Consider the following 72,089-nt stretch of genomic DNA (forward strand, 5'->3'; position numbering starts at 1 on the left):
GGTCATGTGAGTATTTTAAATTGTCATGACAAATCATAATAGGTCATGTGACTATTTTAAATTGTCAAAGCCAACAAGTTTGGGCTGTTTGTCAGTGTGAGGGGTATTCTTGAGACAAAAATAAATATTGGAGGTATTTTTAGATCAAAAGGTGAAAGCAAAGTATTTGTGAGCCATTTTTCATACTATAGGGGGTTATGATGTATAAGGAAAATAATCATAGTATATAATTTGATATAACTTAATCCAATGTTGGTTTGTACTTCGAATTATATATAACTTAATACACCAATTGGTGTATTATTTTATACCACCAACAATATGAAATAGCTAATTCATGTATAACTTATACATGAATAAAGTACCAAAATAACAAAACTACCATAATCTTTTTCTAGAAACCAATGAAGGTCAAGTATCCAAGGGTATAATTATAAATTCATTACTTTTTTAGAAAACAATGAAGGTCAAGTATCCAAGGGTATAATTATAAATTCATTACTTTTTAGTTTAAAAAATAGATGAATATTTTAAATGATACTTATCTTGTATATCCAATTTTACTAATATATATAAGAAAGAATCTCATTTTTTGTAGTCCTTGCACAAACTTTTTTTTGTCTCTTTTTACTCCGGATTGAAGTTTTTATGACTTTGTAAATCCTCGTAGATTTTGGTAAATATTTAAAAACTTTAAGGAATTTTGTCACGCCACTACAAATGATGATGTCATAGAAAAGGTTATAGTGCCCCCCACAAAGCACACTCCTGCATATTTGAGTCTTTTTTGTGAAAATATTATTAAATTTGTTTCAAATAATATTTCTTTAAGAATTTATTATAGACACGTAAAGAATTATCCTGCCATTCAAATTCTATCTCAATATAGGCTTAATTATTGAGTTAAAATATTATTCTTATAATATTATTTATTATTTATTGATGTTACCATTTATCATTTGCTATTTTAAATTTTTATTCGTCCGATTAAACGTAATTATTTTTTCTCTTGGAATTTTGTGTCGTACATGCCGGCAAACCTAAGTAATTAACAACGATTTAGCTTAAGGTAGGATTAAGTTTTAAATTAAAAGAATAAAGACAAAAAACTTATATCATTATTAAATACTTTAAAATGTATCAAACATGTTAATTATAGTCCTTCCGTCTGAATCAAAAAATGAATTTCGAAGTGAGGTAGTTAATTAATCAAATTTTACATGCGCATATTTTAACATAAAATTTATCTAATAATTTTTTTTGGTAATTAAATAATTTATTTACCAAAGTAGTATTTACAAAGCAAGGTTCCAAAACTGAGCAGAACTTGGACAGAAGGCCCCAAGTTTGCAAGCATCGTATCTCCTTCTATCCATCTACTAAGCTAGCTAATTCATTAAAACCTTATGGATAGTAATTAAGCTTCCTAAGCTGTGTATTTAATCTCCTCCTTAGAGCTCCCCTGCAGACTACCTCCTGAATGATTGCTCCGATAATGAGGTAATGTGATCCGTCTTTGCTTTGAAAAATCCTTGTGTTCCTCTCTTGCCACAATTGGTATATACACGCAGCTCGTGTCATTCTATAAATCACAACAGTCGCAGCATTCCCATTTGCATGTGTTACAGTCCATTGGAGTTCACCTGGCCAATCAAAAACTGATCTAGCAATGCCTTGCCATTCCAACAATTTGCTCCCTACAGTTGTGGAGAAAGAGCAACTAAAGAACAAATGGTTTATAGTTTCATTAGCTACATTGCAAAAAGGGCACACAAGATCGATAGTTATCCCCGCCTAGCCAATCTGTCTCTTGTAAGCAATCGTCTTTGAGCAGCTAGTATCACAATAAAGCTCCACTTAGGCAATCCACCATTATTACATGTGAGTCTCCTCTATTGCAGCTTTGGAAAGTTTTCTCTCAGTAGCAGATATAGCTTTTTAATAGAGAAGGAATTCCAATCCAATTCAGACCAGTAGTTTGTAAATACTCTTTTGCTTTAAGTATTTTTCGGACTACCCATGATGCCTGTTTGGGTGTATTCTCCAACAGTGGTTGATGCCTCCCATAGTAGAGATGGATCCATTGTACCCATAGCCTATCCTTCTTCTTGCAAAGACACCATAATAACTTATAAATAGCTGCTTTGTTCCAGGTATACAAATCAATAATATTATAGCCGCCTGCTGATCGTGGAAAGCACACAGTGTCCCATGCTAACAAGGCCTTTTTGGACTGCTCAGTACCTCCTGTCCATAAGTAAATTCTGCAAGTTGCTACAATAGCCTTCAAAACTTTCTTTGGTATTACAAATATTTGTGACCAATACACCTGAATTGAAAACAACACTGTCTTATTCAAGAGTAACCTCCCTGCATATGAAAGAAATTTAGAGGTCCAACTATTAATTCTGTGAAGGATTCTGTCAAGAAGTGGTTGATACTGAGAGATGGACATATTCTTTGAACTCAATGGAACTCCCAACATCTTCTTTGAACTCAATGGAACTCCCAAGTATTTGAATGGGAGTTCACCTTTTGAAAAACCAAGTGTCTGCAGTATATCCAGTTGCTCTCCCTCTGGCACACCTCCAAAATAAATGAAGCTTTTGGAAATATTAGCAATTAAGGCCAGATACACTAGAAAATCTTGTGAAGCAGTCCTAAATCATCTGGACTGATAACTTATCTCCTCTATAGAAAAGGAGTAAGTCATTAACAAAACCCAAATGGACTAAATGCATCCTCTCACACTTGGGGTGATAATTGAAGTCAGGTTTAGCCTGAGGTGACTCCAATAATCTAGACAGATATTCCATTGTGATCACAAACAAATAGGGGGACAAAGGATCCCCTTATCTAAGACCTTTCCTAGCTCTGAATGGCTTGATAGGACTACCATTTATCAAGATAGAGTGGGACACTGTACGAACACAACTCATGATCCAGGAAACAAAGATGTCAAGAATGTTCAAACTAGTGAGCACTTGTTCTAAAAATACCCATTCAATAGAGTCATACGCTTTGTGCATGTCCAATTTAATCATGCATCTCGGTGATATTGCTTTCCTCCTGTACCCCTTAACTAACTCATGACTAAGAATAATATTGTCAGTAATGATCCTACCAGGGACAAATGCAGACTGACTATTAGACACCAAATAATCCATCACCCCAGACAACTATTAGTCCAGATTTTAGAGATAATCTTATAGATAATAGTGCAATATGGTATAGGTCGATACTCCTTGATTGAAGAAGGCTGTTTTACCTTTGGTATCAAAGTGACTGTGGTGACATTAATGGGCATATACATGTCTGAACTAGAAAAGAATCTCATGACAGCAGCAGTAATGTCATTACCTATGATTGACCAAGACTTTTAAAAAAACAAGAAGTAAACCCATCACATCATGGGGCCTTCGTATCATCAATCCCATTCAGCCCTTGGTATACCTCCTCAGGTGTAATAGGAGCAATTCTGCCTCACTTCATCACTTCAGGATTAATAGCAGGTAAGGACTTGGCATTGGATCCCATTAACTTTTTGTAGAAACCTGTGATCTCATCCTCAACCCCATGGGTTGTTGTAACAATATGACCCTCTTTATTTATTAAGCTTTTTATCATGTTCTAACTTATTCTACCTTTTATGGATACATAGAAGTATGCTGTATTTGAATCCCCTGCCTTCAGCCAGTGTACTCTAGATTTTTATTTGTAGATACTCTTTTCAATGGTAGTCTAGTTCTCAAGTTCCTTCCTTGATAAAGAATCGATATGGGAGAAACACCAAATCAATACCTAAAATGCGGAATTAAAGGATAATAAGAAATTGGGGTGAGAATTGAAGAAAAGGGGATGAGAAAAGAGGGACAGAAGCTAGACCCTAATGCTAATGAATCTATGGACAAACCTAGATATATCAAACCTATACCCTTCCAATTGGATTCAATCAAGAGAACCTAAACTATTTGAATTCAAGGCAAGAGAAATTCAATTGAATCCACAAATGAACAGCTCTTCATGAAATCAATGGAAATGAGGCTTAAAGCCAGCAATGGAATCCACCATTATCTATCACTAACTAAAGCTAATCCTAGCTAAACAATCTATCACTCAACAAGAGTATTCATCTCCTCATAATGCATAAGCTAACTAATAAAATAAACTAAGTAGAGTATTTATACTCCTAGGCTAAAGAAGACTAAATTAGCTTATTACAATAATACCCTTAATGAAGTAAGGGCCTTGATTGGTCTTCTTAGATGATGGCTTGTTTTCGGAATTGAGTCCTTTTTGCATAAATAGCCACCTTTCGGCCTTTAACCACCCAAGCTTGTAATTGTAGCCACTTTAAGAGGCAAGCTTTGGGCCTTAGGCTCTTGGACTCTTGTAGTCTCCATCCATGTTATCATCCATAGCTTGCAGATCCTCCCTATGTTGCCTCCATGAGCACTTGAGTCATTCCGGATCGTATCATCCTCCCCTTCTTCAAAAGGATTCGTTCTCGAATCCGTACCTTGCAAAATGTAGAAGATAATAAGTACATACCCTCTCACAAAACAAAAAAGGTAATCATCATAAGGCTAATGATAATACCTAAAGTAAGCATAGCATGCAACCAACACACTAAATGGCTCACTCGTATGATATAACCAACCATCAAATGGATCTAGAAAGAACATGTATACAAATAATTCCCAAGACACTTGGCTATTCAAGATAATGGAACAAAGGGGTAAATCAAAGGACCCAATGCATTTAGGAAAGCAATCATGCAAGTTCTCATTGTTCCTAACAATTAAAAGGCTCATATCTCCCTTTAAGTCTAGAAGCAAGTAATATCCTTCATGGCTAAGTGTAATTTCACAAACAAGCCCCACCCAAGTCAAGGGTATAGTCACTACATTAGCCCACATCAAGGAAGAAATTACTCCTAAGTCAACACCGGGGTCAAATACAAAGGTATCCCCCATACAATTTTGCCCACAAGCTCCATGCAAGTTTAACAAGACATCAAGTAATAACACTAGAAAATAATCACATGAATGGATAGAAGTGCTACTACTATACTCAAGACACCAAGAAGTTACCTCCATAGTTTTAGAAGGCCCAAGAATAAGCATGAGCCACGAATACGTACCATCCTTGAAGGAAGAACAAGATGTGACTTCATACCCAAGTGTAGTCCAATGAGGTCTCCTCAAATGATCTTCGACTTCAAGACTCCTCTTTTGACAAAACTTCATAAGCAAGTTGGTCAAATAATCAAGTTCATCAAGAGAGAGAGTTCTACCATTATGCTCATTCAACCTATGCCAAGCTAAGAGTAGCATCTCATCACCCCTTAGGTTAGAAGATCTAGCATAGTCCTTCCAAGAAGTGTGCTCTTTTCCTTTCCAATTACTCCCCTTCTTTAAAGAGCACTCACCACTTTCGGAAGCCTTGTCCAAATTCGACGTTGGTCCATCAAGTAGGTAACAAACCCTCGAGAAGGACTTTTCGTCAACAGGAATGGTGTCAAAAACTCCATCCGCCCCATGCTTGTCATCGAGACCAAACTCATCATCATCCCATAGTGGGTTGCAAAACACTTTGTAGCCTCCAAGGGTGGCTACATTCTCAACATTACCATACACCCCACTAGGTACATCAATTCCACAAGTCATGTCAACATCAAATAAGACATTGTCTTTAAAGAGAGACGAATCAATGAACAATGAAGAGTCAAAGCATGTAATCTCATTCTCAAAAAGACAAATGTCACCTTTCAATGCATTTTCTTTTACATGACTATCCACAAGATCAATTACATCAACATTATCACTAAATTGAGGTCCATTAAGCACACCACACAATCCCTCAATTAGTGGACTATTATCACAAGCAAATTGGTCTAAACAATTACTCATACTAGTTGGACTCAAATTGACCTTGCAAGAAGAGTCAACTCGGTTATATCTAGGATCAACTAGTGCGTGAGCTACCATAACACAAGACAATGCATTACTATTTTCGTCACAACTGTCAACACTTGGTGGACACAAGTTGATCTCACAAAAAGAATCAATTCGGTCATCAATAGGATCAATTAGTGTTGAAACACCCACATCAACTATATTGTCAACAATCATTGAAGAGTCATTAAGCTCAACACAAGGTAAAGTCTCATTAAGCTCACATAACGACAAGCTTTCACTCACACTCAATTCAACAACATGATCATTCACACTCAATTCAACAACATGATCATTCACATCACTTAGAGTGTTACGTTTAGCTATTTTACCTTGAAGTGTACACACATCTTCTTCTTTACCTTGATTTTCGACTTTAGAGTCCATTTGCTCCTTCGGGAAGCTTTCAACTACCTCATGAACTTTTAAAGTTTGAGGTTCATCATTTGGTTTGCTTCCAAGAATACCTGCACCATCATTAAGACAACTAGAGAAGAAAGAAAAGTTACAAGGGTTAAAATGGGGTTCTGACAAATCCCTCATATCACTCCTCACAACCTCTCCTTTTTCCACTCTATAGCTGTCACTTTTCGCTCATTTATGCCTCTCAATATTTTATCTCTCAATTTCATGGGAGTTGAGACAAGTGCCAAGTAATTCTTTGCAAGGGTTAAGGGAACCCTCCACTTTACTCTACTCTTTGGCTTCAGAAGGCTTAGACTTCTTCACCTTCATTTGTTGTTCCTTACGTAAACGTTCCATCATTAGGTGAATCTCTTCTAAATTCCTCTTCGCCCATTGTGGGATTTTGGGACCACTCTCTATAGGACGGGGTTCACTTGCAATTGCTTCATCTTTAGGAAGTACGGGTGGAAAGAGAGGTCTCCATTGTTTGTCCACTACATACTTATACCATTCTTGCTCATATGAAACTATATGTTCTTGGAACCAAGGATTCCCAAAACACAAGTGACAATTGTCTAGTGGAAGTACATCACACCAAACCTCCTCTTGGTATTTTCCATGGATAAGGAACACCCTTGCGCTCTTATCAACTAAGTACCCTCTTTGATCATAGTAAGGGTCTCGTTTTATCACACACTCTATACCCAATGTCTCAACCCCTTGAGGGGCAAGGTAGTTGCCGTAGCTACAATCATCCAACACAAGGACATACCCCACACTACCAAGTAAGTTTACCTTTGTCTCAAGAATTTGCCTCTTCGAGTCATTTCTCACTTGAGACCTTGCATTTCTTCTACTTCCATCACCTTTCAATACTTCGCTCCACCTACAACATGGTATCTTCGTATTAGGATAAGAAGCTTGATTCATTGTATTTCTTGAAGTTGGAAATGTATACCCTCTACTTTTTCTAGGATGACTTCTACTTGGTCCAACCCACATATTTATACCACTTTGCTTAGAATAGGAAGTATCACAATTCAATGTACGTGAATATCCACAAGAAGATTCTTCACAATTATCATGTTCAACATTACTATCTTCATAGACATAGTCACCACAAAGCGCATAACCATAAGGTTCATATTCATCACAACTTCCTAATTTATGCAAGTCTTCACCAATTGGTTCATAACGTATGTGTGAGGAAGGAATATGTTACACCTCAAAATATTTCGCGTTGTTGCATTGTAAGTAAACTAACGTAAGCTTGGAGAGGTCATGGAACCTTTATAAGGTTAAGGAGCACTTCTAACCAGTGCTAAACAAGTGTCTAAAGGTTTCGAGATCAAGTGAATCGAAAAAATTAAGTCTGTCGAAAATTTGGGAAAACTTGACAGAATTTTGGACAGAAATTTTTTATCCAACTTGAGAGAGGTATATCTCCTAGAATATAAGGAGTTATGGAATGCATAACCTATGTAAATTCAAGTTCAGTGAGTCTTCTTTCCAATACAACTGACAGATCACAATTATAAGAAGCACAGGATAAAAGTATGGCCCGTACTTTGAAGTACATCCCGTACTTTTTGGAAGTACTTTACCCAAATTTTTACGAAAGTTGGATTTTGACCATCCCAAGTACGGCCTGAAAGTACGGCCCGCACTTTTTGGCCATACTTTTCCTTAAATTTCTAGAAAACTGAAAGTTGGTAGACTCTTTCTAACCTATAAATAGGTTTTCCCATGACTTAGGCCTCAATTATAAATCAAAATAAATCCATAGTGACCTTCTAATCTCTATCAAACGTTTATAAACATCCATAAACATCCCAAATCAAATCAAGAGAAGATCAAGCTATAAATCCTCAACCAGTTCACAGAAAATGTTGGTTCTTGCTTCTAGATGAAGTTGTGGTGAATAAGCTTTGGAGTAAATTGGTGTGGCTAAATTTCTTCAAGTATAAGGTATGTTCTTCATCTTGTTTCTTATATTGAGTTGATTTGAAGGTTAAACAAGTCTTATAAGTGAAAGGAGTCATGGACAAAAGTCATAAAGTGTTATGTTATAGTTGATGGCTATGGATTGAATTTGAAAAGAAGTTTTGGATGGATTTGAGCCTAGTTTGAATGTAATTTCTTGGGTATGATATTATTGATGTTATTATTGATGTTTGGGAGTTGTTTTGGAGTTTGATGGAAGTAGGTGATACAGGAAAAATGCTGCCCAAATTTTGTTAGCTTACCTAATAGTTTAGTTTGATCTTACAAGCGTTTCAACGACTTAATCTTAGTGTGAATCATATTGAATGTAGATTTGCAAGCTCGGGAGGATAGACATTGAATGGTTAAGTAGCCGACGAGGTATGTAAAGGCTATCTCTTTCTTTCTTAAGGCATGATCCCATTGTTGTGAACTTACACATGATATCCATAATGTCCCCATTCATAGAAATACTAGAAGCTTATAGTTCTTGATGTTCTTATGATATTATTGATCTCTGTCTCATGACTATTGATCTCATCTTATGATTATTGATCTCATCTTATAGTTATTGATCTTATTCATTGATGTTGGTCTCATCTTGTGATTATTGTTCCTTCAAGGTGAGATATGATTATGATGATAGATTCATAATGATAATCGAAGGTTTATCGACCTTATGTCACTCCGATAGAGTAGTAGCTTTTATTTGAGCTCTCATGCATGCTTTATAAATATGTATATATTTTTCTCACACCAAGCCGCGCTATAGTCGGCCGGGTACGGCGCCTATTGTGCACACCACTGTAGTTGGGTACGGATAACACCGAGCCTATCATGGCCGGGTACTGATAACACCGAGCCTATATGGCTGGGTACGGATAATACTTAGCCTATATGGCTGGGTACGGTATTAGATATATGTATGTATGAAAATATTTTTTTAAAAGCTAAGCATGCATGACTTCCGCCTTAAGAGGCATTCAGATGTATATGTTATCTCTCTTATCTATTGTTACTTTCATATCCTTATTATGTGGTTACTAATGCCTTACATACTCGGTACATTATTCGTACTGACCTCCTTTTGTTGTGGACGCTGCGTTCATGCCCACAGGTAGACAGGGAGACGGATCAGACTCTTAGGCTGCTTTCTCAGCGTTGTACAGGAGCACTCCACTTGTTTTGGAGCTACAGTTCAGTTGGTATGATTCTTTTGTGTATATATGGGCATGGCGAAATCCTGTCCCGACCTTGTCATATTATGTACTCCATGTAGAGGCTCGTAGACAGATTTGTACAGTTAGATGTCTTTTGATCTCCTCGGTCTATATTTTGTTGTATCCTTTAACAGCCTTGTCGGCTTGCATACGGGCATACTTGATGATGTACGTTTATATATATATCTCTTAGGGGCATGTGTCCATTCCAGCTTATGATATCTATGAGTTAGTCTTATGGCCCACTCAGATATGACTACGAGATGTACATTTTGAGGTGCTCGATAGGTTAACTTCGGGTGCCCGTCATGGCCCTCCGATTGGGTCGTGACAAAAGTGGTATCAGAGCAGTTCGTCCTAGGGTTTGTCTACGAGCCGTGTCCAGCAGAGTCTTGTTTATGGGTATGAAGCGTGCCACACTTATAAATAGGAGGTTGTAGGACATTTCAGAATAATTGACCTTTCTTTCTTATCTTAGATCATGCGATAGAGCCATGTTATGAGGATTCCTTTTTTTTTTTACCGTATGTTATGATTTTAGTAATGCCTGTGATGAGGAAAGCATCAGCCGCCCAGAAGGGCAAGTCAGTAGCAGGTAAGAGAACTAGACGGGTACCGCCTATAGATGTTAAGGAGGGTGAGTCCTAGAATAAAGTTCCATCTCGATCCTCCCATACTCCACCTGCTTTAAAGGAGCCTAGAGGAGCTCCAGCACCCTCAGCTCCTCCACCTGATACCTCGGGTCAGGAGATGCGATAGGCTATTCAGTTGTTGACACAGTTAGTAGCTGCTCAGGCCCAGCGACAGGGTATGGGCCATGGTGATAGAGCTGTTAGTGCCAGGGTTTGTGATTTTATTAATTTAGACTCTCCATAATTCTTTGGGTCAAAACCAGATGAGGACCCGCAGAATTTTATAAATGGTATGTTGAGGACATTGCGTTTGATACATGCTTCAGATACTGAGTCGGTAGAGTTGGTTTCTCATAAATTACGGGATATGGTTGTTCATTGGTATGATACTTGGATGTCTTCCAGAGGAGTTAATACACCCCCACCCGTGTGGCAGGAGTTCACAGATGCTTTTTTCTAATATTATTTACCGCCAGAGATTAGACGGGCCCGAGCTGATAAGTTCCTGAACTTCAGACAGGGAAGTATGTGTGTTCGTGAGTACAGTCTTCATTTTAATTCATTCGCTAGATATGCTCCAGCTATGGTAGCTGAGATGGAGAATCGTGTTTACCGATTTGTGAAAGGATTGGGACCACATTTGAGTGATGACTACATGACGGCTTCCCTTCAGACAGGTATGGATATTTCCCGCATTCAGGCGCATGCTCAGAATCTTGAGGACCGTAAGTAGGAGCGGAGAGCCGAGCGTGAGCATGATAGGGGCCATAATAAGAGAGTCAGATCCTCAGGTGCTGTTAGTGAGTTTAGAGGAGGTCAGAGGTAGCAGTTTTCTAGACATTCAGGCCATTCAGCAGCCAGCGCACCTCCGCGATTTGCAGGTCAGAGATTTGATCGAACTATTTATTGAGGACCAGGTCGTCAGAGTTTCAGAGCCTCGGGTTCTCAGTATAGAGGTGATTCAGGCCAGATAAGGCCATTTTACCACGATGTACCCAATGTGGTAAGTCACACATTAGACAGTGCCGCTTTGGTTCAGATGTTTGTTATGCTTATGGTCAGCCAGGCCATATTATGCGTGAGTGTCCATCGAGAGGTGGTAGAGGTATGGTTCAGCCTACAGGATCGGCAACTGGTTTATCCTCATCTGTACGCCCTCCAGGGCAAGGTTCTTAGACCTCAGCAGGTCGTGGTAGAGGCAGAGGGGGAGCATCTAGTTCTAGCGGTCCTCAGAATCGCATTTATGCACTGGCTGGTCGACAGGATCTTGAGTCTTCGCCTGACGTTGTCACAGGTATACTATCAGTATCTTCTCATGCTTGTCACTCCTTTTATTGCTAGTCAGTTTGGGGTGAAATCCGAGTTGATTAAACCTTTTGAGGTGTCAACACCCGTTGGTGACCCAGTGATAGCTAGACGGGTATGTAGAGATTATGTAGTTATAGTTTGTGATCGTCATACTATGCCAGATTTGATTGAGTTAGATATGATAGAATTTGATGTCATTATGGGTATAGATTGGTTGGCTTCTTGTTATGCTAATGTTGATTGTAGAACAAAGATGGTTCGATTCCTGTTTCCTGGAGAACCAGTTCTAGAGTGGAAAGGTAATACAGCAACACTGAGAGGTAGGTTTATTTCCTATTTCAAGGCAAAGAAGATGATTGCCAAGTGTTGTATTTATCATTTAGTCCCCACTCGGGATACAGAAGCACAACCACCGACTCTTCAATCTGTTCCAGTAGTTAATAAGTTTCCAGATGTGTTTCCGGACGAACTTCCAGGTCTTCCGCCAGAACGGGAGATTGACTTTGCCATTGACATATTACCAGATACTAAGCCAATATCTATTCTTCCTTATAGAATGACACCTGCTGAGTCGAGGGAGCTGAAGGAGCAGTTGAAGGATTTGCTCGAGAAAGGTTTTATTAGGCCTGGTACGCCACCGTGGGGAGCACCAATGTTATTTGTGAGAAATAAAGACCGCTCTTTGTGGATGTGCATTGATTATAGGCAGCAAAATAAGGTGACAATAAAGAACAAGTATCCACTTCCGAGGATTGATGATTTATTTGATCAGTTGCAGGGTGCTAAATAGTTCTCAAAGATAGATTTGAGATCAGGGTACCACCAGGTGAGGGTTAGAGAGAAAGACGATTCGAAGACAGCTTTCAGAATTAGATATGGCCACTTTGAATTTCGTGTAATGTCGTTTGGGTTGACGAATGCACCGGTAGTATTTATGAATTTGATGAATAGCGTGTTCAGTCCTTTCCTAGATCTGTTCGTAATTATGTTTATCGATGATATTCTAGTATACTCTCGATCAGAGGCAGAGCATGCAGACCATTTACGTGTTGTTCTTAAAGTTCTCCAAGAACGGAAGCTATATGCAAAGTTCTCTAAATGTGAGTTTTGGTTGAACTCTGTGACTTTTCTGGGGCATATTATTTCAGATGAAGGTATTAGGGTGGATACTCAGAATACTGAAGCTGTAAAACTTGGCCGAGACCTACAACACCCACAGAAGTTCATAGTTTTCTGGGCTTGGTAGGTTATTACAGGAGGTTCGTAGATGGTTTCTCTTCTATTTCGGCACCACTGACGAAGCTGACTCAGAAACCAGCTAAGTTCCAGTGGACAGAAGCTTGTGAGCGTAGTTTTAGGAATTGAAGAATAGATTGACTTCGGTTCCAGTTCTGACACTTCCGGAGGGATTGGAAGGCTATGTTATTTATTGTGATGCTTCAGGTGTTGGGTTAGGTTGTGTGTTGATGCAGCATTGTAAACTTATAGCTTATGCTTCAAGGTAGTTGTGGAAGCACGAGAAAAACTATCCAACACATGATCTATAGTTAGCCGCGGTAATTCATGCATTGAAGATGTGGAGGCACTACTTATATGGTGTCCATGTTGATATCTATACGGACCATAAGAGTCTTCAGTATATCTTCAAGCAGAAGGAGTTAAATTTGTGGTAGAGCCAAAGGTTAGAGTTACTAAAGGATTATGATGTCACTGTCTTATATCATCCTGGGAAGGCGAACGTAGTAGCCGATGCCCTTATCTACAAATCCATGGGTAGCTTATCTTATATTCGGTCGGAGAAAAGGAAGTTAGTTCGTGAGCTTCAGCAGTTAGCTAGCCTAAGAGTTCGATTGTTGGGCTCGAGAGATACAGGGGTTACTATTCAGGACTCAGCGGTCTCATCTTTGGTAGCGGAGATTAAGGAGTGCCAGTACGAGGATCCTATGTTAGTTCATTATAGAGACACAGCACCTCAGAAGAAAAAGTCACCATTTGAGATTGATGAAGATGGAGTTCTCAGGTATCGAGGCAGACTATGTATTCCTGATGCTGTAGGCTGCATCGTCAGATTATGGGAGAGGCACATTACTCCCGTTATTCAGTTCGCCCCGGGATGACAAAGATGTATCATGATATTAAAGAAGTTTATTGGTGGGATGGAATGAAGAAAGTCGTAGCAGAGTTCGTGGCCCAGTGTCCTAATTGCCAACAGGTGAAGATTAAACATCAGAAACCTGGTGGGTTATTACAAGTTATTAAAATTCCAATGTGGAAATGGGAGGCAATTAATATAGATTTCATTACATGCTTGCCTTGTTCCCAGCGTAAGTTTGATTCCATATGGGTAATTGTTGATGGACTTACTAAATCAGCCCATTTTCTGTCAGTCCGGACTACTTACTCAGCCGAGGATTATGCGAAGCTTTTGTTACACCTTGAAAATTTTCCCTTAGCATACAGTGAATAGACTAACGAGGGGCATGACATATACGAGGTTTGGACAAGTAATAAATAGTCTTTAATGGTCCTAATTAAGATTTCCAAAGACATTCGAGGTAAGAGGAGAAAGTTGTTAAGGAAAGCGAGCCATATATTGTGTATCGGGTAAGAACTTCGAGTATTGGGTTAACAACGTTCTAATGTTGCCTTAAGGAAGAGTTATAATGTCCCTTAGAGTGGTAATGAAATGTTGAACAAGTGTTAAGAAGGGTCCATAAGGATCGGAGATCAAACGAGTCGACGAGAACAAGTCTCGAAAAACTGGGCAAACAAACGGCCAGACATATTGGCCGTATAAAATCTACGGACCGTATGTCCAGCCGTAGATTCAGCCCAGAATGGTATGTTCCACTGGACCAAATATACGGTCCAAACATACGGTCAGTGAAAATTATACGGACCGTATGTTGGTCCGTATATTCCAGTCGGGCCTGAACTCAATTAATATAAAGGACCTCTCTTCATTTTATTCTCATTTCATTTTCCATCTCCACCATTCAAGAAGCCTCTAGAACACTCCAAACACTTCAACCACAAGAAAACAAAGGAAATCAAAGATCAACAACAAGAATTGAAGAGAATCAAGTGTATGAAACCCATTAAAAGCCATTCAAACCAAGAAATCCCAAGGGAGATGAAATAGGGTTTTGGTGCAAAGGGTGTATCACCATTCAAGGCTTATTCCTCCATCATCTAAGGTGAGTTTCATGATCTTCCCATGTTGTTTGAAGTATTAATAGGTTGAAAACACTCGGATTGTAGAAGAGTATAGAAAATGGGTCATAAATGTGTGAATAGTATCATTATTGAGTAGTAGTTGGATTGAATCATGAAAATGGATATGTTGAGATTATAAATATGTTATAAATGACATTTAGAACATGGAATAAGTATTGGATGAGAAAGAATGCGATAATGGACTTTGGTCATGATTATGGAGAATTGGAGTGAAATTGTGAAATGCGAATAATGTAAATGAATGACGATTGTTGTTATGATGTTGTGATTGATATTATGAATGTTGGGAGTTGATATGGAATATGGAGGAAAGTAGTATAAACAAAGGAAATCTTTGCCCAATTTTCTCTAGCATTAGTAAGCACGTCTTTATAAATCTTTAGCTAATGTCGATACGAATCCTTTTGAAGGTAGAACGTGTGCATTAAAGGAGAACGAGCAAGCAATCGAATAGTTAAATGACAAAGGTATGTAAGGCTAGTCCTTTCCTTTTAAGGCATGAATCTTATGGCATGAATTTCCTCCTTCCTTATGAATTTCCCCATCTTAAAGAAAACTATGAGTCCTTATCCATGAATAGCCATACAAGAGTAGAGATACACGATGAGTACGATAATGATGATGATAGGCTTAAGTCTAAAGAAGCTATAGCCCACGATATAATGTTTCTACGAAGCTAATGACCTTCATACGATTCCTTGCTATTATTCATTGTTGCTAGACCCATCTTATGATGTTAGTCTCTTTCCCTTCAAGGCATGATCTTCCTCCTCCTCCATGAATCTCCTAAATTCTGAAGAACTAATAGCCCACGTTCATAAATAGCCATACGAGAGAAAGATAAGAGATATTATGAGCACGATAGTGATGACGATGAGTCTATGACTATAAGGAGCTACACATGTATAAGATAAAGAAGAGATATAAGGCAAGTACGATAATTGACGATGATGAGTTAAAACTAAAGAGTCCTAACATGAGAAATGACGCCCACGAAGTCAATGATTCTAAGTATGGTTCCACTGGTGCCTCTTCTTAAGTACACTCACCTTAAAATGTTAGTCCCTTCAAGGTGAGATACGATGATTTGATTACTCCATAATGTAGTCGGGGTTCCACGACCTTATGTCGCCCAGACACATAGCTATAGTCGCCTCCAAGTCCTAATGTATGTTTTGCTGATGTATGTATATGTAATAATGCTCAGTTATGATAAAGCCATGATGCCTATAAGGTAATTAATAATCATAAGTCTGTAATATGTATGATCATGTTTGGCTTACAATATACCTATGAAATGTTTGATGATGAGTATATGATATGTATGACGATGTGATTTCACCGTGCCTAGGCCGGACATGTCACCGCTAAGGCGGGCTGCTTGTGATTCCACCGTGCCTACATGGCCGGACATGTCACCGCTACGGTGGGCTGCTATGATTTCACCGCGCCTAGAAGGCCGGACATGATCACCACTAGTGGGCTGCATATGATGGGTACCCGGACGCGGATTAACGATGATGAGGTGTGAATGGTATGATGACATATGTATGATATGACGATGTATGTATGATATGACGATGTATACGCTATGGTAATTCATATGATATGCTACGTATGATATATGTATAAAATGTATCCATTCGAAGGTTATGTCCTCATCTTATGTCTTATGATTTCTCTACTAGGATCATTTCATTCATGTCTTACATACTCAGTACCATGTTCGTACTGATGTCCGTTTTCTTTGGACGTGTTCGTACCCGGGGTAGACGGGGAGGTGACCCGGACTCGTAGAAGGCATTGGGCGGCGAGAGCACTCCTTTGTCCGGAGGTGCTATCTTGAGACAGTATTTTGTGTATATATATTTTGGGCACGACGGGGTCCTGTCCCGTCCATATGTCTAGTACTCTAGTAGAGGCTCGTAGATACGAATGTGTGGGTAGCATGGTCTCTCAGGTCTTTCATGTATATGCACGTATGTATATATACTATTTTGATAGCCAAAGGGGCTTATGTTTATAAAAGTAAATATGTTTCAAATGTTAATAGTTTTCGATGATCACGAGTATACATTATGAATAAGAGTAGATGAGTAACAGAATGAGTGGTGTTCGGTGGTCAGCCCCGGATACCCGTCATGGCCCGTAGCTCGGGTCGTGACAGCTTTATATTAAGGAGACAGTCCGACTTTATGGTGTTCCGGTATCCATCATCTCCAACAGAGGTGCACAGTTTACAGCTAATTTCTGGAGGTCTTTCCAAAAGGGTTTGGGGACTCAGGTAAGTCTTAGCACAACATTTCACCCCCAGACAGACGGGCAGGCTGAGCGTACTATTCTGACCCTTGAGGATATGTTACGGGCATATGTGATAGACTATGGAGGTAGTTGGGATGATCACTTGCCGCTTATTGAGTTCGCGTACAAGAACGGTTATCATTCCAGTATCCAGATGGTCCCGTATGAAGCTTTATATGGGCGGAAGTGCAGGTCACCTATTGGATGGTTCGAAGGGGGGGAGACTAAGTTAGTAGGGCCAAATCTGATTCAGCAAGCAGTGGAAAAAGTCAAGCTTATTTAGGATCGATTGTTGGCAGCTCAAAGTCGTCAGAAGTCTTATGCAGATAATCGCCGACGAGATTTAGAATTCGAGGTTGATAACTGGCTATTCTTGAAGGTGTCGCCTATGAAAGGCATTATGAGGTTCGGTAAGAAGGGTAAACTTAGTCCTTGATACATTGGACCTTACAGGATTATACGTAGAGTGGGCCAAGTGGCCTATGAATTAGACCTACCATCGGACTTAGAGTCAGTCTATCCGATCTTTCATGTTCGGTGAGATCCTTCCAGAATTGTACCCGTTGATGATGTTCAGGTTACCGAGCAACTATCATATGAGGAGATCCCCATTGCTATACTAGATAGACAGGTTCGGAGGTTGAGGACTAAAAATGTAGCTTCAATTAAAGTCCTTTGGAGGAACAAGAATATGAAGGAGATGACTTGGGAAGTTGAAGAAGATATGAGATTCAGGTATCTGCACTTATTTCCACTTCCAGAGGAAGTCCAAACAGAGACACCATTGCCTTCAGGTGCGTATTGTTTCATTTTTTTTATGATTACTGATAGTGTGAGGCCATTATGGTTATTGCTTGTTGTGGCCTGTGTGGTGTTGTGTATTTTGGGTTTTTGTGACAGATTGGTAGGGGTACAGTTATAGGGGAAACTCTGCCGTAATTTTTTAAAAGATCCTTAAGAGTCTAACATTCGAGGACGAATGTTTCTAAGGGGGGAAGGATGTTACACCTCGAAAATTTTCGCGTTGTTGCGCTGTAAGTAAATCAACATAAGCCCGGAGAGGTCATGGAACCCTTATAAGGTTAAGGACTTCTAACAAGTGCTAAACAAGTGTCTAAAGGTTTCGATATCAACTGAATCGAAGAAATTAAGTCTGTCAAAAATTTGGGAAAACTTGGCAGAATTTTGGACGAAAATTTTTTGTCCAACTTAAGAGAGATATATCTCCTGGAATATAAGGAGTTATGGAATGCATAACTTATGTAAATTTAATTTCAGCGAGTCTTCTTTCCAATGCAACTGACAGATCGTAATTCTGAGAAGTACGGGATAAAAGTATCGCCCGTACTTTGAAGTACATCTCGTACTTTACCCAAATTTTTCAGAAAGTTGGATTTTGACCATCCCAAGTACGAGCTGAAAGTACGGCCCATACTTTGAAGTACGGCCCACACTTTTTGGCCGTACTTAGCACAAAATTTCTAGAAAACTGAAAGTTTGTGGACTTTTTTTTCTAACCTATAAATAGGTTTTCCCATGACTTGGGCCTCAATTATTCATCAAAATAAATCCCTAGTGGCCTTCTAATCTCTCTCAAACAACGATAAACATCCAAAATCATATCAAGAGAAGATCAAGCCATAAATCCTCAACTAGTTCATAGAAACTGTTGGTTCTTGCTTCTAGATGAAGTTGTGGTGAATAAGCTTTGGAGTAAGTTGTTGTGGCTAAAGTTCTTCAAGTATAAGGTATGTTCTTCATCTTGTTTCTTATGTTGAGTTGATTTGAAGGTTAAACAAGTCTTACAAGTGAAAGGAGTCATGCAGAAAAGTCATAAAGTGTTGTGTTGTAGTTGATGGCTATGGATTGAATTTGAAAAGAAGTTTTGGATGGATTTAAGCCTAGTGTGATTGTAATTTCTTGGGTATGATATTGTTGATGTTATTATTGATGTTTGGGAGTTGTTTTGGAGTTTGATGGAAGTAGGTGACACGGGGGAAATGTTGCCCAAATTTCGTTAGCTTACCTAACAGTTTAGTTTGATCTTATAAGCGTTTCAACGACTTAATCTTAGTGTGAATCATCTTGAATGTAGATTTTCAAGGTCGGGAGGATAAACGTTGAGTGGTTAAGTAGCCGACGAGGTATGTAAAGGTTGTCTCTTTCTTTTTTAAGGCATGATCCTATTGTTGTGAACTTACACATAATATCCATAATGTCCCTATTCTTAGAAATACTAGAAGCTTATGGTTCTTGATGTTCTTATGATATTATTAATATCTGTCTGATGATTGGTCTCATCTTATGATTATTGATCTCACCTTATGGTTAGTGATCTTATTCATTGATGTTGGTCTCATCTTGTGATTATTGTTCCTTCAAGGTGAGATATGATGATGATGATAGATTCATAATGATAATCGGAGGTTTATCGACCTTACGTCACTCCGATAGAGTAGTAGCTTTTATTTGGGCTCTCATGCATGCTTTATATATATGTATGTATTTTTCTCACATCGAGCCGCGCTATAGTCGGCCGGGTATGACACCTATTGTGCACACCACTGCAGCTGCGTACGGATAACACCGAGCCTATCATGGCCGGGTACGGATAACACTGAGCCTATATGGCTGGGTACGGATAACACCGAGCCTATATGGTTGGGTACGGTTGTCACGACCCAACCGCTGAGTCATGACGAGTGCCTGACCGCTAATGACCAAGCACCCCTATACTCGTACCTGAATATCACTGAATAACTGGGTGGCCCATAAGACTTATAACTGAACCATGCTGACACATATCAGAACAACATCAAGAACTATCAACCATCAGTGCATAGATGCATACGTATATATATACTAAAAAGAACAGTGCAAGTCGACAAAGCCGCTACATATGCTGTACAACAAAAGAATAGGAGCCGTTAAGGCTACATCACGTACAAACTATATACCACTGTCTATAGACCTCTATTAGAGCAGAAAACTGTAGAAAGGGCAGGATAGGGCCCCGCCATACCTATACATAATGTACATGCATATACGTCTCAAATTAGCATGCCAAAATGGATCGCAGCTCTGGATCAAGTGGAGCGCACAGACAACGGCTGAGGGAAAGTCCTATTGGGCAGGATCGTCTATCTGTCTATTTGTACCTGCGGGCATGAACACAGCCCCCCGAGCAATAGGGGAGTCAGTACAGATAATGTACCAAGTATATAAGGCAGAACTGAAGCAGTATATCTCAACTCGAATGATAAAGGAGTGACAGACTCAATCTCTACCTATAACTAACACTGCGAATTATGTATATGCATATGAACTTTTAATACATCATGAGTATGTATATATATATAATGCATACCTTCGCCCTGTTCGCAGCCCCTTCGGGCATAATAGCATAATGGCCCCATCGGGGAGCCCCTTCGGGCATTATAATCATCGTATACCAGCTGATTAGTTGGTTTGCGTATATAACGCCTTAGCCCTTCTCCCCTTACCCATAAAATCATGTCGTACATATATATATATATATATATATATATATATATATATAAGTGTGCAAATGCATAAGAACATCAAAGGACTCCCTTCAGAGCAACTTTTATGTCAAAATGGGAACTTCTTCCCCTTCGGGATTTAGACACCATTATGAAAACATACAACTTATGGCTTGTTTTCGGAATTGATTCCTTTTTGCACAAATAGCCACCTTCCGGCCTTTAACCACCCAAGCTTGCAATTGTAGCCACTTTAAGAGGCAAGCTTTGGGCCTTAGGCTCTTGGGCTCTTGTAGTCTCCATCCATGCTATCATCCATAGCTTGAAGATCCTCCCTATGTTGCATCCATAAGCACTTGAGCCATTCCGGATCATATCATTCCTTACCTCTCTTTCTTCCAGAAACAGTTCAGGTGACACATTAGGATCCCTCATACATTCGTGAATATCTTTAAGCTATTGTCTAATGGTTTTCACCCTCTCCTCCACTCCAATATGATTTGATGTATGAAGACTTTTCAAGACTGTGTCAACATCCTTAAGCTTCTTCCACACTGCCTCCATACTCCCATCCTACTGACCTCTCCAAGAAGTTCTAACTCTGTGCATGAAGTCATCATGTTGTGTTAGATGATTGAAAAAACTGAAGGGCTTAGCTCTCCTTTAAGTATCTCCAAACTGTATGCATAAGGGAGAAGGATCAGAAAAATTGGGATCCATGACCAAAACTTCAAGATGTGGATATGTATGCATCTACTCTTAATTCACAATAGCCCTGTCAATCCTACTATAGACATGTCCATTCGTCCAGGTATAACTCCTCCCTACAACTTTCATTTCATTCATACCAGCATCTGTGATGAACTTTTTGAAATCTCTAGTCTCTGAATCCATTACAAGGTGACCATTAGATTTGTCTTCCATAGCTAGGACAGCATTGTAATCACCCATGCATAGCCAAGGACCCTTCTGTATGAGATGTAAGCTAGTTAACTCTTGCCACAAGCTTCTTCTAGTTTCCATAGTGTGCAGGCCATAAATAGTTGTGAAGCTAAATTGGATCCTATTATCCAACAAATTTACAACTCCATGGATGAGTTTCTCTGTGGAATAAGTCATATCAAAGTGGACAGTATCTGGGTCCCAAAGAATCCAAATCATGCCTTTACCACCAGCTGCATAGTTAGAATACCATTGCCCAGAGGGGCAAATTTTTTTAACTATCCTTTTAGCATATTGCTCCTTTACTCTATGTTCAGACACAACCAAGAGATTTATTCTATTTTCTCCTATAAACTTCTGTAACTCCCAGTGCTTATACACCTTATTAAGTCCTCTAACATTCTATGTGACTAACTTCATTGATAGTTAGTTAAATTAGGACCAGTACCTCCTCCCTTGCTACCTTGTGCTTCCTGCAATGCTACTGCCAGTGAATCAGCTTTTGTCTTGGCTTTATCTAGTATGTTGAAACCATTATCCCCTTCTACAGGTTGTTCAGAGGCAACTTTAGTGCCTTTTGCAGCTGATTTCCTCCTCACCACTTGCCAGCCTTCATCATTCTTGGTCATGGCCTGAGTTATGGTAAACGTCATTCCTTCAGTTTCTTTGGCATTCAAGATAGGTCCCTGTTCTACTAGACTAGGAGGTTGGATTGGAATTCCAACTTCACTAGTAGAAGCTATATTCTCTTCCTTGGATTGCTATTCCTTTCTATATGTCACCTTTTTGCCTAGTTGTGTTGGTGCTGCTTTTGGTTATTTAACTGGCTGCTGGACTGCCTATTCTGTAGGTTGGCACCTATGCCCCAGCTGTAAACAAACACCACGGTAGATAGGCTTCCATTCATACACAATAGGCTGCTCAAATGCCTTCCATTAGGCTTCTTCAACTTCATTTTGGTTGGCAAAGGTCGGGTGATGTCCATTTCAACCAATATTCTAGCGTACGATATTCTATCTATCTTGGAAGTACAATCATTTGCATAAATTGGCACTCCCAATCCTTTTTAGTGATTCATTCTCCCAGCAACTCAATGGTAGATTGAGTAGCTTAATACAGAGTGGAATTATTTCAATACTTCCTCATGGAAATTGAAATCAGCAGCCCAAGCCTTAACGATAACAGGTTTGCTATTAAGCGTATAAGGTCCAGAATGCAATACTCATTGCTAAATATCATATCACAAAGAAATCGTCATTATAGTAAAAAACCTTAGGCTTGGACACAAAGTTTCATTGCCCTGCTATGAAACGTTCAACAACACCAATGTTTGGGGCATCACCTACCACATACAAAATCACTGCCAACTTCCATTTCTCAGCCCCTTTGTCAATTTCAGATTTCTGGAGTTCCACTATCTTTTCCCCATTTTCAATAATCGGAGCTATAAATGTGAGTGTCATACCTTTTGCTGTAAACTTATTTCCAGCCACTAGGGTCGCCCACGTTTTCGGACCAGCTCCTTGCGCAGGCAACTCAGTGACCTCGGGGATAGGCGCACATATCTGTCTTGTTGCTGGTGTGCTTTTCTCCTCCACCACATTGTTTGGCTGTTCAATCGGACTTGGGGTCTTACTTCCAGTAGTGGGAATACCACCAACACTGTTCGGCGGTGTTAATGGTGTCCTAGTCTTCGTCCCATCTTCCGCAATATGTTTCTCACCAAATACCACTGGGCTGTTGGTCTTAGATGAGCTCGCACCCCTGCTCGAACCTGTTACAAAACCTTTTCCTGTTTCTCCACTTTTGCCCTCCACTGCTAGGAATTCCGAGAGTGGTTGCTTCGTTGCGTCCTTGCGTGGTCGTCCCCTCCCTATTTCCGGCAAGGCGTAAGTTAGCAATTCACGTTACGGTATGCCGAGAGAGAGCTAGAGTCCCCCCCCCCCCCCCCCCCCACACACACACAAAAAAAAAATATCTAATAAATTATTATATTAAAAGAGGAATTATAAGAATTTTTATATATATATATATATATTGTCAAAATGTATGAAAAAAAAATGCAAAAAAAATACAATTTGATCTCCAAATAGTAACAACCAATACTCGACAATTGCAAGAAGTATATTGTTTTTTTTTTACTTTTTTAATATTAAAATAATTCGCGAAATACCTGATATCAACATTTTACATAATATAGGAGAAAATAGTTAAATTCAACATGAAAAAATTAGTACAATGTAGATTTCATAAAATGATTCATTAAATTAAAAAAAGGAACAAAATGGTTTTTTGACATGCATCTTTTGAAAGGAACAGAATGCTTAAAGTAAGAGTGATTTCATTTCATTGATTTTTCTGTATTCTTTTTGTGTGGTTTAATTTGAAAGAACATCTACAAAAGTATCTTGCAATACCAAGGCTTTTATTTATATATTTATTTATAAGTTAACTTTATTGATTTATCATACAACAAAAAGTTCGAAAGTGTCAAACTGATCTTACAAAAATGAAGAAGCAAGAGCGGAAATTTTTCAAAAAAATATCTACAAATTTAACTTTTAATGACACTAGTTAGTGCAACTAGACACCTAACAAGAAATATCTCTACATTACTAGCCCCTGAATTATAATCCATGTATAGTACGCTCTCTGTCCAAATTTATGTGGAATAATTTCAACAGAAATGAAGTTTAAGAAAGAAAGACTTTTAAAACTTATAATCTAAAATAAATCATATATATTTATATGATTATGAATTATTTAATTAAAAATAAAATGAGAAGTTTTAAATTAAATCATTAGGCTACAAAGAAAAGTGTATTGCGTAAAACGAAACTGAGGACGCGTCATACCAAAGGACCCGTAAGGGTATTTTGGACACTTTTCGGAATTGAAATTGAAAACTGAACTGTCTTTCCTTTAAATTTTCCAAACCTTGATAAACCCTAAACCTAAGCAGTCAAGAATCCCCCCTATAGGCCAATGGAAGAGAAAGAAGAATTATGCTCAGAGTGCAAATCAAATACATGGAAATACAAATGTCCTTGTTGCTTTATACGTACCTGTAGCCTTCCTTGTGTCAAATCCCACAAGGCTAAAACTGGATGTACTGGCAAAAGGTCGCTTACTCATGTCGTGCCTTTGTCTAAATTCGATGACAACATCCTTTTAGCAGGTTTAGTTCTTTTACTCTTGCTTTTTCATTTTGGTTCCATCTTGGTACTTTGATTCCCAATAGATCACTGGGCCACGCTTTTGGTTCTTACTCTAGGGTGTTTTTATTCATTAGGAAGATGTTTTCCCAATTGATAAAATGTTTTATTGGTTGGGGTAGGCGGGGTGGGAGGTGTAGTAGGTTGTGGTAGGGCTGGGTTGGATGGGTAAGCAGGTAAGGGGTGGGGGTTGGGTTGGGATGCTTTGGTGTGTTTTTATTGATTTGGAAAATGTTTTCCCTCAAATTCTTATGAAAATCATTTTCCAAGATTTTTTTTGCAACCAAACAACGGAAAATAGAAAAACGTTTTCCGTCATACCAAACACACCCTTAGTCATTTGTGAACAAGTGAGCTTTTCGCGCACAACTTTAGCTTCTTACTTTTTCTCTATAGTTGTTATGATTGATTAGGATTCTCTGGAAGTCGTTGCTCTTATGAATATTCTCTTTTTTTTTTTGTTTTTTTTTGTTTTGGTGAAGTAATTGATTCTATTCAAGGCATCCAGAAGATGCAAATAGTTACAAAAGAGTGAGCACAAAATTGTTTGCTCTTAGTACATAACCAGAGAGCAAACAAAATCTAAAAGGTTATCAGGGGAATCTATTGGGGATAAAAATGCCCAACTATGTAAATAAAAAAGACTTGTGCTTTTTTGCTTGAAATTTACTGTAAATATACTCCTTCCGTTTCAATTTATGGGAACCTTTTAGGAGTATGAGGGTCAAACTTAATAAATTTGACCTTAAAGTTTGACATAGATTTTTCAAGTTTGTAAAAATTAAATTTGTTTGTTTAAAAACTACATAAAAGTTTTATAAGTCATGATAAGTTCAAATAATTTAGAAAAAATGTAAGGAAAACGTGGTCAAAGAACTCCCCAAATAGTTATAGGTTCACGTAAATTGAATCGGAGGGAGTTATTTCTAAAAATCAGTCTGTTACTTTTGAAGGATGTGTTTGTTTCAACAAGTTTAAGATATTCTTGCATTAGCAACACAAAGTGTGTAAAAACTTATTGCAATTATTGAAAAAGGTTTGGAACACCTAAAAGAGAAGTTGCTGAAGATATTGAAAGCTTCGCAATAGGAATTCAACAGTTTGGTTTCGGTCTGTTTTCTCCAAAGATTGAATACTCATTTTGAGATGACATGCTGCTACAGGTTTGTGTTGAATGTTTTCTGAATTTTTTTTTCGTGGGCAGATTATAATATGCTTGAGGATGTTAAGAGGGTTGCTGAATCTGCTAAAAGAATGAGACAGGAGATATGTGGCTACACTCATTTTAAGCTTCCTGAACGTCTGAAGAATCTTCAGCGTGCTGCTAATAGTCGTAGGACCAAAATACTTTTCCTATCAAACGGAATGTCGAAGAGAGAGAAAAATAAAACTTACTACAACAACAGGTTTGGTCTCATGGAAGTTGCTTGTGCTTTGATTTAATGATGCATACATTTCATATGCATAATGGCGGAATATCCTTAATTGTTTAAGATTAGGAGGCCTATTTTTTTGGTCGGTTTTGTTCTTGTCTGAAGTACATAAACTGGCAATGAAAATGCCTTTGTTCCATTTAAAAAGAAATTCTATATCAAAAAATGCATGCTCTGGATGATCACACTTTGTGCATGTGTTTTTGGGTGATGTCATTATACATTTTCCTAGTATTACTGCACCAAACTCCTGTAGAGAAATGGATCTTGGGCCTACTCAACCCCAAAAGCTAGCTCATGACGGGAGAATTTGCCAAGGCCATATAAGGAGATCAAGTCCCATCCCTTAGCCGATGTGGGAGTCAACAGTTCGTGTCTGAACTTTTTGTTTTATCAGAAAATTATCCATACGGTGTTTGCCTTTGGAAAGCATCTACATTTTCTTCTGTAAATTTCTAGTTTTTCTCATCTTGGACTTCATGAGAAATACAAGGCTTCCATGAATTTGACATTGGATTCATCCTTACCTTTATTCAGTTTTCTCATCTCCTGGATGCCAAGCAACATACTACATATATTGTCAAAGAAATTTCTGGAAACTTGAAGTTCGGTTGTTCTGCTTAAGAACATTCTTGGAGGTGTTATCTGGAGGCAACGAAGGACATGGCTAATTTGAGCATTAGTTAAATCATGGGTGCTGACTTGATAGTTCTTATTATTACTACTCTATCGTCAATCTTATCTTCCGCTTTGTCTATATCACTTGCTTCCCTCTTTAACTCTTAAAAGTTACCCTCTGCACTTTTGTTATTTTACACATCAGAAATTCTTGGATTTTTCTTAAATGAATGACAAACTCTTTTATTTGTTCCCCAGGAAAAAGTTCATATCTTGGACAATTGAATGGCGTTTTCATTTGACAGATACTGCGTTGATTGATCATGGGTATATTTCCTTCATAACTAATTTCCTTTTGTTCCCTAAAGTTTTCCTCTCATGTTTTGATCCAACATAATATTGCTATACAGATTGCCTTACAAGTACTCACTAATTGCTTTTGTTGCAGAGTGCATGAAAACACGAGCCTCCAGTCTGTGATTGAGAATCATTTGAAACCTAGCCCTTGGAATCATCCACTGAGGCAATTCTCTGAAGAGCCACTGGATTCTCTTAAATTTTTTATCCAAAAGGTCTCTTCTGATATCCTGGAACTTGTTTCATATAATTATACTCTTGAGATTGAACAACCAAATGTTGCATCAAATATGCTTACTGCTGGCTTGGTGTCAAATTTCCCAGTAATACATGCATGAACTATGTTTATAATTGCGTAGTTAATTCTGTTCTAAAGTCAAGTTGGGATAACTAAATGCATCATTTTACGCGCAAAAGACCAGCTTGCTATTTCCATTATGCTAATTTTCTTTATAAGTTCAAATATATTCTCTTTGCATTTGGTTGTGGTGTTGATGTCAGCTCTTTGTGAAAGAGATTTTTTTTTATTGTTAATTCTCCGAAAGAGATTTAACTGGTGGATTAATTTGCTCAGGCTTCAAAATAGTTGAATTAATCGACCCTCGGGTTCACTTAGAAAGAGATTAAAAAATTGATCCTGAAGATTCGCTTTCAATTCTAAAACGCTTATATTGAACAACTGTTTATGAGCCATTGATAGAACTTTGTTGGGAGTTGGGGCTTTTAGGAGAAGAATGACATCTGATGAGCACTGGCTTCACAACCTGGATGTTTATCAGCTATTTTTGTATAGGCTGATTCCACTTCGTATTCTATTTCTTTTCCTTGGGAATAATTTGGTTGACTCCAATACCGAACGCAAAGTAGCGTGCTTTCTGTTGTTATTTTTGGTCTTTGCTTTGTTTTATTTTGAGACATAGCTTTCATATTACACTTTGTAATTTGTGTTTTGAGGATTTATGATCTTCAAAGGGAAAAGATGGAGTCTGATTACTTTGTTTGGTTGCAGGGCACAAAATCATCTTTTTGCGAGTTGGATATAAAGGTTCCTCTGCGTCAACAACTAACCAATAAAGTTATCCTGGAATACCCTGTCATTTATGTTTTTCTGCCGTCTCACAGCTGTAATTTTGAAGTAATCCGAGATTCCGTCCCTCTTAAAGCAGAGCAAAATGAGACTGTTTGTGATAGCCCAAGCCCCAAAGGAATGATGTTCAAGGAAGAGGATATAGAAGATGGTGGATCTTTAGACCCACACGTTTCAGATCTCTTAAATGTCGCTTCTTCCAATAAGGAAGAGACTAACAACTTGGACCAAGATATATGTGATGATCTTGATCTGGTTTATTCATATATGAAAGAAAATGATCTTTGGCTAAAAGAGGATTGTGGATATTTGAGTGATGTTTTAGCTGTGGATGAAGAACCGGAGGAAGGAGAGATAGAATTCAAGTCATCTACGGAAGAAATGGAGTCTAACAAGTCTGTGTTAACAACGAGCCAAGCTGCCAGATCATTTGTAAGTGGACGTTTGGATGTAGATGACAAAGATATATGTGATGATACAAATCTGTTTCCTTCATCTATGAAAGAAAAGGTTCTGGGAGAAAAAGAGGACTGTACATATTTGAGTGAAGTTTTACATGTGGACGAAGAGTTGGAGGAAGGAGAGATAGCTTGACTTTTTCTTTCCTGGATCCTCACTTTAATTGTACTTGAATGCAGTAAGAATCGATAAGAATCGAGTCATATTGTCATGATACTCTGGTGTTCATTCTCATTCTCACAAAACTCTGGTGCTAGTGGTACAAACCAGACTTGGCTTGTCAAGTGAATAGAGTAAATAGCAGAATTTCTGAACTATTGGGTCTTGAAGAAATCATCACTTCTGAACTGGTGAGAAGCATCATAACCATATTCTGAGGGTCGCTGCCCTATTCTTTAAAATGTGAGGGATACAGCAGATGGTGGTCGTCGATGAAATTTTATTTCTTATGGAGCTGTTTCTACGATGAGAAGGTTGTAAACGAGATCAGTCACATTGCAGAATTGGGTAGGTGTTCAATTTTCCAGTTCTAGCCGGTGTTTGCAGTAATATGTACTCCCTTTGTTCACTTGTACTTGTTTACTACACTAAAAATAGGTTTTCACTTTTACTTGTAACATTTAGCATACCAGAAGAAAAAAATATATGTTTTTCTTCATGTTTTGCCCTTAGCATTAATCACTTATTCCCCAGATCATTTCTCAAGACCTAAGACTAAACATCAATTAATATGAATATTGTGGTAAAATACCCATATCAATTACTCCCTCTGTTTCAATTTATGTGAACCTATTACTATTTGGGGAGTCTTCGAGGTGATTCTTTGACCACGTTTTATTTATATTTTTTCTAAATTATTTGAATTATAAATTATCATGAATTATAGTACTTTTTATGTAGTTTCTAAATATAAAAATTTTATTTTTATAAACTTAAAAAATCTATGTCGAAATTTATGGTCAAAGTTATAAAGTTTGACCCTCGTACTCCGAAAAGGTTCACATAAATTGAAACGGAGGGAGTATTATTTCTTAAATATATTCAAAGTTCAAACTGGACAAGTAAAAGTGAACGGAGGGAGTACATCTAAGAAGGGGAAACTTATAGTAATTATTTATTCAGTTATACAACGTGGGTACTGTTATTTTTTGGTGATATGTTTCTGCAATTCTTGACCCATTGTTTAGTGTAACCCTATATAGTTCGCAGTAATCATGTTCATCTGATGTTTCAGATCTTTTTGTTGCTGTCTGCCTTCCTTTCGTGTTCTTAAAGCACTTGGTTCTTTTTCTTTTTGTCAATTCCAAGTCACGATCTTATTACCATTTGGATTTGCAAAAGTACACTGAAGGAGGAGGGTATAGACTAACCTTCTTATGTAAATGACCAAATTAAGCTGGCACACAAAATATCAACTACTATATGTGGGCTAACAAAAGTAGGCTTAAATGGAAATGGCAATGAGGCTGAGTAGTCATGGTGGATTATATACCATTTTACTTGGTCTTCTCTTCTTGACTTGGGGTGTAGGTAATTGCCATCGACCAACATTTAGTAAACCTTTGGCTTTCCTTAGAAGTATGTCAACAACCACAACATACCCAGTGTCATCGCACAAGTGGGGTCTGGGGAGGGTAAGATATACGCAGATCTTACCTCTATTTTTGTAATAGAGAAGCTGTTTCCGATAGACCTTCGGCTCAAAAGAAATGTAACCGATGCAACCAAAGGTTGCAAGTGGCTTTCCTCAAAAGTATGTCAAAGTTAGTAATTGTATGTGCATCTTCCAGATGGTGGTTCATGGATGCCATATAGTCTGCAACTTTATTCGCTTCTCTGAAGCAGTCCTGATGATGATCCCCTTATCTTCCACTAGAGATTTGGTTTCTGATATGGTGTTCATTTGACGTAATGTTCTTTTCATATGTAATTTATACTTTTAGTCTTGTGTGTGTAAGTGAAATGTAATGTCATGTAGGGATCTAGTAGCTCAATTGGGTGGCTACCTGAACTCTCACCTTATTGGTGAGGGATCGAATCCCCACATTGTAATCCCCTTTCCCATTTTCCCTTCCCCTACCCCCCATGTAATAAAAACAATTTTTTTTTTTCAAAAAATCTGTAATGTCATTTCCACTAGACCGGTGAATGCTCCCCCCAAAAAATGTTTGATGCCCATTTTAATATATTGAAGTTACAAATATCAGGTAAAATTCGAGTGTAAGATGGCACAAACACTTTGGAAACATTTTTGTGGTCCTGCTAGTATCAACATTACTGCACTTCATTTAACTCAGGTTATATCAGCATGGTGGGAAGCAGCAAAAAATCAGCATATAAAGAAGGTTTATCAGGTTGTCCCATCAATTATAGTATGGGAGTTGTGGAAAAGGAGAAACACTGTGTTACATTGGGGTTGGGGGGGGGGAGGGGGGTGGGGGGGGGGGGGGGGGGGGGAGATGTCTGTGAACAAATTGAAGTATCAGATCATGCATACTCTAATCTTATTATGAAAGTCAGGAGGAAGAATTTTAAATATGCCCCATATAACTGGTTGGAATTGATTAGAGCATTACAAGCATATTCCCCTAACCTGAAGGTTACTCAACTATAGTAGATACCCCTTGATACAGGCTGGATAAAATGTAACATTGATGGAGCCTCTAGAGGCAACCCAGGCATAAGTTCTTGGAGTTTTTATATGAGGAATGCTAATGGGGATTTGTTACATGGACAAGCTCAAGAAATAAAAGAGGGGAGTTACTCTAATACTCAAACAGAAGCAGAGGCTGTATTGCAAGCACTAAAATTCATGGATAGTGCATATGCATCAAGTGATTGTGGAGACTGACTCTATGCTTATGAAGAATGTATTGGAGAAGAGGTGGAAAAGTCCTTTGCTAATTATCAACATAATGGAGGAAATGTGGAGAATAATTGGATAGAGAACAGTTTGTGATTACCCATATTTTCAGGGAAGGTAATAAACTTGCTGGCAAGCTTGGCATTGTAAAAAGGAGATTACTGGGCTAATAATTTCCTGGAGGTGGAGACTTGAAAGGAAGTTGATCAATAGTGACAAGAGCAACACCCCATACCTAAGAATTAGGAGCTGTAAAAGATGATGAAGTCAATGGAAGATAAAGGGAATCATGAGGGGAAAGCAAAGGATAGAAGAGGGCTACGCTCTAAAGATCAAACTTCTCATACTTCAAGGATGATATGTGTTTAATATATTTTTCTGTTTTGCGGGTCTTATACCTATGGTGTATTCACTATGACTGTCTAAGGTGTGGTATTAATATCCTTGGATATGATTCCGTAAGTTGGATAGAAAAATAGTGAACTATACACAAGGAGGACAGGATAACTAACAGATCTAGATCAATGGGGTAGACTCTTCTTAAACACACTTGAAAATCCCAATTTTGCACGCAAAGGAGAATTATAAAGACAGCAGATACACAATACGAGAGAGGCACAAAGGACAAATACACGACAACTAGACATATCAGCTGAAGAAGAGCACGATTGTACAAGATATACAAAAGGAGGACAATAGCGACACTTAGGGGTGTACATGGATCGGGTTGGTTCGGATTTTTTAAACACCAAACCAAATCAATTGCGTCGGGTTTTAAAATTTATACACCAAACCAAACCAATAAAATTCAGGTCCTCGGATTTTCTCGGGTTTTTTTTTTCCGGAATAGTCTTGATACAAAACATATACACTTTTATTTTAAATATTTCTTTAGTCCTAGTAAGATACAGCTATATAATTAAGGTGTTTCTTAAGAAAATAACATAAAATGTGAGAAGAGTGATGACATTGTATTAAATATTCAGCAAAAGATAATAAAATCGGTTAAAATAGATATTGCTAATTAATAAGCCATAAAGAAAATGACCATAATCCAAAAATACTAAGTCATCTAAAATAAGTACAGCTAACAAGTATTAGTTACATGACAAAGAAAAAAAACTTAAGCTATGTATTTTCACTCCCTAAACCAATTATACAAAACTAAAGAATAGATATCCAACATTATTGTCATTCTTAGTGGTAGATTGAATTTCTTTTGTGCATTAGTATTGAGTTGGTTTTGGTTTGGACTTTATTTGAGTTACTAACATTCATAGGATATAAAACTTATTGACATTCAAAATTCTAAGTTCAAGCTTGAATAATATAATAATAGATAAAAAAGTACGAAAAAATTTAAGAAATATTTATAAATTACATTACAAATAAATATTTTAAAAACTGAATACATGTAATGTCGGGTTGGTTTGGTTCGGTTTGACTTTTTTTAGCTAAAATCAAACCAAGTCAAACCAAATCACTAGTCGAGTTTTTTTCTCGATTTGACTCGGTTTATCGGTTTGGTGCAGTTTGTCAGTTTACTTTGTATACCCCTAGGGACACTACTGAACAGAGGCAAGCAAGAAACACTCACAATAATCACATATGCAAAGTTCCTGAATTTCCTACTTTGTTTGGATTCTACCACAATTGTGTTTTACTTAAAAAATGATTTTTTGGTGGAAAAGATTTTTTATGTGGAAAAGGAATCTACTATATTTATTCCTTTTCTTGCAGGAAAAGATTTAGATTTTTATAAATAGAAGATTTGTTCTTCTCATTCATAACACACAATAACATCCACAATGTAGTTATCAAAGAATATTGTTTTGGGGGAGATTATTCTCTCTATAGGTTTTTTGCTTTTTATATTAGTTTTTCAATATGTAGGCACTTGACCAAACCATATTATATTATCATATGCCTTTTTAGTATGTTTTTCTTTGTCTTCTGATTTGTTGTTGTTCAAGGTTTGCAATTATTAGTTTCGGCATAACGCCTTGTTATTTCGACCCCAACAAGTGGTATCCGAGCTAAGCCAATGGTTCAACAAGGTTGAAGACAGGTTCAAGGTGGATCGGTACAAGTTGCAATCAATTTGATGATAATGAAGATAAAATAAAAAAATAAAAAAAAAAGGAATATCTAGAATACTACATGCGGAGACAATTTTCAATCATATTTTCAACAATCTTGATGTTGCATATTTTTAAAACAAAAATAAATTTTAACTCATGCCTACTTTAAGGCATGAGCTCCTTTGCAACTCATGCTTACTTTTAGGGCCGGTTTGGAAAGCCACCTGGTAATTGGAATTGGTGTAATTACTAGGGTAGTAATTACACAGCCTAGTACTGTGTAATTACAACAACCTGTTTGTTTGTCATGACGTAATTACAGTGTAATTGTGAGCACAAATTTTTAACCTTTGCTTACTTTTAACGCTTAGTCTCACATCGTATTGGCGCAGAGTGGATGGAATGGAGGCTTGCTTCAGGAGTGCTGTGTGATAAGAAGACGCCACCAAAACTTAAAGGCAGGTTCTATAAAGTGGTTGTGAGACCGACCTTGTTGTACGGGGCAGAGTGTTGGGCAGTCAAGAGCTCTCACGTCCAAAAGATGAAAGTTGCGAAAATGAGAATGTTGCGTTGGATGTGTGGGTACACCAGGCGTGATAGGATTAGGAATGAAGATATCCGGGATAAGGTTGGAGTAGCATCAGTGGAGGACAAGATGAGAGAAGCGAGGCTGAGATGGTTTGGGCATGTGAGGAGGAGAGGCACAGATGCCCCAGTGCGGAGGTGTGAGAGGTTAGCTATGGATGGTTTCAGAAGAGGTAGGGGTAGGCCGAAAAAGTATTGGGGAGAGGTCTTTGAGACAGACATGGCGCGAGTTCGACCATCGAGGACATGACCTTAGATATGAGGTTTTGGAGGACTCGGTTAGGGTAGAAGGCTAGTAGGTAGTCGTACGTTTCGATCTATAGTCTATTGTCCTTTGTTTCTTGCTACTATATGTTGTTTCTTGTACTTCGATTATCTTATATATCTGTGGTAGTTACTGCCCTTTTTTTTTTTTTTTTTTTTTTTTTTTTTTTTCAGACTGCTCTATTTTGACTTATTCGCTTTCTTTAGTTTCATTTACATTTTGCTTTAAACTGCTTGTGCCTATCTAACCTTTCTTGTTGTGTTTTCTCTTGAGCCGAGGGTCTTTCGGAAACAGCCTCCCTATCTTCCGAGATAGGGGGTATGATCTGCGTACACTTTACCCTCCTCAGACCCCACATTGTGGGATTTCACTGGGTATGTTGTTGTTGTTGTTGCTTACTTTTAACGCTTGGTCCAATTTCAAGCCATGTTCACTTTTAAGCATAGGCTCCACTTTCAACTTGTGCTCACTTTTAAAGCACAAGGCTCAAATTTTCAACCATACCTACTTTTAATCATGAAAAGCAGCAGTGATGAAGATTATGTGAAGATGGAGAATCAAGATTCTGCAAGAAAATTTAGGCAAGGGGAGATTTGTTAGGGTTTGTCCTGAATTTCCTACTTTATTTGGATTATACCACAATTGTGTTTTACTTAAAAAATGATATTTTGGTGGAAAAAGTTTTCTTTTCCAGGATTCTACCATATTTATTCCTTTTCTTGTAGGAGAAGATTTAGACTTCTATAAATAGAAGATTTGTTCATTCATTCATAATACACAATAGCATCCACAATGTAGTTATCAAAGAATATTGTTTAGGGGGAGATTATTCTCTCTATAGGTTTTTTGGTTTTTTATATTAGTTTTTCAATATGTAGGAAACTTGACCGAACCATATTATATTAGTATATGCCTTTTTAGTATATTTTTCTTTGTTCTCTAATTTATCGTCGTTCAAGGTCAGCAATTATTAGCTTCCGCATGAGGCCTTGTTATTTGGACCCCAACAAATGTACGGCAAGAATAGTTGGCTTTTCATTTTTGATTTATTTTTTTGGAACTCTGTACTTCCCTTTCTTAGTTGTTAGAGACTATCTGGATTTTGCTTTATTAATTACTCCTTCCCTCCATTTTTATTTGTCTTGTTTATTAAAAATAGATGTCCACTTTTACATGTCCAGTTTGAAAAATCAAGAGAAATTTACTATTTCATATCTATTTACCCTTATTATTAATTATTGAATTGGGAACTTCAAGGAATTGTTTGCAGCTGCACAACTTTTAAAGTACGTTTGATTGATTTTCACCATTAGATGACTTAATAATAATTAAGGGTGATATAGTAAAATTTTCATTCTATTTATGACTCCTTAAGGGGTGTGCAAAGTCAATACCATACAAGTAAAAATGGACGGAGGGAGCAATAAAATAGCCTTAGGTTAATAGCCACATGGCCTTTACAGTTCTGTTTTTTTTTTTTTTTTCAACAAAAAGGGAGAGTCAAGTGCAACTTGTACATGAATTTAGCCATATCAATTTAATGGATACTGTGGCATGTTTTCATATACACTCTAATCATTAGACGTTACATAATTAACATATATTTTCAACTTAATTTATAACTTGACCATGATATTTTAATACTCCCTCTATTTCAATTTATTTGTCTGGTTTTGACGTGAAACGGAATTTAAAAAATAAAGATGGTTTTTGAATCTTGTGGTTATTAACTAAAGATAGGTCAAATGTATCAAAATGTCCTTTAATCTAGTAATTTTAAACATATCATGTGAAAAGTTGGAAGTAAATAGTAGTAAGAAAAAAAAAAAAAAAAAGGAGACGTTCTTCTTAAAATTGATTATATATGGTCAAGGATAGAATGTATACGAAGAGAAAATCATAAGAAAGCCAGTATCTGGCAAACCTCGGCGGAAATTTTCATCAATATTCTTTTCACGTTTCTTTCTTGTGTTTTAGTCATACTTAAAACCATATTCAAATAAGATATTTTTAAAATTAATAAAGTACAAGATTTTAACGTCAAAAAAGGCAAATTACTCAATTTTAGTTGTTTATATAAATATAAATAAGTTAAAATAATTATTGCAAAAAAGTTAAATAAGGAGGTAAGCATAATATTATAACCGCAAAGAAGGTTAACAATATAAAGAGAAATCTGATGGAAATCTCTGAAATTATCCCTAAAATTTTATGTTGTATTAGTAGTGCTTTAAAAAAACAATCAAGTAAATTCAAACACTATGGAAAAATCATATAATAACTCACATATCTTATAAAGTCTACATGTAATAAAGCGATAACATGTAAATAAACGCCCAAAATTGTAGAATAAATTCAAATTCTAAATGCTAACTTCTTGTTGTATTAAAACTACATTGTAGGGGGCTATCATAGTGGTGTTTTGGGTCTGGTCCCATAGAAACTTCTCTCAAGGATGATCTAAAGTCTCTTGAAGTTTTCAAGTCTGCCAAAGATCGAAAACTTTCTTTGTATTTCATCAATTTGATTGAAAGATTAAGGGGGCTATCATAGTGGTGCTTTGGGTCTGGTCCCATAGGAACTTCTCTCAAGGATGATCTAAAGTTTTTTGAGGTTTCCAAGTCTGCCAAAGATCGAAAAATTTCTTTGTATTTCATCGATTTGGTTGAAAGATTAGAGGGGGCTATCATAGTGGTGCTTTGGGTCTAGTCCCATAGGAACTTTTCTCAAGGATGATCTAAAGTCTCTTGAAGTTTTCAAGTCTGCCAAAGATCGAATAATTTCTTTGTATTTCATTGATTTGGTTGAAAGATTAGGGGGGCTATCATAGTGGTGCTTTGGGTCTGGTCATATAGGAATTGAAATTGGAAATAAGGAAAAGATGAAAACAGTAAAAGGAAAAATTTTCAAGCCCACTGAATACATAATATGTCCTTAAGGAAATTATTCCCCCAGTGTACTCGAGGTTAAAAAAATATCTCCTCTCAGGATAGAACGGAAACACTCACCGGAGAGGCGGGTACAACAATTGCCGGTGTCAAACGAACCACTCGAAGGCAGCAGATCACACGGGAAAATATTTGGAGTGCAAGAGAAAGGAGGGAGAGTATTTCAGAATTTTGTTTTGTATATAAAATTTGATGGAATGACCATGTATATATAGTCAAATGTTGAGTTGACTCGAAAAGGTGCCATTCAAATGGCAACCATTCTGTTGGTGTCTTTTAGGAAAAATACTCAATTTACTATTCACACCATAATAAAACCCAACAATCCCCCACATGAATGGGAAATGGATATAATATAAAGAAATGCACGGACAAGTGTGTGATTTGCAAGCAAAGATTAACTGCATCTGGATAAATAGGTTTTTCTTTGAACTTTCCTTAGTGAAATTATATCGGATATACTCGGTCAATCGGTAGATTTGATATCATTGAACCGTCGAGCTTTGTTGTATACCTAGACAACATAAGTCACACAATTAACCCTTAACCATCTATTATTCTCACAATTGTGTTCGTTTCAGTCATGAACACCGCCTGGTTTCATGAGGGCATAGAGTATGGGCCTTTACTAACATACTCCTTGAAGCGACTTACACTTCACACCCACATAGGTGATTCCTAAACGTGTCATCTCGTAGATATACACTATTTGGTCATTCATATTTGCCAAACTTAAAAATCATTAAAAAGCTTAAGCTTGGTTAACTTGTTAAAAAGCCTTACAGCCTTATCCTTGTTTCTGAACATTGTCTAATCACGAGAATGGGTTGAGTTATTTGACAATGTTGAATCATCATTCATAACTTTGTTTTCTCCTTGAACCTAGCTCTTGGGATCTCCAGTCTACTAGGTAGAGTTACCGCCATGATGACTTGCTCTAGGCCATAATCCTATTCCCTTTGTTGATCTTTCAACTACCTCTGTAGTTAAGCCTTTTGTAAGCGGATCTGAGACGTTATCTCTAGACTTCACATAGTCAATAGTGATAACTCCACTAGAAAGTAGTTGTCTAACGGTATTATGTCTTCGTCGTATGTGACGAGATTTACCGTTATACATAACACTCTCTGCCCTTCTTATTACCGCTTGGCTATTACAATGTACACACATATGTGCCAATAGTTTGGGCCAAAAAGAATATCCTCCAAGAAATTCCGAAGCCATTCAACTTCTTCACTGACCTTGTCTAGATCTATAAACTCAGACTCCATTGTAGAGCGGGCGATGCATGTCTATTTGGATGATTTCCAAGACGCTGCTCCTCCACTATTGGTGAAAACATATTCATTTGTGGATTTAGATTCAATTCATCCGGCGATCCAATTTGCATCACTATATCCTTCAACAGCTGCAATATATTTATTGTAATGCAATATAAAATTTTAAGTATGTCGAAGACTCATGCATCTTGAGTTTACACATCTGATTATTAGCTACACTTGATGTAGCATCATTATAACAATACATGTGGATAATTGGCAACAGTTGTAGCCACAACTTTTAACAATATATTTTTTCAACCATTCCACTTCTATTCAGCAGTTGCATATTCAATAATTCAGATTTCATTGTAACACTCAAGTCTGCTTTTTTAATACCCAAGCATATAGTCCAATTGAGACTTGCTGTCACCAATATTCTTTGCAATAGCAAGATTTACATTAATCGACATTTAATACTTGAATGTTTCAAGTACTATTTTAACATAATGAGATTGAGACAATGCTAGACTTTAAAAAGTTAGGTGGATTTTAATTCTTGGAATTAAATCGACAACCTATAAGTCTTTCATATCATAATTGCTAACAAGCATACGCTTAGTAGCACTTATGTCATTAATGTCTTTACTCATTATCAACAAATAAACAAACAATGACTATATGATTTAGAGAGTTCTTAATGTCAACACATTTATCACACTCATTAATCTTAAAACCCATTTGCCAACATTGTTTGGTCAAATTTCGCATGACATTGTTTGGGGTGCTTGTTTTAGTCCGTATAACGACTTAACAAGTTTGCACACCTTCTTTTCGTTACCAGGAACCACAAAATCCTCAGGCTATTCCATGTAAATTGCTTTCACAAATCTCCATTTAAGAAAGCTTCTTAACATCCGTTTGATGGATTTCAAGACCATACACATCTGTCAGTACTGCTAACACCCGTATGGATGTAATCCTTGTTACTGGAAAGTGTGTCAAAATAGTCAAGGCCTTCTTTTTGTCTATAACATTTGACAACAAGTTTTGCCTTGTATTTGTCAATAGTGGCATCAACTTTCATTTTCCTTTTAAAATTCATTTGGAACTCAAAGGTTTGTTCCTGGGAGGAAGATCAACCAATTCGCATGTATGGTTGTTCAATATGAATTCGATTTTCACTATTGACTGTCTCTTTCCAATATTAAGGAAGAAGTCATAACTTCTTTAAAAAGTTTGAGGCTCATTTTCCTACAAAAATTTCAAAAAATCTAGTCCAAAGAATGTAGACATCCTTTGACGTTTACTATGCCTTGAATTTTTCTTGTTATGTGTACTTTTCTTTGTTTCTTCCAGAGGTCGTTTAGATCTTTCGCTAGACAATGCACATTCCTTTTTATATGGATAAATAGTTTCAACATTATATGATTCAATTACAGTATTAACATGAATGTCGGAATTTTCTTATTTGTACACCAAAAATTGATATGCTTTACATTTATTGGCATATCCAATGAAAACACAGTTAAAGGTTTTTGGTCCTATTTTTACCCTCTTGGGTTTAGAAACCTCCGCCTTTTTCCAAACACCCCCACACTTCGACGTAGTTGAAGTTGAATTTTTTTTCTTTCAATATTTTGTATGGAATGGACTGTGTTTTGCGATGGGGTACTCGCTTGAGTATTTGTTAGCCGTAAAAAATAGCTCCCCACACATTTAAGCGTAATCCAAAACTTATCAAGGAATTCAATTATTCCTTTAAGGTTCAGTTCTTCCTTTCCGTTATATTAGATTGCATCACTTTGATGACATATTCAAGCATCTATATGCGAAATAATCTTATTTATTGTGGAATACAAGTCTAGTTTAATGCTTAAATTAGAGCATCTACAATCCAATTTACTACTAGATTTTGTTTTATAGACAAACATAGTAGTACACCCATTCATAGAATAAGTGATATGTCTATATAAATAGTTGGCTTTTAATAGATTCATCAATTCATTGAGCAATACAACTATCTTTGAAAATGCATAGAACTGACCATCAAGTGGTACTTTTATTTAGCTAATAAGAATAATCTTCACCAAGAACGACCACGTTATACTACCATTAGCTACAATATCAAATATCCACCAAGGATTTTGTAAGGTTGACATAATACAAAAATGTCATTAGAAGTCATATTTCCTGTACTTCCAAATTAAATTAGATACTAAGTCTAATATGGAATTTTTAAAAATTTCACGACATGAGAAAACCCCCACATTTTAAATAATTCAGGTACCACTCTTTCGTGGGACAATGCAGCATATCATGACAAATCACATGATTAATCATCAATTTAGTATAACGACTTTCAAGTATAAATATGATCCGTTTAAATGAAACAACTCATATCATGCTACAAGCTTGACAGCGTACTAAGATTATCATGCAACATAGATATTCCAACTATACATACATAATTAGTATAAAGCGGCATGGAATACCGATAAATTACTGCAAAATAAGTTATTCATAAACTTATTATCAGGTATTTCAAGATCACCACAAAGTGGATTATCTACCCTAACATTTATGAAAACTAACTTCATAACAATCAAAACAGGGTAGAAATAAATTAATAAGTAAAGTTAAGAAAGTAGAACCCGATATTGCCACTTCATTCTTGATCCAATACTTCGACCACATCACTTTCTACTGTAATAAAGTTAATGGTTACTTCTTCCTCCTTGAAATTGTTACCAAGGACCTTCCACACTCAAACGAAGTGGTCAAATGTGACGAATTGATTTCTGGATGTCTTTTGTCACACTAGCATGAGAACAAGTCCCATCAAGGCTTCTTTGATTAGCGGGGTATAAATCTTGGGACTTCTGTTATCCCACAAAGGTAAAGTCATTAGATAAAAAGATGTTGCAATAACACCAAATTAGTTGCCCAATAGATACACTTCTTCAAATTTGAAATAAGAACTTTCATCGTGTCTGTTGCCACACCAGCCATTTTATTTTGATGCGGTTCTTTTCTGATGTCAGCGGAGCATCAAAGCGGCAGGTCTTTCAAATTAGTAGTGTTCTTCCGAAAATCCCAGTCACTTCCTCTTTATTTTCTCAACCGCTATTTTCTTCTCCTTCCTTTACTACTATTTTGAAATAATAGTGAGAGAATGCTTATCAAGGATCTTCGTGAGGAAGTTTAAATTATCAGGATGAGAAGTAAATCAATGTATGCCAAAGTCGGCAATTCGTACAGCAAAAAGGAATAATTGTATTCACCCAAGAACAAGTCATCCCAACTTTCCCACTCTATTACTATGACCTTTAAAGCTTTTTCCACTTTTAAGGTTTATACTAGTATTGGTTCTAACTTGTGAAATTTACTGTCCAACTTCTATGAGTGAAATATCCATACCCACATTGCAACTTTTATGAATAAATATTCTTCACCATAGCACTTAAATACCAGTATCACATTTCAAATGCATATCACCAACATCACATTTCGTGAAGTAGAACACAGAACAAAGACTTTGATCCACATTATATTCAGTAACATCCACCTACCGGTGAACAACATATTTAATTACCAGCGAAGTCTTTATATTCTTCAAACCGAGTTAATGATATGAAAAATCGGCGAAGATTTTATATCTTCAAACCAACACGATTTATCAACTTCGGCAAAGTTTTTATATTCTTTAAACCGAGTAGTAACAAACTTAGAACAAAAAACCACAAGGATTTTTAATCTCCAAACGTAGGGAGTCGAAAACCAAACAAGGTTTTAAACTCCAAAACCAGTCGATTAACAAGAGTGTATTAAAATTCCTTGATGATTAATTAGTCTTTTGTAAAAAGACATGTATCATGCAAAAGTAAAGGAATCAGGTAATATAATTATGACTGATGAAGGGAACATGCCATTGTCTTCTCTGCATCCGACAATTTGGAATTCAAATGTGGTCAAATTTCCACCAGAACGTAGCCTTGTTTTTTCCTTATCAGGGATACATCAAATATATCTCGAAAACACAAACAAATTATAAGACGAACACAGAAAGAAATAAAAAATAACACAATTTCCTTAAGATTGTTAATAATCTGTATTCGAAAAATAATCTAAAACTGAAATTGGAAATAAGGAAAAGATGAAAACAGTAGAGGGAAAAATTTCCAAGCCCACTAAATACACAAAGTGTCCTTAAGGAAATTATTCCCCCCAATATACCCGAGGTTAAAGGAATATCTCCTCTCAGGATAGAACAGAAACACTCACCGGAGAGGTGGGTACAACAATCGCCGGTGTCAGTGAACCACTCGAAGGCAGCAAATCACACGGAAAAATATCTGAACTGCAAGAGAAAGAAGGGAGAGTATTTCAGAATTTCATTTTATATATAAAATTTGATGGAATGGCCATGTATATATAGCCAAATGTTGAGTTGGTTCGAAAAGGTATCATTCAAATGGCAACCATTCTCTTGGTGTCTTTTGGGAAAAATACTCAATTTCTTATTCACACCATAATAAAACCCAACGCTTCTCTCAAAGATGATCTAAAGTCTTTTGATGTTATCAAGTCTGTCAAAGATCGAAAAATTTCTTTGTATTTCATCGATTTGGTTGAAAGATTATGGGGGCTATCATAGTGATGCTTTGCGTCCGTCCCATACGAACTTCTCTCAAGGATGATCTAAAGTCTTTTGAGGTTTTCAACTCTGCCAAAGATCGAAAGATTTCTTTGTATTTCATCAATTTGGTTGAAAGATTGTCAACCCGAATGGCTTCAATTGTTATGGACGTACTGAGAAAGAGAAGAGTAGAGGCAAACAACAAAAAGAGGTGAAAACAGTTCATGTTGAATTAATTGATATCAATGTGGCTTTGCTTAGTATATGTTGTTTTGTGCTCTTATGGTTGAGTCATTATATAGTGTTTATTTTAGATTCTCACCAATGTACGCTAACTAAATTTTCCTTATTAGTTATTAACACACATGTAAATTAATTAATGGAGAAAGATTTACTATCACATATAGCATCAGTACCGTATTGGTTCATTAATTGAGAATACACTGATGAAATCAGTTAAATTGTGCTATATTTTCTTTTTGTAACAATGCGCAGATCCTGGACAATCTTGTTTTCCAAGTCCACAATTTAAGTGATCCAAAAAGTGGGGTTTGAGACCAGAATAATCCAGTAAAAAAAAAAAAAAGTAATCAAACTACCCTTTGCGCACTAAATTAGTGCGCAATAGGTGTTTAATAAAAATCCTACCAGCTTCATTTTTTCAAGTTACTCTTCTTCACCTCCTCCATTTTCACTCTTTCAACATACTTAGGCCCCCCCAAAATCATATCTCAAAGCTCTGAAATGACAAACTTTTGTATAGAACCTGATGTTTGTGAATGTGGTCATTATTGTAAGCTATGAACATCAAGGACCCAAGATAATCCAAGGCGTCGTTTTTGGCGTTGTAAAGTGCCCGAAGTAAGTGTTTTTACATTTGTTTTAGGGTTTAAATTTTTTTTTTTTCACATTATCTACATATTTTACTTTAAAAACTGATTTTCTTGTAATATTTATAGGCTATGGGCGGTTGCAAACATTTTCGTTGGGAAGATAGCATTTCAGTGGATAAAACGGTGACGACGAAGATTAAAAAGCCTCTTGTTGATACAGATACCCCGACCTCACTTATGACTAGAGATACCGTGAAGTTTGACTTGCAGTTTAAGCTTATGGAAGCTCAAGAAAAAATTGACCTTTTGGAGGTCTTGCTAAAAGAATCCAAAGAAAAATAAAGTTTTTTCAAGGCTTACCTTAGAGACACTCAACACGAGAAAAATGCTTTGAAAGAAAAACTGAAATTTTGAAAATTTTGAAAAATTATTTCTGCTTTGTTGTTGTTTATTATTTCTATGTATTTTGTTTATTAAGTTTAATATTTCTATGTATTTTCTATTTAGAGCCTGTTTGGCTTAGTATTTTGTTTATTGTTTTTAGTTTTTCGAATATTTCTATGTAAGCCATTTTGTGCTTTTCAAAAAAATTTAGGGTAGCCCAACTTATTTTTTTTGGCTTATAAGCCTTTTTTTGAGCTATTTTAGTTTGTTATTTTTATGTACTTTGTTTTTACTAGTTGCATGTTTTCATTTATTATGTAATCCGCACCCTTTATGTACTAATTTATTTGTGTGTTTTTTTTTTAAAATTATGAATTGTTGAACTTTTTATGTATTATTAACTCTAAGAAGATTATATAAATTAATAATAGACTATAAGAATCAAAGCAAATTAAAAACATACTAAAAATATTCAAATTGGTGACTTCATCATAAACTAAAAATACAAATTAACCGCATGAGTCCAAAACTTAAATGACCCAAAATCTAAGAGAGTAAACCAAAATAACCCCTAATCATCATCGAATAAGTCCTCAATATCGTCCTCGTAACAATATTTTGGGTTTCTTAAGGCATATCTTTTTTTTTAGATGTTAATTCTCTACTTGTTGATGATGCTTGTTCTTCGGCCAACTTTAGCATGTAAAATCTACAACGTCTTGCTAGCATTCTGTTGTTTTCTTTTCTAATCCTTTGTACGACAAGCTCGCAAGTTTCTGGACCTACTCGAGGCATGGTTATTGAGTACCTTGTTGGGATTTGAGCGTTGAGATTTTTCAAGTCACGAACAAGACGTTCTGATTTGACATGCCGATATGCCCATTCTCGTCGTAACCCGCAAAAATATTCTCGTGGATATGAATATTTCACACTGCAAAAATCATCAGTACGCTCTATAAGAAGGTGGGGTTTCAAATCGTCTAGTTTGAAATCATTGTTATCAAGAAAACTCCTTTCACTGGAATAGCTGCTATGATTTGAACTATCATCACCACTGCTATTCGAATCATTTGGAAGGAATAAAGACCAATCTACATTTCTACTACTCGACATTGAATATGTTGTAGCCTAATAACAAATGAAAGGCTACTTATATAGTTGCAAACCCCAAGTACCCTCGGGGGTGGTCATTATGACCCTACCTACTTACTTTATTATAAAAAAATATTAATCTTCATCGGACATCTCACAGTCCGAATCCCACTTGGATCTGAATCTTACGTAACCATGTTGACCATATTCTACCCTTAGGCAACGTATTTTCATCCAATTGTTCTCTTCGCAAAAACGGCTAAGAGAAAAATTCAACTTTTGTGGAGTGTCACGAGGCATTGACATAGCACGTTTTTTTGGGTGTTTAAGCCCTAATGACCTCAAGTTTTATTCCAATGCTGCAGCTTCCCTGACACGGCAATCCCACTCCTCTCTTATTGTATTATTGTATTGTCGATTGAATCTGTTGTTCGGGTTATTTGAGTATTGAAAATCATCATCTAGTTTCCATGTCCTACCCATTGCTTCGAATATGTCTGCTGGGCTAAAACATGTAATAGAACTAATATCAACAAATTAGGTATATAATGACATGATAACTCGTTTTAATGTGAATGCTAGTTGTTCGTTAATCATGTTATATATTACTCCTTGATTTGACAACACCAACTTATATTGCGCAACATTTAAATGCGCAAAATATGAGTTTTTAGACACACTATGCTTGATTTAACAACACCATGCTACATTATTTGACCGTTTTTTATGACGCTAACTTATATTGCGCAACATTTAAATGCGCAATATATAAACCGTAGAGGACACACTATGCTTGATTTGACAACACCATGCTCCATTATTTGACCGCTTTTTATGACACACGATGCTTGATTTGACAACACAATGCTGCATTATTTGATCGTTTTTTATGACACTAACTTATATTGAGCAACATTTAAATGCGCAATATATGAGCCATAGATGACCTTCTTGATTTGACAACACAATGCTGCATTATTTGATATGACACACTATGCTTGATTTGACAACACTATGCTGCATTATTTGACTGCTTTTTATGACACATTATGCTTGATTTGACAACACTAACTTATATTGCGTTTTTAACACTAACTTAAATACACAACATTTAAATGCGCAATATTCATAGATGACATGCTTGATTTGACAACACCATGCTCCATTATTTGACCGCTTTTTATGACACACTATGCTTGATTTGACAACACAATGCTCCATTATTTGACCGCCTTTTATGATAAACTATGCTTGATTTGACAACACAATACTGCATTATTTGAGGAATGTTATCCTATTGCGCAACATTTTCATGCGCAAAAGTATTGCGCAGTGATTTCATGTGCAATAGGGGTTAATCCCAAGTTTTTTAAATGTTCACTTTTGGTCTCAAATTTTTCCTATTTAATATGAATGTTGGATGAGGTAAAAACTCATCCGTTTCATAAGTTTAAGTCTTTTAAGTTCTTGGAAAAAATCAAACTTTAGAGAATAAATGTTTTTCCTCCTTCAACTGTTAAGGTTTCTCTAATCTGGGATGGAGATATACTTGATGACAATAATACCGTTCATTATAGTATCAAACCACAAGCCCATGTAAAGTTTCCAATAACCTTGAATTATGAAACATTAGTCAGTTACTTACACCAAAAAGTGAAAATTAATCCCACTAAGTATGGATTATCTGTAATAGGCAGATATCCACACACCGTTTTACAAGGTTTAGTGCTTTATGGTGTGTGGAATATCAATGATGATGAATCTCGAGGGAGTTTTGAGGGCGCGGAAGAATATAGGGATTTAGTCGTCATTTATGTTCTTGAATTGTATATCGTAAAAAGATACCTCAAGTCCCTCAAGTCCACTCATGATAACACACTTATATGGACTTTAGTTCTTATAGAGACATCTTAGTGGCCAGTCGCCGCTAGAAACTCTAAGCCCCAGCAATTTAATCAAACTTATACTGAAAATTGGAATATCCATTTTTAAATTATTATTTTGTGTAGTAGCACGTGTTTATTTTATTTATTGGTAAATATCCATTCCTGGTATCTTTGTAGGGGTTATATACTTGATATGAGTAATATTGGACAAAACTCTCAGTTCGGTGAGTTGATCTTTCTCCAAACCAACAATTTAATCAAACTTACAGTGAAAATTATTCACAAAACTTCCAGTGGTACCAAATGTTGATTTTGGGCAAAACTCTTAGTTTGGTGGAGTTGATCTTTCTCCAAACCATGAGAATATAGATCAATATCGGTAGGTTAATATCTTGATATTAAATAATCCATATATATTTGATGTTGGTATCTAAAATATGTTATTTTTTCGTGTAGGAAGAGGCATTTCTTAGATGAGGATGATTTTCCAAATTATTGTGAGACATCATCAAGTGATAGCGAACCGAATAATGCAGAAGTAATCGGTGATGATGATGATGACGAAGAGGTCGATGTTCAATCTGGTATGCAGCAAGTAAATTTAATAGAAATGATGCAAAGTCCGATGCCGGAAAACCCAAATCCCGAAATCCCAATGCAGTGGTATTCTGACAATATTCCATATCTTGAAAATCTTCAAGGTCGTGTTGATGCCTTTGTCTTCACCAGTGAAGATGATCAAAGTCGGCAAAAAATGTGGAAAGAACACCAGTCGATCTTATAATGATGATTGATACCTTGAAAAAGGCATGATGTTCGAATCAAAAAAGTCATTGCCAAGGGCAGTCAAAATTTATAGTTATAAGGGAATGAGGGGGTATAGGGTTGATGATTCAACCAGAAAAGTATGGAGACTAGTTTGTAGACGACAATATCAAGGCTATCAATGGATGCTTTGGGGAATTGTTAAGCCCGGTGGTATGTGGGTTATCATAAAATTCCACCAACATCACACTTGTGATATGGGAGAGAATCGAGCAGATCATTTTAATTTAGATATAAATATGATTGCTCAAGTGCTACTTAAAGACGTTGCCAAAACCCCAAGGTAACCTATTCGACCTAGTTCATTATAATTCTTACATCAATTAAATTATCATTGCTAAATGTTGTTTGTTAAACTTGCGTGGTCCCTATCAAAGATTGCATTAGAAACGTTAAGACAGTATTTCATAAAACAATAAGCAAGAGAAAGGGATATCTTGGGCGTAGGCGTGCGTTTGAGATGATTTATGGAAATTGGGAGGGCTCTTTCCAGACGTTGCCGAGGTATATATGGCAGCTCTACAAAAATTCAATGTTGGTACTGTTGTAGAGTGGAGGCTTCTGCCCCGTAATATTTTTAACTTTGTGTTTTGGACATTCAAACCATGTATTGATGGTTTTGCTCACTGCCGGCCAATCATATCCATAGATGGCACGCATATATATGGTGTATACGACATCAAGGTGCTGATTGCAATAGGAATGGATGCCAATGGGTCAATATTTCCTCTTGCTTTCGCAATTGCCACTAACGAGAGCAACGAGACATGGGGGATGTTTTTAACACATTTGAGGCGATATATTATTAAGGATCGTATGGGCATATGCGTGCTATCTGATCGACATCAAGGCATATTGCATAGTATGTCTACTTTGGAGGGGTGACAACCTCCCTTTGCTTACCATCGCTATTGTTTAAGGCACATTAAAGCAAATTTTCAAATGAAGTTTGGAAACAGCACACTCAACAAATTGTTGTGGGCAGATGCGATGGAGCATCAACAAAAAAAATGGGTTGTAAGGATGGAGACGATCAAGGCAGTGAGTCCAGAAGCATATACTTGGTTGAAGAAAATCAAAGTTGAAAAATGGACATTACATGCTGGTGAAGGCAGGAGATGGAGGGTGCTTACAACAAACAGCTCGGAGTCATTTAATGGTTTGCTAAAATCTGCTTGGGGACTACCCGTTACTGCAATGGTGAGAATGACTTTCATGCAAGTTGTGGAGCGGTTTGTGACAAGAACAAAGCATGCCAAATCCATATTAGCAGAGGGTGGGAGATGGATGTCAAAACCGAAAAAAAATGATAGAGCATCACAGGAAAAAATGTGAGCTGCACAATATGACCGAGTATAACCTGGCTGAACGTGTGTATGAAGTCAGGACATGTTATTACAAAGGTAGGGGAGGAAACTTACACACCGTTTATGAGGGCACGAGAACGTGTAGTTGTGGTAAGTGGCAAACATACCACATGCCGTGTTCTCATGCCGTCAAGTGTTTCGAGTCAATGGGAAAAAGGGTATCAAGTTATGTGGCATCGTAATACAAAGATCAAAAATTACCTTAAAGCGTATGTCAGTCATTTCTACCCACTTGGTAATCAAGCTTATTGGCCAAACGAACCACTTTCAATGGTTGCTAACAAGGAGTATATCTATAAAATTCGTGTTAACGCACGAACTCGGATTCACAATCAAATGGTTGTCAATGATAGGACATACTCTCGCAGTTGCTCTACGTGTAAGGAGTTCGGCCATGATAAGCGTTTGTGTAGCCTACGAGGCCGTGGTGGTGCAAGTACCTCTCATAGTGGAAGAGTGTCTTGTACTTGATGTATTGTTTTGAATATTTTGTTATTGTAAATAATGATGTATTATTTGGTTATTGGAATGAATTATTTCGAACCTCTCGTATTGGATGAATTCTTTTTGAATATAATATTTATTTTTGTACATTCGAAATAAAGTAATGTCTTGACTAAATAATAAAATACTTAAATCAACATCTTATAAAATAAAACACTTAAACCTAAAATAACAAGATTCAAACAAACAAAGCTTACTTCGAGACACTGTACAACCCCTAAAGCGACGATCCAAACGTTCAGGTATACTTGATGTGATGAGCCGACATTATTGTCCGCAAAAAAAGATATCAAGTTCTATATAAAATATTTATATTTCAGAGTTTTAAAATATGACTAATCTTTGGTCAAAGTATGAAAAAATATGAATTTGAGAACTTTAAGATTGTACAAAAAAAAAAAAAAAAAGATAGCCTCTATTGCGCACTAATTTAGTGCGCAAAGGGTAGTTTGGTTACTTTTTTTTACTAGGTTATTTTGATCTCAAACCCCACTTTTTGGGTCATTTAAGCTGTGGACTCCTTGTTTTCCGCATTCTTTGAACTAGTGCTCTTTTCTTCGAGGATAAAAAAGGGGGGTAAAATCAAATTTAAGATATATATTTCTTTCTCAACTATGGAAAAAGTGTTGAAACTTTTCACAACTATGAAAAAGGTAAATAGGTTTACCATTTTTTGTCAAGTTAAAACATAGGGTGTTTATGAAATCCATGCTATGATTCATAATAGATAAAAGGGGAAATTTCAATAATGTACAATCTAGCATACAAAATTACATTTGCGTAGCCATATTTTTAAATTACACCCTGCATAGGTACTTTTTCGCAATATACAACTTTATACATCTGGAGTAGACAATGTATCAACCTTGTATAAAAGTGTATAATAATGTATAAGAGGTGTTTATATTCAAGAATATTCAATTGTATACAACAATATAAAACATTTTTTCAATTGTAGTGAGGAAACAAATATACAACAGGCTTTTGAGGTGAAGGGTACAAATTGGGCCATTTCGGATAATTTTACAAACATGGACTATTTCGGGTATTTATTTTTCCTAAATAATCATATAGGATTATTTTCCCTCGATAAAATGGAAAAGGGTATCAAAAGCGACAAGAAGAGTTTGTTTTAATCATCAAATTTCTATCTTCACCCTCTTCAGTAATTCTCGGTGATTGATCCCTAAAATATCAGTATATGACCGCTCTATTATTTTTCACCAACATATTTCCTAATCTAAACTTTAATTTAACTACTCTCTTCGTCCTATTTTATATAATTTTTTCGATTGGTACGGAATAAAATCATTAAAAATTTTATGTGTATAATCATCTCAATAAAAATAAAATGAGAAGTGTAAATTAAATTGCTTATGGATATAAAAGACATCATATTTTTGGAGAAACTAAAGAGGAAGTTTAGATTCATATGTTGAGCAACTCCTTTTGTCGATGCCCATTACTTACCGGTGTGCTTCTTCCGAAAAGATTTTGTGGGCCCTAAGATTATTCTATAACTTGTGACTTTGTCGCGCTTCGTGGGTTTTCGAACACTTCATTAAAATAATTTTCTTAAATTATCAAGATAAAAAATTTCATGTATAATTGTGTGTGTGTATACAAAGATTAATTAATTTCAAAAATATATTAATCACAAATACAAGTATTTAATTTGATTTAGGGTTTAGATATGTGACACATTATGTAACTAGTAATCACGTGGTAGTGCTATATATTTACATCATTCAAATCAATTACGCCATTAACTCAAAATTGTTTTTACAGAAAAATGATCTTCATCTTTTTTTATTGGTAATTGTTTTGGTGATACAACACTACTGCATCACCCACATATTAAACTACAACGATATATACATTTCTATATAAATCTAATAAATATAAAATCAGTAGTAGAAAAATATATCTAATATAATCATGTCGTTAAACCAATTACCCTAGTTTCATCCAAAGTGTATCTCCAATTTTTTTCGGAAAAAAATCTTTAGTTTATTTATTATGTACTTATCGCTTTGCACAACCGTAAAAACATAATCGAATATTATGTGGAGTCAAACAACTTTTTGACTGCAATATTCTCAAACCTTTTAAAATTTTGGTCATTATTTATGTTGACTTGTACTACTTTTTGTACAGTTTTCAAATACGTAAATTTTATTTCAAAATATTTAAAGACTTTATACCCTAATTCCTGGTCAAAATTAAGTGTTTTAATCTTCGTACTCTGAACACCTTCGCGTAAATTCTGACAGAGGAAGTATATATAAACTTGGAGCGAAATCTAAATTTGGTAATTAAAGCTTCACAACTCATAAATATTAGGAAGGGGTTTGTGCGTCGTTTCACGTATTAGGAGTCCCCCTTTCCCTCAATTTAGCAAACTCTGGCATCATCAATTAGGATTTTCAATTTGAGTATTCTTTTCCTCATTGGAGTAAAAGAAAAATGGAGACACCACAGAAGCACTTGAAAGTACTCCTTACCCACACAAGTTGTAATTTCCTTGCATGAGAAAAGCTTATTAAATTCTTTTAAAACAGATACATAAAAATTATTTGCTTTGTGTGTAGAATTTATCTATAAGTTCAAGACAATATTCACTCAAAAAATATTGCTCATTTATTTCTCTTAAACATTCTGAACCATAAAAAAAGGTGGAGGCTAGTGGCGTAGGCGCGTAGCCATGACGTGTGAGTTCAAAAGATAAAGAAGTAAAAAGAAGCCAAAGGAATTCAAAGTCTACTATATATACATAAAAACTAATTTGACTTTGTATATGGTATAATTCTCTGACAACTTAATGCGCTTCTACCTCCGCCCCAGCTGAGCCTCCTGATCAACCATCCAACCGTAGTAGAAATTATCTGTCCAAATACTCTCCACTAGATTTAGCACAACACTAATTTGATCACTTTGATTGCTATATTCTTGTTCATAAATTTCATGTATCACAACTATTCTCCATTCTTTCCTTTCAATGTCATATAAGTACAGGGGCGAAATCCCATGAGCCGAAACTGATACAATCTCTCCCTTAAGGTTAGCGGTAAATAAATGGCTAAAAAATGTGTTTAATAGTAATTGTGATGGTAGGTCAATTGTGTGCTTCATCCTTGTCTCCGTTTCATCGGTACCATCTAGAAGAACATGTAAATATATGCTTCCATCTCGAAAATTCGAACTATCCACTAGTCCCTTTATTTCTACTAAAGTACTCTAACGCCGGTACCTAATTAGGAAACAAGATAGATCGAATTAACATTCTCCTCTCCAACACAGAATGCAACTATGTCACTTCGTCGTCTGAATGAATTTACACAATAAATGACCCCATCGATACAAACACAGTTGTGCTTCATAGGGTAAAAATTGGGAATATTTACCTGCCATAATGTTTATAAAAGACAAAAAAATATTATTATCATTTAGATATAGTAACGTTACTTAAAAAAAAAAAAAAAAAGAAGAAGAAGAAGAAGAAAGAGAGTAATTTTTTTAAACTTTCTCACATCTATAGGGAAAGAAAGTGGTAAAAAACCATATTCCACACTATGGGCCCAACATAATTTCTTCATCGAGTTAGCCCCTATCCCATCGTGAAGAAAAGAAAATATTTTTTTTGCGCGGATTGTCCTTCTTTTGGGGTGGTCTTTAATTTTTGCCCTTTAAATTGCTGGTTTTTAATTTTTGCCCTTTAAATTGCTGGTTTTTAATTTTTGTCCTTCACTTAAAAATGTGACCGAAAATATGCGAGATTCTGGGTTCAAACTCCCGTTCAGTAAAAAAAGAAAACAAAATTCGCCAGGCAAGTCTTTTGCAAAAAATCTGCCTTATGCGGCAGACTTTGCCTTAAAGCATGACTAAAAGTTTGTCTTACAAGGCAAAGTCTGTCGTTTTCGACATAGGTTCTATGTAATTCGCCCGAATAGGCATAAGTTCATAGAAACCTATACCTTGTAAAAATATTATTATTTTTTACTCTACTGGGTTTCAAACTCAAAACTTTGGGATATTTTCGGTCACTTTTTTAAGCAAAGGGCAAAAATTAAAGACCAGTCTGTATGAAGGAAATCGTGCAAATTGCCCAAAAGAAAATGGGCTGAAAGCCCAAAGATATAAAGCAGCAGCAGCCCAATTCATAAGAACGAAATGGCGAGCGGATGCAGTAAAGGTCCAAGAAGACTACGAGATCGGCTTAGCATAAACTAATCTTTCTCCCCCTTCGCCCCTCTCTCCCTGTTTATTTCGTGATATGTATTTGTTTAAGGGTTGCAATCCACTACTAACTCTTTTGCTTGTTTTTCTTTTCTTTGAAACCCGGATGAATTCCCAGTGAGCAAGAATATGCAGAGTTGTTGGAATGATTTTGGATGTTATTTTTTTTCGCGAATGTTTTATTTTGGAAGAACGTTTAAAGGGTTAGAAAGGATTTCAAACGACAAAAAGGCACTGTTTTGGTTACATTCGAAAACTGCTTTCCTTGAGGAAAAATTTGACTCTTCCATAATCAATAAGACCAAGTGAATTGGGCTATTTAATGGCCCCAAAACCATTTAAAAGCAGTTTTAAAGGTTCAGTAGTTTTCCTTTAAACCCCAAAATGACAATTATTTTTTTGGACGGATTGCCCTTTAAAGGCGCTGGTCTTTAATTTTTGTTTCTCAAATTGCTGGTCTTTAATTTTTTCTTTCATTTAAAAAAGTGGCAGAAAATATCCTAAGTTTCTAGATTCAAACCCTGCTCAATTAAAAAATAAAAATCGCAAGGCAAGACTTTGCGGAAATTTGCAAGGCAGAATTTTTTTTTTAGTCTGCTGGAATTCTAAGGCTTAACTTTTGCTCGAATAGAACTAATTTTTCTTCGAAATTCTGCCTTGAGATTTTTATTTTACTGAGCTGAAGTTCGAACTCAGAAGCTCGAGGTGTAAAAATTAAAGACTAGTAATTTGAGGGCCAAAAATTAAAGACCACCCCCAAATAAGGACAAACGTGCAAATTGCCCAATGACAATTTTAAAGAAAATATATAAATTAACGGACTGTTTTTACTAAACTAAAAGTTCAACACACTTTTCAAATAAAAGGATCGGGTTTTGGCTAAGGCTGGGCATAAATACCGAAAAACCGGATCAAACCAAACCGAACTTCAAGAAGCTGAAACCGAAAGAACCGAACCGAACTAGTTTGGTTCGGTGTTTGGTGTTCACCTTCAAAAAACCAAAACCGAAATAGTCGAACCGAACTTTGATGAAACCGAACCAAAGAACCGAAATTTAAATCGAAATTTATACATTACCCAAAAATATTAAAATAGTCCAGACCCATTAAGTTTAAGCCCAAAAAAAATCCAATTGTAATAAGCTCTCTTTTGCTTTTGTATTCCTAATTTTCCACTTTAGTTGAGAAAATCAAATATCCTTAACAAAGAAAGGTGACTAGGATGTGTCTTTAGGATTAATGTATATCCTTTATGTGTTTTCTTAATTATTCTTACTATATGTATATAACACCTAGTAATCCTATATTATGGTTATGATTTTACTCTTGTGTATCCTGTTTGTTTGATTTTGATTTTAATTTGTTAGTTTTATGTTTTGTTGCTTTTGAGAATATGAATTAGTATAAATGGAATCGTTTCTAATATCATATCAAAAAAATCGAATTGAAAAAACCGAAACTGAACCGAACCAAACTTCAAAATATCAAAACCGAAAGAACCGAACCGAACCAAACTTCAAAATATCAAAACCGAAAGAACCGAACCGAACTAGTTTGGTTCGGTGTTCGGTGTCCACCTTCAAAAAACCGAAACCGAAATAGCCAAACCGAAGTTTGATAAAACCGAACCGAAGAACCGAACGCCCACCCCTAGTTTTGGCTTTGGTCCAGAAGGCCCCAACTTATTAAATAACTTTAAAAGATTTTATAGTCATAACACAAGAAGTGTTATAAATCTAGTGTTATAAATCAATTGAATGTGGATGTCCCTCCGTAACATCTTAGTTTATTCATGAATGTATTGAATGAACTAGTTAATATCTTGTAACTTTCGGATGGAATCTACCCTATACAAATGGGTACTTATAGTCCTACAATTACACACTTGAAGATGCTTGAACACATTTGAAGGTACTTGAAGAGACTTAAACATACTTGAAATAAGAAGAAAGTCTTCTCCTCCTCTCTACATCTCTTGTCTCATCTTATCTTGTTTTATATTGTCTTATTTGCTCTTACTTTATAACACGTTATCAGCACGAAGCTCTAATTAATTGAGAAGGTTTCGATATGATTTTTGTGTTATGAACACCAAGCGAGGTATGTTTACCAAAAGATTTAGTTTAATTTGGTTCTTGAAATACATATTTGTCATTCTCGTTACATTCAACTACATATCAACCTTGAACTTAATTATATCTGGAATTCTCAAGACATAAGCATGAAATAATACTAACGACAGTGGTTGCTATAGTAGCTTAAATGAATTTGATATAGGTTGATTGTCTTTAGTCTTATAATTACAATCACATGCCTGTCATTAAATAATGTTACCTTGTTCACTATTTGTGTTTGAATATACAGTCAGACCTCTCTATAACGGCATCCGCATATAACAGCAATTCTACATATATGCCCAAGTTTTTCGAACCGAATTCTTATGTTATATTTTACTTCTCTATAATAGCATTTCACCTATAACAGCAACATCCAACTTTATAATAGTACACTCTTTGTAAAATTATGCCCATATGACAGCTATTTTCTTTTTTGGGTATATAATAATTAATCATCTTTATAAAAATAGAATATCTATGATTACCAATAATAAGTGTAGAGATTTTGATCAAATATTTGATCTTTTAATAAAACATTTATGACAAAAAATATCATATGAATATATATAGTCATCATTAAAAGATTTTCCTTCGTTATACAAGTTGTGATTAAGCTTAGAATTTGATAATTAAAAATGAAAAATTAGATTTTATGCATCTTTTTTGCCTATAACAGCAAAATATTATTTATATGTCAATGCTATTATAGGTGTATAACAACAATGTCACACCCCGATCTTACTAGGGTGTGATGGGCACCCGACCCCGTAACCAGAGCCGAGCGAACCCACTGACTCTACTACGCACTGATTTTTTTTTTTGAATCTCGACGTCAAGTATACATAATAAGATTTCTAAAATACTCTGTCGATATTTTTAAATCAAATAAAACATGTAAAACGTACACAACTTGTATCATAGTACAAAAGCGACTCCCGAAACCCCGACCGTGTACGCAAAGTCTCTAACTTCCAACAAGACATCATGGCATAGCACGGCGACTCGGCGACACTCCTGGAGGAGCGAACGGAGCTCGCCAACTACGCTGGAACATCTTCTATGCTACCTCGGCTCTACATTCATGCCACTGCGGCATGAAACGCGGCCCCCGAAGAAGAGGGGTCGGTACGAACAATGTGCGGCATGTGGGCCGCATAAGTAATAACATTGTAGAGATATAAACATGAGTAGAGACGGGATATCATATCGTGAGGTAAAGAAAATAACACCGTACATGTGAACAACCGCACATGGATACATAGAACATCTCGTCCGATAGTAGAGTAACCTCGTGTATGCGAGTGCCTCACGGGGCGGATGCCATGCGCATGCTAAGCCGCCTTTGAAAAATATTTCTTTTCATATATAAAGAAGGCACAATATGATATATTGCCGAGGCGTCGGCGTGATCCATTTAACCGCAAGTGAATATATATATCCCGCGTCCGGCATCCCGCGTCGGGATGATATCAAGTCAAGTACGGATACATGCACGCGTGAGTATAGCCCGGCGCCCGCGCGTCGCACTTTTCCCGAGTTTTCCCCAAATATATTTTTATACATATATATATATATATATATATACCATAGCATGCGGGGGAGCGAGGGAAATCATGTACGATCGGAGCGACGTAAGGTCGGAACCTCCGATCGCTTTATGGAGTAATCATGGTCGCTTTGTCTCACCTTGAAGGGACGATAATCATAAGGCGAGACTATCAACATAGAACATGTCATAGCATATCGGGTTATAGACATAGCATAGGCGGCATCATAGAATCATAGGTATCATAGTCACCATAGGATCCTAGTCATCATAGAATCATAGTCGTTGCTTTAGTCACTAAGACTTTCAATATTGTAAAACTTGGTTTTGAAGAAAAAGAATATTTTAGAAAACATTTGTAGACTTTTAGAAAAGAAAATCATGCATTGGGGTCAAGGGTTTAGTTAAAACAATTCTTATTTAGTAGTCGGAATAATATCCAAAAGTTTCCTTTAAGCGTAATATTGAAATAAACGAAGGGAGCCATGAGAGGAAATTAGGGAATAGTGGGCCCACCTCGAGTCAAGTGAGGTGGCGTACGCAAGCTCACGTATAATACATTTCATGACAAGGCTTATAAGAGACTTAGGACATACGGGTCTTATTCATGCAAGTTCTAGTGTGTTTAGACCTTTCTTTCAACTATTCATGAACACTTGATTCAATTCTACCGAGCGAATAGTGATAATTTCAATCTCGGATTTCTAGGAAAGGAATTGTCCCCGAGATACGTATTCAAGCTTATTACGTCTAAGACATGCCATAGAAAGAAGGGGTAAACCTTACATACCTTTTTCCGCTTCTTACGCTTCTCCCAAATTCGAGCTCCCGAAATCCGCCGAAAATCTACAAAAGGTCGCATTTACCAAACCTTAGTTAGGGGCATTCATGAGTTGATTTTTCAAAGTAACACTTTGGGCAGCCGAAATTTTAGTGAAGATTTCCCTATAAATACTCCATCCCACTAAGTTCAACTTGGCTAATTTCAATCAACAACAATCCAGAATTCAACCCGGCCAAACCAATAACAATACGAACAATAACATCTCCAATCATATTCAATTCAATTCAATAACATCTCATTCACCTTCAAGTAAGCTACGTATATTCAAACTCACATTATTGATCATTCGTTCACTATTATTCCGAGGCCTTTCAAACACGATTTAAGAACATTTCAAGTAATCCATACAATATTCGAAACATTGCAAATCACATACCACTTCACCCGAAACTACCAAACCCGAGAACACAACACAATACATTTCTTTCTTTCAACCATAAACTATATCAACAATCTCATATGTTAGCAACCTTATTTCCATAAATTCAAGAAACCGTATTGAAATCAAATTAAACTCCAAATCGACCCACACGACTTATAGCTTGACTTGGATCATCATTCTTCATTTTACGTCATAGAATTCATTACGACGACAACCAACATACAAGATAACATCAATCAAACACTAAATAAAATTAGTTCCACACTTCTATACCCTACTACATACTTTCGGCCAAGCACACACACACCATATCTTTACGAACTTCATCCACTTCAACACATCACAACCTATCCACACGTCCATAACACACACACATAACATAAGAAAATAAAGATTGAACATCATTTTCTTCACCTTCACCTCTTCCTCGGCTAGGCTTCAACATAGCTTCAACGAAAGCGATTTTCTTGCTCCATGACTACTCCACGTCGTCGAGGGCCTTCTAATTAGTAGGAAAACATGAAGAGAACAATTTTTCATGATCATGTTCAAAGAGTGGTCGGCTCGGCCCCCTTGCCGAACCCCTTTCTCTCTCTTTTCTTCATCTTTCTTTTGTTCTTTCTTGAATTTTCTTGAATTCCAAATGGATGATTCATGTCTTATTAATCACCCCACATATATATATATAATATAGCACGCTGACCATACGCACATGCCTCATTTTTCTTCCAAATTTTTCCTAGAGTTTTCTTCATTTTCTTGAAAATAAATGATGACTTAATAGTTTGACTTGGTCATCCCTTGGCCTTTTCTTAGTTGTGAAATTCCCGTTTTACCCCTCGACTTTCCTCAATATTACCATTTGCCCTTAGCCTTCCACATTATTTCCATGCGCCAACATTCATAAATAATTTTTATAACCACTGGCATTAAAATAACCCTTAAAAATAATCTCGTCCTTAACTTCCCGCCATTAACTCGAAATATTCAAATGCAAAAATGCGAGGTGTAACAAACAATTCTCTATAACGGCCAAAAAATTTCGGACCCAACGATACTGTTATAGAGAGGTTTGACTGTATATGGTATGCTATAAGAAAATTACAGCTTATATTTGGTACTATTTTATTATTCATAAAATGCCAAAGTTATTTAACACAAGTAAACCACGACTGTTTACGTATGAGATTGCATATGTATTAAAATACGGTAGCTATACAGCCCGTGAATTAATTAACAATCACATGAAATCTTTGTGTTCTTTGTGTGATTTCTCTATGATGAAAGACTTTACACATGACTAAAGTTTTCATTAACCCGTGAATGCAAATGTCACCAATTAATTGTATCTTGGTCGTCATCCATATTAAGGGAGTGATGATCATCGCATTTATTTGAATATCAATATTAAATGTATTTTTATTAAATATCAGAGGCAATAATATGAAATACATGTTTGTTTCATTAGCATACGTTACTTAAAGAATTGTAAGAAATATATGACCATTAGACTGATAATAAATATTTCATAAAGACTTATTAAGACTAAACATTTAACTTTATAACGGTTAAATTAAGTGATAATACGTTAAAGGTATCATTATTTATGGTCGGTTATTATGATCAATAAAAGTGAAGATATTTTTAAATGCTTGCTATGTTAATTATTGCTGACCTGCTCTACTACTCGTAGAAAATTATTGTTTGCAAGTTTTCTAAAAATGTGAAAAAGTTGTAGCTCAAAACCGTACAAGGAAAGAATAAATTTTGACAGCCCTCATCAGATAAGAGAGAGGTTATATTTTCAATCTTTTGACTTTTAAGGTATGAATTCACTTATTCCACAACATTGAGAATACATGAATATTGACCTGAATAGAATGAGATCAACTAGAATGTATAAGAAAATTTTATCTATTTTAATGATCTCAAAAGTGCTCCTGAAGCAGAATTTATGAAGAAAAAAAAAAGTCCTGAAAAATATAATGATATTATTTTATGCCTAGTTGTGGCTACGCAAAATTATGTTCCATTCCTTGAAGCTAATGAGACAATTTATGATAAACATTATATGAAGGTAAGAAGGTGGTTAAAGTCCCAACGCACCATGAGGGTAAGACATCGAGTTCAAGTCCTGATGCCCTATGATCATAAGATGTTGAGTTGGTTCTCAACACATTATGGCCTAACACGCTTTATGAGGGTAAGACATCTGGTTCAAGTTCTGATGCACCATGATGATAAGATGTTGGGTTGGGTCCAACACATTATGGCCTAACAATGATTTGTAAGGGCAAGACATCGGGTTCAAGTCCTGATGCACCATAGTGACAAGATGTTGGTTTGGGTCCCAACATATTATGGCCTAACATGCCCTATATGGGTAAGATACTGGGGCCGCGATCCGATCACCATATTGATGATATAATGATGATTAAGGCAAAATATGTCTTTTTATGGAAAATTATGAAGTCCGTACCACTAGATCTACTCCATTCCTCGAAGGGAATGTGAAAGCGATAGATCAAAAGTCTGAAAGATGACTAAATAATTTGTAGGGCCGTATGAATGAATGTGGACGTGACAAAGGATGAAATAATAATCACCACCATGTGGTAACTATAAATAAGAGAACAATAAAGGTTCTCATAAATGATCCTTCAAAAGGTGAAGGTAATGTTGGTCATCAACGTGGTATGAAAGGGCATTGGGCACATGATTGCCGTTCGTCCGAACATTTTGTCAAGCTTTATCTATCCTCCATCAAATAAAAGGAAAACAAAGTAAGGCTACACTTGACCTTTCAAAATGATGTTAAGGCAGGGCTATATGAATAATTATGATAAATGCTGCGACAAAATTATAAGCCCCTATTGAAAAGTTATGAGCCATGTCGAGATGATTATAATTCATTCTAGAACTGAATATGGCCATATGAAATAAACTTATGAACTCAGACATGTTCATGGTTGAATAAATACCATAATTCACCTCCAGGGAAGGTTTGAAATAAATATCAGTTGGCATAACCGGTTGGACATCACGGTTCAAATATGATGCGAAAATAATTGAGAATTCACATAGTTATATATTGAAAAATAGGATAGTCTTCACGAATTCTCTTGTGCTGCTTGTTCTCATGACAAATTAATTTTTGTACCAGCTAAGGTTGAGATTCAATCCCCTGATTTTTGGAAAATATAAAAGGTGAATATGGGCCCATTCACCAACCATGTGGACCACTTACTATTATATGGTTTTAATAGATGCATCTATGGTATGTTCACAGGTGCATTTGGTATCAACTTAGTTTTTGCAAGGTTGTTTGCTCAAATTGAGCACATGTAACGACCCGTTTGGTCGTTATGTGTGTTTTGTCCCTTTTACCCCCGTTGATCCTTCCCCTAGCCCCGTTAGAGTGGTTTTGACTAGCGGTAATGGGTGACACAATTCTCGAGGTCATCGTGCAAGTTTTGATAGGATTTCAGGAAGTTAGAACCTTAAAGTGAAAAATATTTGATCGATAGTTGACTTTTGGGTAAAACAGACCTTTTTGGGAATTTCGTCTATTCCATAAGGTTCGGAGGGTCGATTATGACTTTGTGGGATGTTTGGTTCAGTTCCCGAGGCTTTCAAGAGCGTTTTGTACCTAGATTAGAAACTTGGTTTTGGCCGTTTGGGGGTTGATCGGGTCAAGGTGACCTTCATTGGCAATTTCGAGGCCACGGTTAAGTTCATAGTGCATTTTTACATGTGCTTCATGCTAGGTTTGTATCCGGGAGGTCTTGGGTGGATGTCGGGATTTTGGGTGAAACTTGGTAAAAACCTGATTTTCTAGTTTTCTAGTGTCCCGCTTCTGTGGGAGTGTCTCTGCCTTTGCGGGTCCATCCATGTGGAACTTGGTCCGCAGAAGGGAGAGCTGAGTCATTAAATGAGATCCACCTCAGCGGATGATTATCTGTCCAGGCGGGATGGCATAAACGGGTCCTGCACAGCGTAAGTGGGGACCGCTTAACAAAATTCCCTTATATTTCTCAATTCAAACCATTCTCCTCTCATTTAAAGAGTTCTAGAGGCGATTTGAATAACATTTAGTGTTGAATCATCTTTGGGTAAGTTCCCTTGACCTTGATTTATTTTAATTTATTGTCTAAGTTAGAATCTATGATGAATTAAAGGGGTTAGTTGGAAAGTAAGTTGTAAACTCTTGTGAAATCTTGAAATCTTATGCTGTGGAGTTAGGTTTTGTTGATAAATCTTGTTTAACCTAGTCATGAATTTTTGGATTGAGTAGTTACTAAGTTGAATCATTCTAAAATTCTTGGTTTATGAATATGGAAAGTTAGGGTTTCTTCCTAAATTGTTTTTTTTTTATTATTATTAAAGTTTGAATTGATGAAAGGTTGAATTGATGATTGATTGGGTTTAATTAGAAATTGAGGGATAATATGAGACTTCCTAAGTATGGATTAATCGATTTTTACCTAAAATTCCTGTTTGCCCTTGTGGGCCAGATTTTCCTCTTTTTAAGGGTTGTTTTCGATTCGATTAGTATTATAGCTTTATGGGTATCTCTAGTCTCCATTTCTAATATAGAATACGTTGTTGAATAGATTTCGAATGCTCAGAAGCTCTCCGGAAGGGCAAGGCTCGTGTTGGATAATTCCTGGCACCTGCTCGGTATCGAGGTAGGTTATAGTTTACCTTTCGCTTAGGTCCCAATTAGTGAAGAATATGTAGGAGTTAGTTATTGACGGAGAAAGGATGGTAGGACTTCGAGTATGAAGTTGAGATGGAATTTTATTCGGTTGGTTGTTGTTGTTTGTGGGCTTGTCGCCTTGTTGTTGTGATTGCACTTGTCGCCTTATTTGCTTTGTTGTGACTTGAGTATGCATTCATCTCTCTGTTGTTACATTACTTATCATCGGGAAGAATCATGAGATGAGGCTTATATTATGACGTGTACTTATCATAAGACACGGATGAGACTTTGATTATGATTTGTTGTTGATTATGATATCTTGCATGGCATACACTCTCATTTCATATGATACATTGATATGAAATGTGCCTTGATACTGATGATGATAAGTAAGACAAAGGAGCATCCGAGGTCTTTGCCAGATTGGTTTAAAGAGAGATGAGAATCCGTGATTCGAGTTTGTTATCGGAGCGGAATTTGTTATACTGGCTGCCAGAGGTTTCCTGTCTGGACGAATGTGTACACAGACTTTCCGGGTCCCCCATGGATCATGACTATTGAGACGTGGAGGTTTCCGTCCGTAGCATGCGTGTACAATTTTGAGGAATTGGCCAGTGCATTGCATTGCATACGCATTCACTCCTACATCCATTATTCATTGTTGATTTGTACATGGCTTGATATTGAGTTAATTTCATTGTTGATTTTTTTCGTGAACGTGCTTTATTGCTTACATATCTACTTGTTGATTCTTTTTTCATATATGTGAACTAATTGTTGTCGGCCTATGATAACTACCAGTACATAGTGTTTGTACTGATATTACCTTGCTGTACTCTTTTTTGAGTGCAGAGTTTTCTACCAGGTCCACATCAACACCTCGTGAGTGATTCCCGAGGCCTCTTGTATGAGTTTCCAGGGTGATCCATGTTCCAGATCCGCAGCCGGAAAAACTCTTCTTTTATGATATCTGTCCTTCTGTTCGAGACAGTATTTCAGAGTCTTATGTATGTGTTATTTTCAGACCTATGTAGTTATAGTGGCTCTTATACTGTACTTAGACCAGATTTTGGGTATTTTGTATTAGCATTCCTCACTTAATAGTTATTTATATATTGAGACTGTTTAAAAGATTCTATTTCCTTTTTGGTATGCTTGCAATGAATGTTGGGTAAAGGAAGGGTTCGCGAACCAGGAGGGTTAGTTTGGGTGCCCTCTCGACCCACGAGTTGGGTCAAGATAGCATGGTTCCAAACTATGAAATTATGTAGATATTAATTCTGGTTTATATCCAAGCTGTTTAGCAGGATTTTATTTGCCTCCAAATTATAGCTAAACCATTGGTTATGAGAACGAAACTCCCAAAAAAAATATTTTGGTTTGAGATGTGTTATTTATTATGTAGCAGCACTTGTACGCGTCAAGCCAACAAGTCATAATAAGTTTTTATGTCACAGTTGGTTTATGGTCAGTAATCAAATAATTCCTATCTAGATATTTGAATATGTGGTATATGACTCAATTTCTCCACCACAACGTACAAAAATGGACCCCCAAAGAAGATTGAGAATATATATTGACTATCAATCTCCTTCTGTTATTAACTATCTGGAACCAATGATAGGAGATTTGTTTGTGACCAGATTTGCTGATTGTCACTTTGATGAATCAATTTTCTCAATATCAGGGGGATAAAATAAGCAGCAGATAAATGAGACACATTGAAATGTATTATCACAATCTCATTTGTATCCTCATACAAATCAGTGTAATCAAGAGCTTCGGAAGATCATTTATTTGCAAGATATTGCAACTCAATTTCCAGATGTATTTGTTGATCAAAAATAAAATATCATGGTGTTCAACAATACAAACTATAGCTGCTACATCTTCAAATCATGCAGATATATTAGCCATTCATGAAGCTAGCCGAGAATGGTTATGATTGAGATCATGACTCAACATATTTTGCAATTGCATGGTCTTTCTTTGGAGAAAGATTTTAACAATACTGTAAGGAGATAATATTGCTTGTATAGATCAATTGAAGGGAGAATACATCAAAGGAGACAGAACAAAGTAAATTGCACCGAAATAATTTTTCACACATAATCTTCAATAAAATGGTGAGACAGATGTTCACTAGATCCGTTCAAGTGATTTGACAGATTTGTTCACTAAGGCGTTACCAACATCAACTTTTGAGAAGCTAATCCACAAGCTTGAAATGCATGGTCTCCGAGATATCAAATGATTTTCTTATTAGGGGGAGTAAAATACGCGTTGCACTCTTTTTCCCTTAACCATGGTTTTGTCCCAATTGGGTTTTCCCAAAGAAGGTTTTTAATGAGGCAGCTAGCACTCAATGCGTATTACAAGATGTGTGTATTCTTTTTCCTTCACTAAGAATTTTTCTCACTGAGTTTTTCCTAGTAATGTTTTAAGATGTCACTTCCGTAACATCTTAATTTATTCATGAATGTAATGAATGAACTAGTTAATATCTTGTAACTTTTGAATGCAATTCTACCCTATATAAATGGGTAATTCTAGTCCTACAAAGACACTTGAAGATACTTGAACATACTTGAAATAAGAATAAAGTCTTCTCCTCCTCTCTACATCTCTTGTCTCATCTATATCTTATTTTATATTGTCTTATTTGCTCTCAATTTACAACACGTTATGAACACGAGATATCAAATGAAGTTTCCATCAGGGGAAGCGAAATACGCGTTGTACTTTTTTTACCTTAACCAAGGTTTTGTCCCAATTGGATTTTCCTGGTAAGGTTTTTAATGAGGCAACACTCAATGCGTATTACGAGATTTGTGTAATATTTTTTCTTTACTAAGGATTTTTTCTAGTAAGGGAAGGCACATTACCTATGGACATTCAGGGGTGTGTGTTATGAAATACATATTCATTGTATGGATGTCCATACTCATTCATCAAGTTCCATGAACCTTTTGTATGTTACATGTACCTATTAAAATTTGTACTTAATTCTTGTAAGTCTTGGGTGGTTCTTTCACTCTATAAAGGATACGTTTATCTCTTGATAGACAACACACAGAAGAAATAAAAGCTTTATGCTTCTCTTCTTGTGTCAATTGTTTTGGAGCTTTAGTTTATAGTTGAAGCATTTCTTTTACAACATATTTAATTATTAAATTAAACCATACTTTTTTACCACGCAATTTGTGTGGTTATGTTGTTAGATTAATTTACTTTGAAGAATATCTTTTTTATTAATGTGGGAGAGCAACCATTTATATTTGACTAAACCACATGAAAAATAATTTTTAAATAATTTTTATTTGACTAATAAATTTATAAATATATTTTTAGTTATCAAATTATGATAAAATGCATATAAGTTGTCACTATATATCAACAGGGTGCCTCACGAAAAGTGGTTAAACATTTATATATGTTAATAAGTTCTTGTATTTACTAAGATATAAGTATATGTTGACACCTAATTTTTTCCCTCCAATAATTATATTTAATTACTCAGAGTTCTTGTATCACAAACGAAGTGAAATATACCTTTTACAAGTCAAGAATGATTTTACAACATTATTTCGGTGACATTTTTCCATTTCATTTGGCAAAATATCTTCAAATATATATTGTATATGATCCTACGTATTTTGAATATTTTCTATAATTTTCAAGAATATTTTTCAGAATTTTAAATCCAAAAATAGTTAAAACATTTATTTAATTAATTTTTTAAATTATCAATATCAAAATTAATAAATATTTACTCCGTTAAACCAAGAAAACCGATTGATTAAATAAATAATCAATTAAATCTCAATTTTATAAATGATTTGGCTATAATCTATTTTCAAAATTGGTTAAAATTGAAATTGCTAATTATTGCATGAAATGTGGTCATAATCAATTGTTTTCTATACTTTAATTGTGGCTGTCATTGAAATAGTTAATTGCCTTTTTTCTGCATATCAATTATGGTCATATTTGAAAGATAAATCAAGTCTACACTTTAAATTTGGCTATAATAGAAACGACTAATTGTTTTAAAGTGGCCCTAATTGAAATGTTTGTTTAAATTGCATTCTGTAAATTAAAACCACATTTGCATAAAATCGCCGTCTCTTCCTTTAATTCATTTGAATTAAACAAATTGGGCCAAAGCCCACCTCTTCATCACCGGATGACCCAGCCCAGGGCTACTTTTGATATACCAAACACCCTTTTTGTTTTTCATTTTATTGAAAGGGTTTTCTCAAACCCAAACCCTAGTCGCCTTCGATTTTCTCCCTCTATCTTCGGTCATCAATGGCCGAAAATGACCAAATGATAGGCGAATTCGCTTTTCACAATGTCTTCTCCTATTTTGGGTAAGAGCATTAATTTCTCCCCTTTCTCCATCGGTACACCACCAAAAGAGGTAAACCCTTACCCTCTCTCCCTTTTGCTGTTTCTACTATCAAGGACGAAGCTCTTAATGGAATATGTCTCATTCTAATTTGAATTCACAATTTTCATTGGTTGTTGTTGATCCACACAGATTCAAGAGAATCCTTTTGCAAATTCACAAGTCCCACATCAGTTTGGGAACATGAATTGGGGGTAGGGGGTGGGGGTGGGTGGGGGGTAGGGTTTGTAGTTCTCTATAAAGAACTTCACCCTTCACATTCACACACAAACACAAGTCTTGAAATATAGAGAAAACAAAAAACAACTAACTTAACTAGGAATTTAGCATTTCTGCTGAAACCTTTAATTAGTTAGGTCTTAAGTCTAAAATTTTGTTTCTTTCTTTGTGGCTGAGTCTCGGGTGGGGAGCAAAAAGGCTTCAATTCCAATCTTGACAAAGGTTGCACGAAGAAAAGGTAAATTTTCTTCCTTTTAGTTATTTTTATTTTTTTATTTGTCTGTGTTTAGCATGTTTATTTAGTTTAATTATGTGTTTTCTAGGTTAATATAGTTTTTAGCATGTTTATATGCTTGTTTAGTCTAATTACTGTTTAATTAGGTATGTGTTAAATTGGTATAGTAGCCATTAGTAATTATAGATGCCTTTTTTGTTTAGTTTGGTTTAGCTTAGAGCAGTTTAGTTTCATGTGTAACTAGCATATAAAGTTGTCAGTTAGTTTTAGCATGAGAATTAGTTTTTATTTGACTTATGAATCTGTGTTAACTTTAGTTAATTATTTTACCCTTGATGTATCAACATAAGTGTAGGCTTATCTTAGTTTATGAAACTATAACAAACATGTTGTTAGTTTGCTTAACTGATGATAAGTATGTATTAGCATGTTAGTAGATCAGTCTGAGCATAATAGAAAAGTGTTTGAATATGTGTTTTGAGTTTGGTGATTAGTCTAAATCATGTTAAGATGCCAATCCATGTTTGCAAAGTTCAATTTAAAACCATAAGAAATATGTATCTGCTAGATCAGCTGTATTGTGGAGAATCTGTCTTAAGTACATGTAGGTTTAATCAAGTATATGCTTAGTTAAGATGCAAAACTAGTCTAATTGTGATACTCCTACTATTAGCATGTTTATAAGACGACCAGTTAGCTTTAGTTCACCTAAAATAATAGCATACTATATGTAAGTGATCATATCTGCCTTGCTATGCCTCATTTTAGTTCTATATATGTTATGAATGAAAGCTCATGTGTTTACTATCAAGATAATCATGATAAGCATGTTATGTGTGTGCAAATCAACCTAAATGGTGGACACTTGTCTGGTTGAGTCTATTCCAGTGAACAACCTTTTGGTTCATGAGTTAACTTTAGTATGAAATAATATGGTTGTACTGTCAATTAGTATGTGCTTGAGTACTTGGTAGACTTCTTGTGTTGATTAAATGTTATATAAGAAAAATGTTGTTATAGATGTTTGTTGGTTGAGAAATATTCTTAAGATTGTAGCTAACTAAGTGGACTCAAGGAGTATAAATCATGCCTCAAATGACTACCCCTGATAATCTTGTATGACTGTGATGTGCCCAGTATGTGTGATATCTAGCTGGTTTCAATATGTGTGGTCTACTTGTGCTACAGAACTTAACTATTATGACTGGTAGTAATATTGGCCTATTTTGATCAAATGAAGTTAAAAGTCAAATCAATTAGGGCTTAAAGATAAAATGTTAGTTCTGGACATGATAAGTTGGAGCAATGTAAATCACTCGAAATAAAAATGGATACGTTTGTGATCATGCTAAGTAAGAGAGGCCTAGGAGGCTGTCACTTGGTTGTGTGAAGATGTAGAGTGATGACCTAGGGTTAAGAGGGGATAAGGAAAGGCTTTGAGTAGCAGTTAGCTTAGTACTGCCTACTCTAGATTGGGGGGGGGGGGTTCCTCTCCATTGAATCACAAGTCTATGGGACACTCCAAGGGTTCTGTAGGTAAAAAAGATGAAGATCATATGAGGCTTACATGTTAGAGGGTGAGTCTACATAAATCAATATGTGTCTTCTGTCTTTTTTTTTTCTCATTGTGTTTGATGCTGTAAACTGTACTGTTATTGCATTGTCCTGTGAATATAAAGGGTTAAAGTGTCACTCCCCTTAAGAACAGACTCCATTAGATGAGAAATGATTCACCATGGTTGAAGTTTGTTGGTATTAGTGATAGGTTTTAAAGGTGGATTTAAAACTAAAGAAGCTTCAACTATCAAGGGATGACTTGAGAAGTGATAAGGTCATGTGTCATTTGAGTCATTACTTGTGTCATGCGCCTTATTGTTCCTAATATGCGGAACTAAACCTCTAAACAACTAAGAATTGGCCCTGTTGCATTCATTTGAAAGAAGAAGTGTGATTTAGCTTCCTTTGTTGTGATTTTGTCCTGACAAGGTGTGGCATAAAGCATGACTATGAACCTTCTATCCTTAATCCCTGTCAAACTATGAGTTCTTTTGATTTAAATGTTCTAAACAGGAATTTTTTTTATTCATGAAATGACTCCTCAGTCTGTAAATGATCCATGAAGCATGATCCCTTTCCCATTGTCCTTGTTTGAATATTGACCAGTATACCATAGAAGAAGACCCTTCATGTTCTACTTTTATGTATGAGAATCTAAAGTTTGATATGTGTATTCATGTTCTTCTGCATATGCTGAAATGGCTGTTCCTCTGTTAGACAAGATTATCTTCTCTTCTCTCTTTTTTCCTTTGTTTGATATACTATGATGAAGGATATTGTCATGACCCAAATTACCGATCATGCGGGCACCTACCTTATTATCACTAGTAGGCGAACCCTTACCCGTTAACCTATTCATCACTAGCCAATTTCAACTTCTTTAATCATTTATACTCTAACGATCAATAAATAAGTAAAAGAATAAATAGTCTGACCAAGTCATAAATAATAATTAATATAAGTGCGGAAGTCTTAACTACTACACCCCCAAAATCTGAAAGTCATCGTATAAGGACTCTAACTAATAATGTCTCAAGAATGAAATATATGTCAAATATAATAATAAATAATGTCTGGAATTTAAAGTAGACATTTGCAAAGAGAGATCTTCATGTGGCATGGCATGAGTAGGAGCTCACCCTCGGATCTGATTGACCAAACTAGCTTCAAGCTAGAGATGTAGTCTGGATGAAATCTCTGGAACATAATCTGCACTCAAAATGGGTGCAGCAAGGTAGTATCAGTACAAACACTATGTACGGGTAAGCATCATAGGCCGAATAAAATTAGTTCACGTATATAAGCATAAAATCAACAAGATAAACAGATAGGCACTTAATACTTAAATCCAAGTCACCGAATATCCCATAACAGAGTCACAACCTATAATGAAACTTCTAAACCACAAGTCCGTCAATGCCTCAATAATTTCACTTGATAATCACAAGTCCAAGTTCCGTCCCTAGGTAGAGTCACTAATCCACAATTAACTCAGTCAATAATCATGTCTATACCACACTACCATTTCAACAAGCCATACAAAAATCAGAACCAAACGAGCATATAATAATGCAGAATAAATTGTAATGATGTGTAATGCAAAATATGATGATGTGCAATGCAAAGCAATGCAATGCACTGGCCAATCACTC

The 72,089-nt window shown here is 36.1% G+C and overlaps 1 protein-coding gene across 1 annotated transcript; it reads left to right on the plus strand.

The window, feature by feature from the left end:
- The first annotated feature begins 24,374 nt into the window (after window positions 1-24,374).
- LOC132031384 (putative box C/D snoRNA protein SPCC613.07) lies at window positions 24,375-29,321 on the plus strand. The gene is made up of 5 exons (XM_059421318.1): window positions 24,375-24,666; window positions 25,908-26,109; window positions 27,013-27,081; window positions 27,203-27,326; window positions 28,121-29,321. The coding sequence occupies exons 1-5, from the start codon at window positions 24,474-24,476 to the stop codon at window positions 28,790-28,792; spliced, it is 1,260 nt and encodes a 419-aa protein (XP_059277301.1). The 5' UTR covers window positions 24,375-24,473; the 3' UTR covers window positions 28,793-29,321.
- Window positions 29,322-72,089: the final 42,768 nt, after the last annotated feature.

This window comes from Lycium ferocissimum, chromosome 9, assembly GCF_029784015.1.
Source record: "Lycium ferocissimum isolate CSIRO_LF1 chromosome 9, AGI_CSIRO_Lferr_CH_V1, whole genome shotgun sequence".
Taxonomy (NCBI): Eukaryota; Viridiplantae; Streptophyta; class Magnoliopsida; order Solanales; family Solanaceae; genus Lycium; species Lycium ferocissimum.

Bases quoted from the DNA above. Each gene is read 5' to 3' on its own strand.
- LOC132031384 (XM_059421318.1), top strand. From the start codon at position 24,474: ATGGAAGAGAAAGAAGAATTATGCTCAGAGTGCAAATCAAATACATGG. The intron at 26,110-27,012 runs GTTTGGTCTCAT...TTTGTTCCCCAG, and splicing joins AAAACTTACTACAACAACAG to GAAAAAGTTCATATCTTGGA. The intron at 27,327-28,120 runs GTCTCTTCTGAT...GTTTGGTTGCAG, and splicing joins TTAAATTTTTTATCCAAAAG to GGCACAAAATCATCTTTTTG.